Source organism: Monodon monoceros, unplaced genomic scaffold (genome assembly GCF_005190385.1).
Source record: "Monodon monoceros isolate NGI ecotype Baffin Bay Population unplaced genomic scaffold, NGI_Narwhal_1 Super_Scaffold_5, whole genome shotgun sequence".
Lineage (NCBI taxonomy): Eukaryota > Metazoa > Chordata > Mammalia > Artiodactyla > Monodontidae > Monodon > Monodon monoceros.
Window position 1 is genome coordinate 110,786,645 of NW_021703782.1, and position 69,568 is coordinate 110,856,212.

The 69,568-nt window shown below is 56.3% G+C and overlaps 1 protein-coding gene and 1 non-coding gene across 6 annotated transcripts; one reads left to right on the forward strand and one right to left on the reverse strand.

Annotated features, from left to right (window-relative positions):
- Nucleotides 1-23,744: 23,744 nt before the first annotated feature.
- Nucleotides 23,745-23,870, forward strand: LOC114884872. Its single transcript, XR_003790936.1, has one exon. It is a non-coding gene; the product is annotated as a U6atac minor spliceosomal RNA (small nuclear RNA).
- Nucleotides 23,871-28,257: 4,387 nt separating this feature from the next.
- Nucleotides 28,258-46,582, reverse strand: WDR5 (WD repeat domain 5). 5 transcript variants are annotated; one of them, XM_029202925.1, is made up of 15 exons: nt 46,499-46,582; nt 45,756-45,809; nt 43,558-43,733; nt 42,764-42,872; nt 42,483-42,556; nt 41,701-41,790; nt 41,407-41,496; nt 41,190-41,273; nt 37,530-37,585; nt 33,516-33,562; nt 31,186-31,261; nt 30,536-30,569; nt 30,200-30,274; nt 29,589-29,676; nt 28,258-28,644 (listed from the first exon to the last, which is right to left on the reverse strand). In XM_029202925.1, exons 3-15 carry the CDS (start codon nt 43,636-43,638, stop codon nt 28,544-28,546), a joined length of 1,005 nt encoding a protein of 334 aa, XP_029058758.1. In that variant the 5' UTR covers nt 43,639-43,733; nt 45,756-45,809; nt 46,499-46,582; the 3' UTR covers nt 28,258-28,543. The 5 variants fall into 5 exon arrangements, 1 of the variants encoding a protein (XP_029058758.1); XR_003790800.1 differs by lacking the exons at nt 28,258-28,644; nt 29,589-29,676; nt 30,200-30,274 and having other exon boundaries at nt 32,694-33,562; XR_003790801.1 differs by lacking the exons at nt 28,258-28,644; nt 29,589-29,676; nt 30,200-30,274 and having other exon boundaries at nt 32,694-33,562; nt 43,558-45,809.
- Between the last annotated feature and the right edge of the window lie 22,986 nt (nt 46,583-69,568).

Sequence of the window (69,568 nt, forward strand, 5' to 3'; positions counted from 1 at the left end):
CAGGGTAATGCTGATTTCATAAAAAGAAGTTGGTAGTTGTTCCCTCCTTTTCTATTTTCTGGAAGAGATTGTGTATGATTGGTATTATTTCTTTTTTAAGTGTTTGGTAGAATTTGCCAGAAAACTCCTCTAGGTCTGGAGGTTGTCGTTGTTGTTGGAAGGTTTGTTTTGTTTTTAATATTTATTTATTTTGGCCGTGCCAGGTCTTAGTTGCGGCATGCAGGATCTTCAGCATGCAGGTTATTCGTTGCAGCATGCAGGCTTCTTAGTTGCAGCATGTGGACTCTTAGTTGCGGCATGCAGGCGGGATCTAGTTCCCCAACTAGATCCCCAAGAGGGATCAAACCCAGGCACCCTGCACTGGGAACATGGAGTCTTACCTTCCGGACCACCAGGGAAGTCCCTGTTGGAAGGTTTTTAACATCAAACTCCTTAGTATTAATGGGACTTTAACACATATATCAGCCTGTTTTTTCTTGTGTGAGCTTTGATAGCTTACGTCTCTCGAGGAATTTGTCTACTTCATCCAAGTTGTAGACTCTGTGGGTATAAAATTGCTTGTAACATTCTTCATTATCCTTTTTAATATCTATAGGATCTGTAGTGATGTCCCCTTTTCCATTCTTGGTCTTGGTAATTTGTGCCTTCTGTCTTTTTTCTTGGTCCGTCTAACTAGAGATTTGTCAATTATGTATAATCTTTTTGTAGAGGCAACTTCGGTTTCATTCACTATTTTTTCCTGTTGCCTTTCTGTTTTCTGTCTCATTGATTACTGTTTCCTTCCTTCTGTTTGCTTTGAATTTGCCTCTTTTTCTAGTTTCTTAAGGTGGAAGCTTGGATCACTGATTTTCTTTTTTAATATAAGCATTTAACTCTAAGTGTTCCTTTAAGAAAATTTTCTAAATAAATACATTTTCTAAATAAATATTTAAATTTTCCTTAAATAAATTTAAGCTATAAATTTTCCTGTAAACATTGTTTTAGCTACATCACACAAAGTTGATCTGTTGTGTTTTAATTTTCATTCAATCCAAAATACTTGGTCATCTCCCTTGCCCGTAACCACTCCCCTAGACGAGCTGTGTGGCCCTGGGTGAATGGGGTCATCAGGAGAGTTGGGTAACACCTAAGCAGAGGATTACCGTCTGGGACTCTGGAAGTCCACATCCAGCATCCTGGCTAAGACTCCACATTGCCCTGGGCCAATCCCAAAAGTGCTGTTCAAAGGAGAGAAAATGAGTGAGGATTCATCAGGCCTTCTCAGATACCCTGTTCCAGCTCAGCCCTTCCCTGGCTTCGCACCTGGTGCAGCATCAGGACCTCAGCCTTTCTGATGCTCTGGCAGCAGCTGGTACCCAAGGGCCACTAACTCATGCTCCAGGATGAGGGACTTCTCACCCCTGTGGCTCCTTATCCACCAGCCCAAACACATATGATGCTAGCAGTCAAGAAGCCCTCACTATACACCAGGGACGGTAGGCTAGCAGTCCCCAAACATTATCTCCCAAGTTTGCAATATTCCTTTCAAAGTAGGGAGAATTATTATTCTTTTTGCATATTCTTTATGGTCACCTGGCCAGCAGGGGCCTGTGTCAGAGCAGAAGCTGCAGGTCTTGACTGTTTGGTTCGTGGAGATCTCCTGAGACCATCTAGTTCCCCAGGATAGCTCAGACGTACCCTGCCCACTGGCTCCATATTTCTTTCCTTCCAGTCTAGAACCTAGGTGGGTGTTTGTATTTTGGAATCGAGGGCATGGATGTTTTTAAGGAGAAATGCCAAGTCTTGAACTGGCAGCTTCACCCTGCAGCCAGCTGGGACCCAGGCATAGGCACGGACATAGACACCCAACTTGGGGTCTGGCTCTGTCCCACCAGCCGAGCCCCTCCCAGGCCAGGATGTTCCATGGTGTCCCTGCCGAGTGTCTCACACCACGCTCACCTCCAGGACCCTCCTGTTTCTCCCCCATGCAAGGCAGGTGTTACCGACCAGGGTTCTTGGCCTCCTTAATCAATAGAAACTGATCAGAGGCCAGACAAGAAATTCAGGCGAGGCTGTACTGGGGCCGCAGCACGAACAAGTAACAGGTTCCCTTACTCGCTGAGCTGGCCGTGGTGGTGGGGCGTCTGGTTCCCTATATGGGATGAGGGTAGGGGTGTGTCCAGAGGACGGGCCGGAGGCGTGGCTTAGGAGGTCTGCCCACCCCCTTGGTGGTGGTGAGTGCAGGGGGCATGCTCAGTGCCCTGCTTTTGCTCCCACCCCCCTGCTTTTGCTCCCGGCTCTTCAGAAGTGGCAGTTGGGCTTTTTGATCTCTTTGTATCTTTTGTCCAGAATTTGCCCCAACTGTGCATGCACGCAGTTATTTTTAGTCCCTTATAGTTTCTTTGTATTTTGTTGCTCCAGGGGAGGTGTGTCCAGGTGCAAGCACTGCAGCAAAGGGTCCCAGGTCCCAGCCTGTCTCAAAGGGAAGAGAAGGAAACTCAGAGACACAGAGAGAGCAAGCACATGGGGACCTGCCTCAGGGTGCAAAGTGAACCCAGAGTGGCCACGGGTGGACAGAGTCCTCGGCCTCGGCCTTCACCCCAACCTGTCAGCACGCTGGAGCCAAGTTTGCCTTTCCCACCGGCTGCAGGTGCGCAACCCAACGCCCTGGCAGGGGAAGTGGCTGTGGGGGCCTGGGGGCCTTTGCCCACCCCGCACACTCTGTAGACCTCGTGCACAGCAGCCCCCTTCGGCCCCCCTTCTTGCTGCACCTGGAACAGTCCTCATAATGTTCCCTGTTTCTCCAAGATGCAAAAATTGCAAGTGGCACCCGTGTTCTTGTACCAAATTAGCCACACTTAACTCAAGTGCCCGCCGCCCACCCACTTGCTGCCCGTCTGCCACTCGCCTACCGCTCGCCTGCCTGCCCAGCCATGCGCCGAGCCCACAGTGGGCCTGACTCACTCGCCTGATGCCACTCGGAGTTCACGAGCAGTGGGTAACACTCACCCCCCACACACCCTTGTGATTACCAGGCCACGATTACTGGGCGCCAGGCCAGGCTCAGCTTAGCTGCTGTGTGACTTGGGGCAGTATGCGCCCCCTCTCTGGGCCTGCTTCCCCTCCGCGGAGCAGAGGTTTGGGGTAAGCCAGACCTCTGAGCACAGACGTGACGCAACAGCAGAGACGCAGCAGCCCGGAGCCCCTCTGCGTGTCCTCTCCACAGCCCACCTCACAGCAAGACCCTGCCAGCAGCTCCTTCTCCTACAGAGGGACTGTCCCCACCCCGGAGATCCCCTGATGGCACTGAGGGCGTGGCAGAAGTCTTGCTGGTTGGGGCCAAGCCATGGAGAGGGTGGAAGATTAAGGCAATGGATTTGGGGGTTTGGGGAGGAGACCGAGCTCAGTTCCCTCCCCATCACTCTCTGGCTGTGTGACCTTGAGCAAGTCTCTTACCCTTTCTGAGTTTTGGTTTCCTCTTCCTACAACATGGGGACAATAATCCCCACTTCGCTGGGTATTAAAGAGCCACTGTGTCTAAAGGAGGTGGCACAGTGCCTGGCACCATCGCAGGTTCCGGGTGTTTGTTGAATGACTGAATGAAAGAATGAATGTGTGTGTGCCTGTGTGCTGGCTGACAGTGCTCTGCATACTCTGTGCAATGGAGCTGATGGCCTCAGTCTCTGGGGTGCCTCCTGGGGAAGGGACCTGAGACCCAGGGTGTGGCTGCACGGAGAGCACTGGATTGAGAGTCCAGAGCCTGAGTCTGGTCTCCTCCCACCCGTGACTCCCGCCTCCTCTGAGCCTGTTTCTGCACCTGTTTACCCCAGACACTCACTCCTGGTGAGGACAGCTCAGAGGGGTGGGGGAGTCAAGTTCTCAGCAAAGGGAGGCTAGTCGGGGGTGTTATCTCCTTCCTACCTGGCACAGCAGAGATGATTCAGAGAGGCTCTTCTAAAATCTACGTTTCAGACTTCCCTTGTGGCACGGTGGTTAAGAATCTGCCTGCCAACGCAGGGGATGCGGGTTCGAGCCCTGGTCCAGGAAGATCCCACATGCCACGGAGCAACTAAGCCCGTGCGTCACAACTACTGAGCCTGCGCTCTAGAGCCCGGGAGCCACAACTACTGAAGCCCTCGAGCCACAACTATGGAAGCCCGTGCCCCTAGAGCGCGTGCTCTGCAACAAGAGAAGCCACCGCAATGAGAAGCCGGCGCACCACAACGAAGAGTAGACCCCGCTCACCGCAACTAGAGAAAGCCCGCGCGCAGCAACGAAGACCCAACGCAGCCAAAAATTAATAAATAAATAAAATCTACGTTTTGTTACCTTTCAAAAATTGTACAGGAAAAGTATGTAAAATCTCGGAGAGCTGGAGACTTACCAGTTGTGCCCTTGACTGTATATGAGCTAAACCTCAACTTTTTCAATAGCTTTCAAATAAAAACAGTAATACAGCTCACTGGACAAAAATCCATCAGTACAGTAATAAATAAACGTTGCACCCCATCCAGTTTCCATTCCCCAGGGGTAACCGGTGTCAGAGGGCATCAGGGAGGCAGGCTTAGAACTGGGGGCTCTTGGGGGGCTGGGGGCAGGTACACACTGGGTCGCCTTGTGTTGTCCCCACTGTGAGACATTAGGGACTTGCAGGCGCTGCTCAGGCCTCCAGGACCCAGAAAGTCCCGAAAATGGGTGCAGGCAGGCAGAGGAAGCGGAGGACCGCTGAGCTGGGAAAGGAGAGGCCGGAGTGCCTGAGCCTGACAGCGGCCCTGGGAGCCTTCCTTCCCCGCGCAGGCAGCCTTTACCACTGTATGCGTGTTCCTTGTACGTTAAGTTCAAGTCGAGAGGAAGACCTCTGCCCAGGCAGCTCCTCGGGGCCGAGGGGGGGGTAACGGGAACCCTCAGGTTCTTGGGCCACGGACCCCCTGATTCCAGGAAGGCCCCAGAAGCTCCCCTGCTGAGAGAAAAGGTGCATTACCCCTGGTTCTGGGCTCTCCACCCATCGGGGACCCTCGAGAACCAGTGGACTTCAGACTAATGGAAAACAGGACGGCAGAAGCCGCCTTGGGCCCTCAAGTGCGGTAGCCAAGGGCTCGAATCCTCTTGGTCCCTGGCCCTTCTCTTCAATGAAGAGCGGAGTGGGGAGGTAGGGGGGCTTCCAGGCGACACGGGAGGAGGGAACACAGCCACGGGGGAGATGGCTGGGGTGCACTGGTGCCACTGGCCTGCTTCTGTGGAAGCTTCTGGGGCAATGCCACACACAGCAAATGACGAAGGGCACTGCGGGGGGTAGAAGAAGCACTAGCCTCTGTCTTGACCTTGCCCATCACGGGCCCTCCGTCTGCCTCTGAGCCTCCCTCCAACCCCCACTCCTCCTGCTTCCCCGGCCCACCTGGGCCAGGCCACGCCACCCTCGGGTACCCGGCCCCACAGCCTCCAGCCCCCGCCTGCAGCCCAGGCCCCTTGCCCCTCACCCTGGCCCGGTTCCTTGCCCCGCGTAACTCACACTCAAGCTTCAGGAGACGCCTCCTCTTGGAAGCCTGCAGGGATGCTCCACAGACCCGGAACTTGTGCGAGCTCAGCCCTCCCTCAGTCCCGTCACCATGTGCTCTCTCATCTGTCCCGACAGCCACCTCGGGCACGACCGACACGTGTGTCCCCTGGACACAGGTCAGTGCTCAGGAAACATCTGGTGAGTGAGAGGCTGAGGGTGGGGAAGGCGTGGAGTCCCCAGTGGCAAGCGCCCCTCCCCCAACCTCCACACTGCCTCTCACACTGTTTGACTCGAGTTGAGATTCCTAGCTTCGTGGGTTCCCGCTGGGCCCAGGGCCCCGCAGCTCCCGACACGCAGGGGCCAAGGAGGCAGGGCCTGGGGGAAGCCGGGGGGGGGGCGAGGGGCCCCTCTCTGTCAGCAGAAAAGGGCCTCCAGGAGCAAGACAGGACCCCAGATCTCAAGCTCCCGGGGCTCCTCCAGAGCCCAGCGCCTGGCAAGCCCTCAGAGACGCCACCAGATTGTTCGGAAGCCAGGGCCTGAGGGCACAGCTGAAGTCAGCCTTGGGAAGGCGGATGGAGCAGGAGTGAGACGGAGGGAGTGCTGGCTTTCGGGGTCTGGAGGGCAAAGGGGAGGGGCTTGAGCTCTACTAGAGGGCACTGGTCGGGGAGGCATGTCAGGGATTCCAGCTGGATTCCAATGGGAATAATAATAACAATAACAACGAAGATAATAGTAATCCCCAACACCTGGCCGCTGGCCCTGCTCTCGGTCCCTCAAAGGCCCCAGAGCCCCCGCGGTCAGGGTGCAGGAGGCCTGCCTGGAGCTGACCGAAGCTGGAATTCTGGCCTTGAACTTGGGTTCTCTCTGCACAAGCCTCCTTCCTGCCCTCAACAACAGAGTCGCCAGCCCGCCCAACCCTCCCCAACCCCGTGCTGGGCACTGGGCCGGCCCCTCATCTGTGAAGGGAGGACCCACTAGCCCCCTGACTTGTGGTCACCAGGACTAAACGGGGCGCCCACACTTGGAAGGCCAAGGCCACTGTGGTCCAGAGCCGCACCGTCCACCACGGCCCACTGGCCACGCTGGCCACTGAGCACATGCTACAGGCCGGCCCGAAGAAAGATGCTGCGACGCGAAACGCGGCCCTGCCCGCAGAGACTCAGCCCAAACAGCAGATGCACCGATCGCTGTTTCCTAGTCATTACGTGTTGACATGACCGTCTGTGGGGTACGTTATGTTACACAAAACATTACTGAAGCTAATTTCACCAGTTTATGTTTTTTCATGCAGCTGCTGGAAATTTAAAACCACGTTTTACCACATTTGCAACTTGCATCCTGGGTCCCGTGGTGCCTCCGCTGCAGAGACAAGGAGCGCAGAGGCTGGAGGCACCCTGAGGGCTGAGTTGGTGCCGGCAGAAGACCAGGCCGAGGGACGGGACCAGCGTGTGGGAGACGGCTGGGAGGGCACCAAACAGGTCCTGGTCACAGCAAAGGGGTGACTGCGTGAAGCAGCTTCCTGGGCTCTGGGCCTTCAACCCCACTGTCTGCGGGGCCAGTGTCCCTGTGCCTGGTCCCTGGTTTCCAGTCTCCCTGCTTCGGGCTCTCACCCTGCTGGCCTCTGATGGTCAAGCCGAGCCCAGCAAGGCCTTTGGGTCCTGCACCCCCTGTTCTGAAGGCCTGCTCTGCAGGGATGCAGGAAAGAAGGAGGGAGAGAGGACCCAAGTGCCAGGGTCCAGGCCACCCCACCGGCTGCTGCTGCAAGGTCAGCAGTGCCCCCCTCCGTTGCCACCCCTCCACAGACCGCCAGAAACCAACCAATGACACTTGCCTCCCCGATCCCTCGACCCCATCGCACCTCCTGTGTTTTCCCCTCCCCTGAGCGCCTCTCCCCCTCTCCCTCTCCCTCTCTCTCTCTTCTTCTCCCTGCCAACCCCCTCCCGCCAATAGCGCTGGTGGAGAGGGAACAGCAGCCCGTGCACAGTAACAAATCTTCTGCGTTACCCCCTCCTTTATTTACACCGGGCGCACAGTAGCAATTCAGTCTGAAGAAGTGCCATGTTTTCGGAGGCATGCAGCCCGAGAAATTGATGTTTGTGTTAATCAATCTTGTAGCAGCCTGTGGGGCTTGGAGACGCACGACACCAGAGAATTCTTCTATTGATTAATTGGACTCTGAGCGGGGAGGAATGGGGAGAAAATCAAACACTCTGAGTGCCTTAAAGCTTTGGAGACTAGTGGGGTTCTGTCTGCCCGCCCCTGCCCAGCCTGAGGTGTGTTTGGGGGGCCCTGGGCTCTGGCCCTTCTAACTTCCTCCTGGCTCGGCATCCAGCAACAGCTGGGGGCCAGGACTCCTGGCTCCAGGGCCAGCTCTGCCTGACCCCCTGTAGGTCTTTGGGGTGACCTCTTTCCTGTCTGAGAATGCTGGGCCAGGGGACATCACTGCCTCACATGCCACCCTCTCACTGCCCACATGGCTGGGTCTAACCCCTCCAGAGGCTCCAGGGCCTCCATGCTGAGTGGTCCCCATGTGGCCCCTTGGCCAGTGCAGACAGGGCCTGGGCTCTGGACAAGTGTGGCTTTGTGTGGCGGTGAGGGGGACCAGAGCCCCAACACTGGGCTTCCCGTGGCCTCCTCCCAGAACCTCCTGATGGAAAGCCTCTGGGCTGGCCCGGAGCTGCCCGTCTGCTGTCTGGGCTGGTGGAAATGAGGCAGGCGCTCAGGTATTAGAACCAGCCTGCGCCCATCCGAGACAGGCCAGCCGTCAATCCAGACCCACTCTTCCTGGGCACTCCTCCTCCAGGGCACTCCTCCTGGGTTCAGTGATCCAAAGCCCAGACACTCTGCGACGGTTCCAGGAGCATCAGTTGGCCTCTTTCCCAGGGCCTGAGAGAACCAGGAAGTGGCAGGTGAAAAGTGCAGGGAAGTGTCGAGGTGCTCTGCACTGGTAGGATGCCCGTGGGGCTGACACAGAACCAGAGTCTGCCTGCTTCTCACTGATGGCGAGGGGCGCAGACCCATCTTACAGAGGGGAACACTGAGGCTGAGCTGGAGGAGGACGGCCAGGACTGGAAAACAGGCCTCAGGGCCCCAGGGCCAGGGCTCTATTCCGAGGTCCCTCGTCCCCAGGAGTCCAGGGACCTGGTGCCAGGGCCCCAATCTCATCACCCAGGGAGGTTACAGGGACGTGTGAGGTGGGCCCACTCTAGGGCATCCTTGGGAGGTTGGCCATCTGACCACTTCTCGGTTGGCTGGAGGTTTATTTGGGAGGCAGGGTACTTGCCCCAACAGGCGCGTCAGGAGAGCGTGAAATCACCCCTTCCTCCCCAGGCTGGGAGCCTCATGGGAATCATTAATGTAAAAGCAATCACAACGTGAAACCAATTCTACACTTCTCTCTTCTGTCGTCACCAGCATTGACTGGGCACCAGCTGTCTGCCAGCGACTGTATTCTCACCGTCTGATGGGACCCTTGCCATCAAGACCCTAGGCTGGAGGCGTCTTCCCCATCTCATGGGGGCAAAACCTGGAGCTGTGAGCCTGACCACACCTGAGTGGCAAGAGGGTGTCTGTTTCCAACACAGTCAAGTGATGGGGCAGAGACAGCCCTGGTGGGGTGTGGGGCAGGGCGGCAGGGATCCAGGCCTACCAAGGCTCCCACCGGCTCTGTGACTTTGGGCATCTTGACCCCATCGCCAGGCCTCAGCTTCCCCATCTGTAAAGTGGGTCTGAAGAGAGACACAGGCAGTGGCCCCCAACCAGGGCATGGTGCTGGGAAGCCTGTCGGCCAAGCAGCCTTTGTCCGGAGCAAACGCGACCTCTACCTGACACGACAGAACGTGCTGGACACGGCTCAAGGACTCCTGTCTTCGCCCACATCGGGGGAGCCGCCGGATGCTGAGGGGAAGCCTGGGTGCCTTGGACACCCATGTGCTGCCCTCGGCCCACCCTCCCTTTGCTTGCTGCCTCCCACCCTCCCCCCGCCCCCCGCTGGCAGGGCTCTCGCATGACGGGAGGGCTGAGGGCTCAGGGAGGGGCCCGGCCCCTTCGGCACTCTGCACTGAAAAGGAAGTGGATTTTAAGGATGGTCAAAAGGCGTTTTTTTAACTGCTAATTGGGTGAGTCTCGCTGCGCTCCCCAACACATGCTTGCACGCACACCCACACCCGTTCACATATCTTTGATTTTCCAACAAACAAACAAAGCGTAATCTCTGTTACTGCACAGAATGTTCTGTTTAGGTTGACAGGAGCCAAAAGGGATGACCCCAAACTGTCCCACCACGAAATGCGTTTCCAGGAACAGTTCGATGGCATGGGCACGTCCCCACCCCGCCCCGGCAGAAAGCCCCCAGTAGCGCGGGCTCCAGTCTCAGAGAACAGCGCTCCCTTCCCGCCGTAGCTTCACAGTGACGGCGCCCGGCCAGGGGCTGCCCCCTCCCCAAGGGCCCCCCACCCAGCGCACGCCAGCGTGACCACCATCAAGGAAAGAGCAACTTGAACGGATCCAGAAAAGTGTTAACGTTCAAACTCCAAAGACAAATTACAGACAGAGCCAAAGGGCAAAAAAGACAAACTTGGAGAAGCACTTGCTGTACATATCGCTGGAGAAGATTTTCTATTATTATTATTAGTCTAGAAAAGGGTCCTACAAGCACGTAACGAAGATGGTTATCCGATCGGGTAAAAAACGGGCAAAGGGGGCTTCCCTGGTGGCGCAGCGGTCGGGAGTCCGCCTGCCGATGCAGGGGACGCATGTTCGGGCCCCAGTCCGGGAGGATCCCACATGCCGCGGAGCGGCTGGGCCCGTGAGCCATGGCCGCTGAGTCTACGCGTCCGGAGCCTGTGCTCCGCAACGGGAGAGGCCACAACAGTGAGAGGTCCGCGTACCGCACACACAAAAAAACAACAACAACAAAAAAAACGGGCAAAGGACAGGAACACCAATTCACTTATAGTCAATAAGCACTTCAAAGTGTTTCACTCCACAAAATTCAAAAGTTAAAAGAAAGAAGACATCTCTTTACCCCTCATGAATTGGCAGTGATTGTTCTGTTAATACCTAAAATTAATGAGATGGAGGGAAAAGGTACTCAGTTTCCCCGTTTATTGTCCTGGAAGGAAACAGGGCAATTTTCACACACACAGACACACACACACACACACACACACACACACACACGAAAGGCACAAAGACCTACACCAAAATGCTGTGGTCTCTAGGTGGTAGAACTGATTCTCTCTTTTTCACTTTTCTATTCTTTCTGTTTCATTTTTTGTATACTGAATATCTGAGGGGTTTTTTCCCAACTAAATGCTAAAATTTCCCTCTTTTCCAAAGCTCTCCTCAGAGCCCAGAAATGGGCCACAGAAAGGCACCTGGCCTGGAACCGACCGCGTGATCTTCAGCAGGTCACAGGGCCTCAGAGCTCACCTGGGAAGGGGGTGACACCTGACTCCCCCCACCCCAGGGTCTCTGAGGGTGAAACTGGAGGGAGCTGTGGCCACGTCAGCAGCAGTGGCCTTTGAAACCACCAGGTGACTGGCCGCCTTCGCAGCGCGGGAACTGATAGAGTCTGTCTTCAGGACCTGGCACTGGAATCTCGCGCCTCATCCCCGGCACGTGAGCCGGACCTGGTGGGCAGGCGGCCACTCTGTCCGTTGCTCCCACATCGCAGCTGGAAAGGCAGGGGGACCCTGCTGGAGCCCCACCCCTCCTACGGCATCCCCACCGGCCCCCCACGCCGCCCGGGCTGGTCGTGAGACTCCTGTGACCCCCGGGCAGCATGCGTCCGGGAGAGACACCTCGGCGGACAGGTGCTTCTGAGGTCAAAGCCAAGTCCCCCTGCCTGCCGGGAGCCCACCCCTCACTTGCTCAGTCCAGAGCCAGCGTGGAGACCAGCTTTCTCCCTCCTCCGTTTTCTCCCGTCAGTGAATGAGGGGCCGCCGTCAGAGACAGGACGGTGCGGGGAACTGGTCTGGGGGCGGCAGGCAACGGGGTGGCCAGGACTCCTGGTTGGACGTGTCGCGGACACCCCGGCGCAGGAGCTGAAGGGAGAGGGGTGTGGGGTCGTCGGCCCATGGAAGGGACTAGAAGCCATGGCCTGGACGACTCCTCTAAGGAGTGCAGACAGCCGAGGGGGGAGACTGGGACCCACCAGCACCTGAGGCCAAGCACAGGCGCAGCCCACAGGGGTCCCGGCAGGGAGGGCTCCGCAGCCACGTGGAAGAAGGAAGGGTAAAGACGGTCCAGTTAGAGAGGATGGGGCTCTGCACAGGTGACCCTTGGAGGAGGGGGAGCCACGCTTGGGGGGGGGGTTTCCTGGGCAAAAGGGGGCGGGGCTGCAAGGGGAACACGTCTCTTAAGGGGCCTCTGGGTAAGGGGAGCGGAGGAATGGGGTGACAACAAGGGAGGGTTGTGGGGACGGGGTTCTGGGTGTGACGGCAGCCACGGCAGCAGAAGGACAGCCTGGGAGGGAGGCGGCATGACGGGGGCGGCAATCAAAGAGGGGATGTCACAGGGGTGACCAGGGCTGAGCCCAGGGGAGGGTGGCGGTGTGGCAGCAGGGAAGGCAGGCACGTGGGTGTGTCTGAGCTTCACCCTTAGACGTTGAAGCTGAGCGGGGGAACGTGAGGTGAGGTGTAAGGAATGATGAGCGACCAGGGCTTGATGGATTCAGGGCCGCACGGCAGACATCGGGAGCCCAGTATGGGGGCCAGGACTTTCAGAGCTTGGGGTTGGGATCAGAGGGGGCTGAGCCCAAAGACGGCAGCAAAGGAGGCCCTGAGGCCCTCCTGAGCTCCACCCCTGCAGCCTCATCTGTTTTCAGTCACCGAGCTCGTCCTCCTCAGGGCCTTTGCACGTGCCAGCCCAGGATTCCATTTCTCCAGATCACCCTGTGGCTAGCTCTGTCCTCGCCTTCCGATGGAAGCTGGATCCGGAGAAGCCTTCCCTGACCTCCCAGCCGAATTCAGCCCCGTCCACCTCCTGTCCTGTGAACCTTCCTCGTTTTCCCTGCGTTTTGATCAGTCTCCTCCTTCTGGAAGGTGACGCCCACCAGAGCCAGACGTCCACTCACCTCTCCTTCTGTGAGACCTTCCCGAGAGCCCCCAGCTGAGGGCTTGCTCACGTCCCCGAGCCCCGAGATGTGCCCTCGCTCCCACAGAAATGCCTGTCGCACTCAGGGTCACACCTACTGTGCACTCTTCGGGGCCCCTGGCGGCAGACGGGGTCACCCCCTTTTACAAAGGAGGAGACGTGGGGGAGGAGGCCCCAGCCACGCTCAGTCCGCACTTTACTGCCTGATGTGGTCAGCACAGGGCCGCGTGTTCCGGTCCCCCAGGCCCGCCCTGGACCCCGGCCCGGAAGGGAAGAGGAGCCCTGGGCCCAGAGTCCCAAGGTCACGGGCCAAGTGTGGAGGATGCTGGCTCCCAGTTGAGCAGAGGCAACGCAGGGGTTACTCCAGGCTAAATAAACAAAAGAATCGGGCAGGGAGGGATGAGTGGACACAGCACGTCAGCTAGCCAGCCAGCCGGTCCGTGAGCCAGGGCTGTGGGGAGCCTGGGGCAGTACCGTGGGGCTCACTGCTGGCCGAGGCGGGCTGCGGGCTGGGGGAGCTGCCAGCCTGTTTGGTGAGGAAAAGGCCCACGGCCACACCTTCAGGGCCGAGGGGCCCTGGGCAGAGCTGCAGCCTGGCCCTGCCCTCAGGCCTGAAGGTGGAAACCCAGCCTCAGCTAGGGCCAGTGCACCGTTCTTCCTCCCAGCTGCCTACACAGCTTCGCCAGCCTACGTGTTTCATTCTGGGCCTAACGGATAGCACGAAATGAACCCAGGTTCTGGAGGGTTCTGAGCCCCTGGAATCGTGAACATAGCAGCATTTTTATGGAGCGGGAACAGGCTTCTCTCAGAGTCTAAAAGGCCTAGGACTCCACCCCCCTACCCCCAGCAGGAATCTTCCCATTTCAAAGATGCAGGAGCAACTTCCCCAAGGTCTCGAAGGGACTGGTGACAGAGCAGGGCCAAAACCCAGGTCCTGATGCCCGAGGAGGGGCTGCTTCACCGGAGGGGACTGAGCCGTCTGCGGGTAAAGGAGGAGGTCCAGGCTGGGCACAGAAACAGCAGCAGCTCGCTCCGCTCAGCCCCATCTGGTCTTCACGATGCGCCCATTTCCGGATGTGGAGACTGAGGCTTGGAGAGTATAGTGGGGTGAAGGCTGGCCCCACAGAGATACGTCCCCTGGACCCCGTGAACATGAGCCAGGAACGCCTGGGCCCCCAGCAGTTGGAAGAGGCAGGAAGGACCCTCCCCTGGAGCCCCTGGAGGGAGCGCGGCCCTGCCACACCTGGATTTCAGACTTCAGGCCTCCAGCACTGGGAGAGCACGTGTTTCTGTGGTTTTCATCCCCCCAGTCTGGGGTGCTTTGTTACAGCAGCTGCAGGAGCCTCAGGCAGACAGCTTCATTTGCCCCTGCCCACGCCACCGAGGACACAGCGGGGATGCAGCCCGGTGGGCGGGACCCCGGAGTCCGAGCCGAAGACGACCCTGCTGCATCCTCGCAGAGAGCCCCAGAGAGCAGCACCGGGCCTTCCTGCCTTTGCTTTAGGCCCTGGCCGCACCCTGACATCTGGCCTGGCTATTGGGAGGTACACAGTAACCACCTCCCTGTCTTTGCAGCGAGCTCAGGGGTCCAACGCGGCTCTTGTCCCGTGTGGGCAACGGGCCGAGTGTGGAGCCTGCAGGGAGCTGGGGACGTGATCGGGCCAAGCCTCAGAGGGGCCAGAAACAGCAGAGGCCGCCGGGGCAACAGCAGGGTCGTCAGGTCAGGGCAGCATGCTTCAATGGGCTGCACCGGGCCAGCAGAGTCCAGGCCTCCCCCCGACCTCTACCCCCCGGCCCCGCCCTCTGTGGGACCTCCTCAGTCACGCCTGCCTCTGGGGCTGAGCCCGCACTGTCCACAGAAAGTCCAGGTTAGGGCACGTGACCCAAAAGATGACACCCACCCCCACTCTGCCGTGATCCCATCCCGTGCTTGCTTCCTTCATCCGTAAATGGGAGACCACCGCCTACCTCGTGGTCCTGGGGAGGCCCGAGCTGGTACGGAGCTGGGCCCGGGAGTGGACACTTCTGTCGCCCCCACCATCGCGGTACAGGGAGACGCCGGGAGTAGGGTGGAGGCTGCAGCAGTGACTCCCCACCTCCCTCACCAGGGCAGCCTTATGCCTTATGCTCAGTCACCCCCAGGGCACCCCCTCCAAGGCCGGCACAGCGATGGTCCAGGCCTGGGCCCCTGCCATCCAGACTGCGCATCCAGAACCGCATCCCCAAATTTCCGACATATGCTTCTCAGCCCTCTCCAAAGTAGCATCTCCCGCATCTGGGGCCAGTGGGGTTGGCTGGGAGGAGCAGGCTGCTGGGAGAGGGTCCTGCGCTGACCATCTCCCCGAGGGGACGCATGGGCAGAGCGCCCGCCAGCCTCCCTAAGTGCGGCACCCTGGGGCCCTGGACAAGATGGACGGGCAGGGCAGAGGCTGTTTGACGCTGGGAGGAGCATTGAGGCAGAGCCCACCGCTCCCAGGGCAGACCAGCCCCACGTCCCACCCGGACGACCGCAGTGACTCACTGGGCCACCTCCTCCATGCTGCCCACTTTTGCCCTGGGGAATCCCATCCTGTTGCCTGGCCCCTCCCCCTGCTGCCTCTGCAGCCTCCCAGACTCCTCCGCGGGTGTTCCTGTGCGTCTCTCCTTCCTTTTGGCCCTGGAGGGCGCTGCTCCTTCCTGCCCCAGGGCCTTTACACTGGCGGTGTCTTCACTCCAAAGCCCTCTCCTTCTTTCCTGGGTAAACCCTGACTCCGACTCCAGGTCTCGTCCTTCCCTGCCTACCCCCCAGACTAGTCCCTCAGCCCCTGGAACCCTCAGGAACCTAATCCAGGAGCCATGTGTTCACTGCCGGCTCCCTGCCAGGCCTGAAGCTCCAAGAAGGTAGGGTCGTGTGCCTTTGGGGGATGTCTTCTTGCTGGGACTGACCTTCCACAAGCAATGGTCCACTGAATGAAGAGCGTCTACAACAACTGCTGGGCGAGGTCTTCCCCTGTGTCTCGCCTAAAAGGTGGGCACCGTTTCCATCTCCATTCACCGTTGAGAAGAGGGGTGCAGAGAGGGGAAGGTCTCGCCCCAGGGCCCTGAGGCTCCTACAGAGGGGCGCTGGGCGTTCCAGGGGCAACCGGTTGGGTGGTCCTATCCTCACCGGCCTGCCCCCGCCCCGCCCCGCCCGGGGAAGGACCATGCAGGCAGGAGAGACCGGCCCACCCCCACGCTTCCCGGAGCTCACAGCCATCCTCCTTCCCTACAGGGCAGCACTCTTCCCAATGCGTGTCTGTGGAGCCCTAGATCCACGACGGGGTGCTATTGGCGCTGCTCCGTGGGGACGGGGCTTTGGGAAGTGCTGGGCGCGCAACGGGGAGCAGAATTCTTTCCCACAGGACTTCTCGGAGCCTTTAGGCACTGTGCACACCGGCCCTGGGGGAGAACTCTAGCAGACATCCCACAGTGTTTGGCCAGGGGGTGGGACCAGACCCCCATGTGGCAGAAGTCTCGGTCCCCTGGTAGACAGCAGGGGCTAGCCCGGGCTTTGCGGTTACCCGCAGCTGCCTTCAAATCCCTCTCTGTTCTCTTCTGGCTGGGGGTCCTCTCTGAACCTCAGCTTTCTCCTCTGTCACCTGGAGAAAGCAATGCCCAGGTCCCAGGGGTGGAAATCCTCCGGGTAGCACCTGGTTGCAGCCTGCACTCAGAGGGTGGGGCGGCTTTGATCGGCCTGAGGGGGAGAGGGGCAGGCAGCCGGCGCCTGCCACTTCCTCCTGGGTCAGCCTTGCTCTGTCTGGCAGCCTTTCTTAAGCTAAATTCTTTCCAGTCTCACTCTTAAGGGTGAGTTTTGGTGCCCCAAGCGAAGGGTGTGTAAATGATTCATCATTTTGAGTCCTCCAGCACCCCTGCCAAACGTGAACCCCCAGGGCCAAGAACTAGGAGGACTGTGTTCCATCCCAGGCCTCCAGGGCTCCGTGACCCCCACGCGCTGTCCAGGGGGCAGAACGGGGCCTGCTGGGGGGCAGAGCGATGAGAATCACTGATGATATCCACACCAGGCTATTTGGGTCCTTTTAACAGTGTCGGGAGCGCTTGCTTCTCCCTCCAGCAAGAGTTTTTCCAGATTCCAACCAGAGGGACCAGAACCCAGGCCCCAGGGGCGACGTCCCTGCAGCCTTTTGGGAAGAGCCCAGATGCCCAGCCAGGGGCCATAGTGGGATGGCTGCCAGCGCCACTCCTCCCGGCTGCGGGGCCCGGAGTGAGCATCTCACCCATGGGGCGGGGGCAGCAGAGCTGTGCGTGGACCAATGAGGAAACCGAGACAGAGCACCCGGTGCAGCTGGGCCCTGACGAGGTGCAGGACGTGTGCCCGCACAGACTCTTGTCGGCCAAGTTGTTCCGGCAATGGCTCGTTTAAACGTTTGTCTCTGCTTCCTGAAACCCAAGGTCCCGGGCCCAGGCCCAGGAGGACGGCACACGGAGGCAGAGGACACGAGACACACAAACGCCATTTACTGCCCCCATCACGTCTTCCCTGTCTCCCCAGCGAGGGGAAGGACTCCTGGCACGTGGATACAGTCCCCTCTTCTGTCCCACAGATGACCGAATGAGAAGAGAAATAAACCAGGACCCTCTGCCAGGCTGCCTCTGGGGCCTGTAAGTGGGGCCGGGCAGCGGGGCAGCCTGAGAAAGTTCTGGAGCAGCTGTGAGCCAGCTCCTGGAGGGCGGGTGACCTGTGTCTGGGTCCTGCCTGGCCCCCCAGGCCTGAGGCTCCCTCCCTCGGGGCCTCAGGACGCTTGCAGGGAGCTGGTCCTGGGACATTTATATCCTGGAGGAAGGGCAGTCCCCGTGCTTGGTCCCCGAGGAGCTTCCTGTCCATCGGGGCCGTGGGGGCCAGGGCAGAACCGGAGCGCCCGGGAGGCCGGCCGGTCACGCAAGAAAGGCCTCCGGCCAAACGCCAGCCTTGGGAACGCTCGGTCCTCTCCTCCTTCCACACATCCGGGGTCAGCGGTCACTTTATTAATAGCAGCCCCCAAGGAGAGGCCTCACCCCCTGGACCGTCATCGCCCGCCCTGTGGGCTTGGCCAAGCGACCTGGGGGCATCCCTCGGAGGGACGGTTGGGGGACATCGCCACCCTGCCTGCCCGGAGGCTCCAGACACTGCAGAGGGAAAAAGCAGGTTTCAAAGATCACAGTTTCTCCCTCCCGCCATCAACTGCAAGACACAGCATCAATTTCATAACAGCTCTAACTTTGTACTTCGGCACAGCGACATACCTCACCCTCAGGAACACTCAGGACGAGAGGGGCAGAGTCTCAGCACTGCAAAGAAAATCCTGCCTTAAACCATCTGGGCCCATTAACACACAGAGAAAAATCTGGAAAGTTAGTCCCTTTATCTGGACCTTCCCTCCCTCCTCTGCACAGCAGACCTCTAGATGAGTCCTCTACCGCCAGGAAAAATTGTGAGGCTTTGAAATTGGAAAAAAAAAGATTACTGCTGGTCCTGCCTATGGTACCCCTCAAGTCATTGCAAACCTATTTTACAACACAGGAATTTATAGGAAACAGGAAACCAGTAAAAAGTGTGCCGATCGAGATGGGTGGTTGGTAAGATGCAGGGTTATTTTGCTCCTGTGTGGTTTTAAATGCACGTGCAATGAGTAGGTATACCATGTATAATGAGAAAAAAAATGGACTTTTGAAAGAATTAACTCCAGGAAAAGTGTCCAGGCTACACATGGATAGAGATTTTGTGTGTCGGGCGCATGTCAGGAACCGTACAAATCTGACGTCTCCCCGCACGGCCACCAGCCCGCAGCACCTCCTGGTACCTCCCAGTACCTCTGGTGCCTCTGGGGGCCCAAGAGCCTGGGCTCCAGACCCCACTGCCTGCCGTACCTGGGGGTACCACCTTTAGGCATCCTGGAAATGCCCTGAGCCTCGGTTTCTCTACCTGGAAAATAGGACAGTAACAGCCACACTCTACTGAACCCTCCCTGTGAGCCAGGCCCTGAGCTCCAGTCCTGTAGGGGAGGAAATTGAGGCTCGGCCGTGAGGTGACCTGCCCAGGGCCACAGAGAGCCAGACTCTGAACAAGAAAGTAGGCTCTGCTCCAGGGGCTGAGCTGAGGTTTAGAGAAGGTGAGATGTAGGCCCTTCCCCCAGGAAGGATGCTCCAGCTCCATCACGGCGGCATAGACCCTGAGAGGTGCAACCCCGCCCCCTGGTGGAGGAGAAAGCCCGAGCTCCCCACCCACCCAGCGCTGCTCCCACAGGAGCGACCTCCTGGGGTGGATGCCCAGCCTTGGGGTGTCCCTTCCTACAGAGAGCAAAGAACAGGCAAGGGGCAGAAACCCACCACCCAGGGGGCAACCCACCTGCCACTCCAAGGCCAGCAAGACAGGAGCCAGTGGACAGGGGCACCCCCAGGCTGGGGCCTCCCCGATTCCAAAGGCCCCAAGTCTAGGTGATGGCCGCTAGCAATGGCCTTGAAGCTGATGCTCTGAGCCCCAGCAGTCACTCCAAAAGGCTCGTGACGGTCCCAGAAGTTTGCTGGGTCACCTAGGTCTCCCGTTCCAAAAGGCGACGAGTCCTCAGGGCTTGTCGTCGTTCCTGGGAATGTCACTGCTCTCCCCCGCCCAGCCGAGGACCTCCCGGGAAGCTGGAAAGGGCTTAGGGGCCGCCTGGTCAGCAGGCAGAGGTCTGTGAGCTGGAGGTGAGCGGGGCAGGGGCCAGGCTCCCCCATAGCCGCCCACCCTCACCCCACGCAGCCCACGGATGCTGACAGGAAGATGTGTCAAGACAAATCCTTGAATCAAGAGCTAGCTCTCATCCCACCAAATCCCTAGTTCTACAGGATGGTGCTGGGAGTGGGAAGAGTGTTTCCATCTATGGCTCTGCCCTTCCTTGCAGGTGCCAAGAAGCCCGAGTTGTGAAAGCCGGCAGAGCTGGGCCATCCCACAGGTGGGTTTCTGGGAAAGGGAACTGGCCACATTTGGGGGCCCAAACTGGCCTCAGACTTCCTCCAGCTGCCTGAGTCCTGACCCTGACATTTCTCCAGATCAGGTGCAGACTTCACCAGAGAGCTGGAAAACTCAAGCTCTCCAAAGTCACCTGTACCTGGAAATAAGAGTATTATAATCGGAGCAGAAGCAGGATTATTTGGCTCTGAACAACCCGGATCAATGCCTGAACTCGTCGACTCAGTGCCCACTGTGGAGTGCTTCCCCAGGGCTAGAAGTGGACTGAGGCACTGGAATGGGGCTGGATGTGCAGAGCCAACCATCCAAGCTCTGTGCTGGCAAATCCGGTGGCCACCACCAGGGGGTGCCCTGGCGTGGACCCTGGCTGGTCTGGATGGACCCAAGAACCGCTGACGCCCTTCAGCCTCCTCCCCTCTGTCTTTGGCCTTCCTCCTCCCCCTCCTCCTCTGCTTTCTTCCCTCCCCTGGGCCCTCTCTTCTCCCTCCTGCACAGACCTGCATGCCACCAGCCCATGAGCCAAGATGGATGACTAAATGACCACACCCCCTCCAGCCCTCATTTTCACAAGCTCCATGGCCCCCCAGCAGGCTTTCCTTTAAAAAGGGGGTGGGGGAGGCTTCCCTGGTGTCACAGTGGTTGGGAATCTGCCTGCCAATGCAGGAGACTTGGGTTCGAGCCCTGGTCCAGGAAGATCCCACATGCCGCGGAGCAGCTAAGCCCGTGCACCACAACTACTGAGCCTGCGCTCTAGAGCCTGCGAACCACAACTACTGAGCCTGCATGCCACAACTACTGAATCCCGCGTGCCTAGAGCCCATGCTCCGCAACAAGAGAAGCCACTGCAATGAGAAGCCCCTGCACTGCAAAGAGCAGCCCCCGCTCGCTGCAACTAGAGAAAGCCCGCGCGCAGCAAGGAAGACCCAACACAGCCAAAAATAAATAAATAAAATAATTTTTTTAAAGGGGGGTGGGGGTGGAGAAGGACTCTGCAACTTGGTTCAACACAGAATTCCCCAAACAAGCTCCTCCCCTTTTTTCCATAGGACACCTTCCCTTTTTTTTCTTTTGGGTATGAGAGCTTCTCACTGCTGTGGCCTCTCCCGTTGCGGAACACAGGCTCCGCACGCACAGGCTCCGCACGCACAGGCTCCGCAGGCGCAGGCTCAGCGGCCACGGCTCACGGGCCCAGCCGCTCCGCGACATGTGGAATCCTCGCGAACCGGGGCACGAACCCGTGTCCCCTGCATTGAGCAGGCGGACTCTCAACCACTGCGCCACCAGGGAAGCCCTTCCCTTGTTTGCACGGTGGTCCCTAGAGCACACTTTGGGAGGGGCTGCTTCCCAGGCAGATGACAAGAGCGCCCCCTCCCCTGTTTCTGGGGTTGCCAAATTTAGCAAATGAAAATCCAGGACAATTTCAGAGCAATAATGAATACGTTTTAGTACAAGCACCGCCCCATAAAATATTTGAGGCATACTCACACTTTCAGTGCTCACTGTTTACCTGAGATTCCAATCTAACCAGGCGTCGGTATTTAATCTAGCATCTTCACCAGGACACTTGCAGGGAAAAGGCTCACACAGGCCTGGGGCTTCGCCAGGGCTGGAGGGGACCCCACACTTCCACCATCTGGGTCTGGGTCCTCCCGCCAACCACCCAGGAAACAACGGGCAGGGGGGTGCTCAGCAAGCCCCTCCTCTCCCTCAGCTTCTGCAAAACAGGCAGGTCAGGTGGGTGATCTCGCCTTCTCTTATTTCTGGGACTTCCTGGGTGTAGCCCCTGATCCCACGCGGGGGCCTTTAGGAACCACCCCTGGGGATGGTCTAGTGAGTTCCGTTCCCGGTGAACTCGGGTCCGATGATGACCGGGAGGCACCAGCAGGCGCCCGGAAAAGCAGCCTCAGTAAATGCAGCCCAGGAACCCACGTCTGCGCCAGTCCCAGGAGGGAGCTGCTCCTCGTGGGTCCTTCCCGACTGGTCCTCTCAACACTGCGAAGACCCTCTGGCCACCTTCCCTCACAGGCAGCCTCCACCTTATTCTGCAAGTTCTTCCCCAGTCTGTGTCATCATCTTGAAGTCGCCTGGAAGAAGTGGAGTCACCCACTCTCCACCCAGAGCAAAGACAGGCCGTCAAGAGAGGGGCGGGAGGTGGGGGCCCAAAGGGCTTCGTGAATGCAGATTCCCAGGCCTGCCACTAGACACACACACCCCCCCCCAGGTTCAGACTCTGCCCAGGAATCTACATTTTAACACTAGGTAGTTTGGAGTCAGCCTAAAGCTTGAGAGGCCTAGTCTGGGGTTCCTGAGGAGCCAGCTGCCCCTTTGTTCCAAGCCAACGGGGACCAGGAGCTTACAGACTCAAGGGAAGGGCAAGGCCCCATGCGGCCTGTCGATGGGCAGGAGGTGACATCACTGGGGCCCCGGGCCACTCTGGATGGACCCTCCCATGTGCCCAGGCCAGAGGGTCCCAGGAGGCCCAAGGCAGAGGTGCTGTGCGCATAAGTCCCAGCAGTGGAGCAGGACAGTTTGGCACAAGCAGACTCCCAGACCCTCACCCCGCAGCCCGGCTCTAACCCCTCTGCTGCCCCACTGGAGGTGTGACGTCCACGTCACCCAACCACTCTGGCTTGTGTCCTCAGCTATCAAGTGTGGGTGCTCATGGCACCAACCTCGTGGGGGAGGGGCGTGAAACGGGAGGACTTTAGCGCAGGGCCACTGGGGCCTTGGCACACAGTGGGTGTTGAGCACGGCCTGCAGCGGCTTGTCCTTAGTGAAGAGTCACAGCCCCTCAGGTCTGAGACTAAGGAAGCCGGGCCGCTAGGACGGTGTGGGCAGCTGGACAGAGCAGTGACTGAGACAGGACTGATGCCCCTTGCAGCTGCCCACCGTACTGACCAGCTCCGGGGTGACACCCAGGCCCCGCGTTGCACCAGCGAGCGCCGACACAGGGCAGGACAGGGCCTTGCCCAGAGCACACGCACACCCACTCCCAGCTGACCCGGTCCCTGGTGGCTGCCTGCCTGTCCCTTGGTCACGCCCTCGGCTTTTCTCTCCCTTCTCTCCCACGATGCTCTGCAAACTGGTTAGAGCTCTCCCGTGCGCACTTGGTTAGCTCTCTACCTGTAACTAACCGGCTGATCGGAAACTTCTCAAAGGAGAACTGGATGGGGGACACTGCTAGCCTCCTGCAGGCCGTGTCCACCCCAGCCGGCTCACCGTCCCTTGGCTGGACCTACCGCCCACCCCTTCTGTCCACTGCCCTTCTGTGCTGTCTGTGCGCGCATACACGGTGTGGACGGGCGCGCTCGTGGACGCCTGGGCGTGCACGGACGCTGTGGACACGCAGGCGTGTCTGCACACATATGCACATATGCTTATGCACACATGCACACGCCTTTCTCAGCCCGCGCGGTTCATCGGAGGGTCGCCCCCGGCCGCACGGAGCCCAGCGCACATGCGCGTCCGGCCGGGGAACCACGCGCCCGCAGCCGTGGGGAGGCACGGCGTCACCGCCTCGGCCCGGGGCCGCATGGCCCCACCGTCTACACTGCGGGGACGGCCAGCACCCGAAGCATCGGATTTAAATCTTAAAACTCTAGGGAAAGGACGGACGGGAAGAGCAAAAGCCGGCTCCGCGCAGACTCCGTCCCGCCCCGGGGTTCGAACCGTCGGCTCAAAAATGGCGCGGAGCGGGCTCAGAGCATGCGCGGAAGACGAGAGGCGTAGGCTGGGAGCATGCGCAGACCGCGCCCCGGCTCCCGCCGCACCCACAGTTCCAAGCGCAGGGCCGCGTCCGGATGTCCGTGGAGCGGCTCTTCCTTCCTCGTCCTCTGATTCGCTACCAACCACTTCCATTTCCGCAGAAAGTTCCGAGCCATTTCCGTGAGGCGTGTCGCTGTATGTAGGAAGTGCGCGCCAACCCTGTTTTGTTTCCGGGGGAATCTATTTTCCTGAGGGACGCTTGGACTGCCGGGTGTTCCTCTCAGCCTCTGATTGGCTTGTTTTATGAATATATTAGAACACGAAAAAGAAGTTTTTTCATCGCGCTAAAATAATATAGCGACTTAAAAAGGACTTATTCTCGGCTCTCTGTTGGATGCGATCGATTTCACCAGCGTGTCTGAGGCGCGAACCCGAAGTCGCCGTAAGCAAAAGACGGTGCGCAGGCGGGTTCTTAAATAGGGAGCGCGCGAAGAACAAAGCGTGTTGTATGAAAGGAGAGAAGGTTAGCACTCCCCTTGACAAGGATGGAAGAGACCTTCGGGTCTAACAACACGCATACGGTTAAGGCATTGCCACTTACTTCGTGGCATCTAACCACTGTTTTTCTTTTTGCTGTGCGGACATAAGGGCGTGTGGTCCGCGGGGGTGCATCGCTATTCAATGTGTGCTGCACTTGTCCACAGTGACACGTGGGCGTAACGCGCGCGGGTGCATAGGCGGGGTTGCGACACAGGGATCTGTGATACACGGCTGTGTGATACATGTGTGTGCCGCGTGGACAAACACCAATGCGACGCTACGTGCTCGGCTCTTTGAGATGCTTGGCATTTTTTTTTTTTTTAACATCTTTATTGGAGTATAATTGCTTTTCAGTGGTGTGTTACTTTCTGCTGTATAACAAAGTGAATCAAGCTATACATATACATATATCCCCATATCTCCTCCCTCCCTATCCCACCCCTCTAGGTGGTCACAGAGCACTGAGCGGATCTCCCTGTGCTATGTGGCTGCTTCCCACTAGCTAGCTATTTTACATGTGGTAGTGTATAGATGTCAGTGCCACTCTCACTTCGTCCCAGCTTACCCTTCCCCCTCCCCGTGTCCTCAAGTCCATTCTCTACGTCTGCGTCTTTATTCTTGTCCTATCCCTAGGTTCTTCAGAACCTTTTTTTTTTAATTCAATATATATGTGTTAGCATATGGTATTTGTTTTTCTCTTTCTGACTTACTTTACTCTGTATGACAGACTCTGTGTCCATCCACCTCACTACAAATAACTCGATTTCATTTCTTTTTATGGCTGACTAATATGCCATTGTATATATGTGCCACATCTTCTTTATCCATTCATCTGTCGATGGACACTTAGGTTGCTTCCGTGTCCTGGCTATTGTAAATAGAGCTGCAATGAACATTTTGGTACATGACTCTTTTTGAATTATGGTTTTCTCAGGGTATATGCCCAGTAGTGGGATTGCTGGGTCATATGGTAATTCTATTTTTAGTTTTTTAAGGAACCTCCATACTGTTCTCCACAGTGGCTGTATCAATTTACATTCCCACCAACAGTGCAAGAGCGTTCCCTTTTCTCCACACCCTCTCCAGCATTTACTGTTTGTAGATTTTTTGATGATGGCCATTCTGACCGATGTGAGGTGATATCTCACTGTAGTTTTGATTTGCATTTCTCTAATGATTAATGATGTTGAGCATCCTTTCATGTGTTTGTTGGCAATCTGTATGTCTTCTTTGGAGAAATGTCTATTTAGGTCTTCTGCCCATTTTCGGATTGGGTTGTTTTTTTGATATTGAGCTGCATGAGCTGCGTGTATATTTTGGAGATTAATCCTTTGTCACTTGCTTCGTTTGCAAATATTTTCTCCCATTCTGAGGGTTTTCTTTTCATCTTGTTTACGGTTTCCTTTGCTGTGCAAAAGCTTTTAAGTTTCATTAGGTCCCATTTGTTTGTTTTTATTTCCATTTCTCTAGGAAGTGGATCAAAAAGGATATTGCTGTGATTTATGTCATGGAGTGTTCTGCCTGTGTTTTCCTCTGAGAGTTTTATAGTGTCTGGCCTTACATTTAGGTCTTTAATGAGATGCTTGGCATTTTTCATAATACAAAGTGGATCACAGCTTTCCTGTATGGGTATCATTGCACCTGGGGCAGGTGTGCCTTCACCTCATCCCCAGCCACAGGGTGGGGGTCAGGGCCGGGGAGCGGACATCAGGACACCCAGGTGGCTTCCACTTCCTGTCAGTGTGTCTCAACGTGGAAGCAGGAATGGGGCGGGGAAGGTTAGGCAGGTGACCTGGTGGTGGTCAGACCAGGTCCCGCAGGTGGCTGAGGTCTGAGGCCTTTGGTGGCTTCAAAGTTTCCATGTGCGTCTCTTCAGCATCACAGACATTCGGGGGACAAATAGGAATTGAGCAGCCATCCTCCGTGGGACACTGATCCAGGTGGGAGAGGACCCCAGCCCCAGGAGCTCACATCCTGGACCATTCCAGAGCCTTAGCGGACAGACCCAAAGCAGACGACCTCTGTGGGGTGAGCAGAGCAGGCGGGAGTGGTCAGGGAAGGCGAGGCCGAAGATGCCCTGAACCAGGTTCCCCCTTTATGTCCAGAGCACAAACTGCTGTGAGTTTCAAATGCAGGGCTCATTTAAGGACCCAGTTAAAATGATGGTCAAAGTAAATAGAAGCAACCTGACCGACGATTTAAACAGAGAGGGGTGGTGGTCGGTCCACTCCGGCTCTCAGGAAACGGGGAGACGGGAAGGTGGTCGGCAGCCCCTCGGAGGTGCCGGCAGCAAACCCGGACCTGGACACCTAGGGGACGAGTGACCCATTCTCCACAGAGATGCCAAGGGAGAAACGGAGGAACCCGGAGGTTCAAGAAGGAAACACAGGCGGGGGCTTTGCTGGGGCCCCCGGTTCACACCAAGCTTGTGTGCATGTGCGCGGGTGTATACGTACGTATGTGTATATGTACCTGTGTGTACATACGTAGGCACATACACTTTAAGATATTAAGACGACTAGGGAAACCTGGACACTAGATTAAAGAATTCATATTTTAGGTGTGAAAACGGTACTGGGGTAATGCTTTTGGAGAATTATCTTTTAGAGATACCATGAATTCACTGCTTAAATTATAAAACATTTGGGATTTATACTCAAATAACCAGGGAGGGATGCCTGAAACAAGAGGTTAAAAGTTTTTGAAACTGGATGATAGAACACAGGGATTTTCTCCACTTTTATATACGTTCGAAATGTTCCACAATAAAGATTTTGTTTTTAATACAATAGAAGATATTAGTGGTAAGAGGCATCTGGGTGATTTATCTTTGCTTTTTTTTTTTCTGTTGATAATTAGCACAAATATATAATCATAATAGTAAGAAAATGGCATTTTTTAAAGACCAAGAACCTTCCGCTAGCGCACGTGGCACTGCAGAGCCTGCGCAGCAAGAAGCACCGCCTCGGGGCCCGCCTCCCACTCCACAAGCTGCTACACGTTAAGAAAGGTAAACAGTTCTCGCGGGGACACAGTTACAAGACAGGAAATTCTTTATTTTCAAAAAGAGAATGTATTTTTACATAAATCTACAACAGAGAATTCAAATGTAGAAAAAATAAACTATATTCAAGAACACGGCACTCTGCACGCATGCCCCTCCCCCCGGGGCGCGTCCGACACCGGAACCAACAAAACCCAAAGAACCTCAAGGTCTCGGAAATCCCGAGGCCAGGCCTCCGCCACCGACGCGGGGCCTCAGCGTCCCCCGTGCGGACGCTGCCGACACGGGGGTCCTTTCACCGGAGCAACTCGCTCCTACGACAGCCAGCGTCCGCACGGCTTCTTCCCACGTGGGGCGGGGGGGGGGGCGGGGAACGGCGGGAGGTTCGTTTCCAGACGCCGGTGCGACTGTCCTCTCTCTGGGCCACAGTGGCCGCTGCGGGGTGGGCTGCCGCTCCCCCATCTGCAGGGACCCCCGGAACCCAAGGACTGGCCCCGCCGCCCGGCATCAGGCAAGGGACGCGCCTCCCCAGCAAAGGTCTCGGGGCCACAGGCGGGATCGGAACCCCAGGGTGGCCTGGCTGCGGGGAGGGGTCCCTGCGGACGGCAGCGGCTCTGCGACAACACTGCCCTGCAGTCCGGTGCGCCCCACACCCCACTCCCGCCGGCAGGAAAGAGGCCCCTGACCCAGCGAGCAGAGCCGCTGGGTGCGCGAGGAGGGCGGATGACACCCAGCTCCCTGCGAGGGGCCGGCTCCCAAGCCCGTGGGTCCCGCGGTTGGCCACCCACACGCCCGCCCTCGCCAGCGTCCGCCACGTTCCACAGGACGACATCGCAGGGTCCCCGGCACCATCCCAACTAGGCCCTCCGCCTCCTTCCCGCGGCCCCACATCTATGTGCCGTTAGCCCGCGGGGACGGCTGACTCGCCCTCTGAGGCCCCGGACCCCGCGTGGACAAGGAAGGAGTGGGCACATCACTCGGGGGACCCGTCTCGTGAGAAAACTCCTTTCAACCTCCTGCCAACTGAGGCTTTTCCTAGAAGAGCCACACGGAGGAAAGCTTTGCTGAGAGCTTGGCTGCCACACGCGCACACGACCCTACCTTCATTACAGCCCGAGGCGCTGCCTGTAGTGTGACCGCCCGTGGGACAAGTGGCAGCCCTGAGTGTGGTCGCCACGCCAACAGCACAGGGGCAACAACCCCAAAACACAGAAGGCTTTTACCCGGACGCCAGTGCACACCGCTCTGTGCTTCCCAGAAAGACTCAAGACACGTGGCTACTGCTACAGGCGGGACAGCGTCTCCAGGGCATCTGCTGAGCACTGACAGGGGCAACCCCCAAGTTCGGGCGGGCCAGGCTGGTGGCCAGAAGCCGTGGCAGCAACACAGCCGTGGTCACAGCGCTGGCACTGGGGGATAAAATCGCATAAACGGTACAGAACAGTTACTGGAAAAACACACAACTCGTGGTAAATTAAACTTCACCTTTTTGTAATAAAAAATTAAAAATTTCTGTTGACTCTCTTTGAACACAACATAGACTAGGAACTCTTCCCCAACGGTGAGAGGAATTGGCGAGAAACTTCACCAGCAACTTCTAGAACCCTCCAGTGGGAGACACGCCCCAGGCAAGTCGTCTTCAGAGGCGGCTCAGGCCCAGCCCCTCCGGCCCCCAGGCCCGGACCCCAGGAGCCCCTCCGGGAGCCGCACCCCCGCCAGTCCGGGTGGGCTTCCCGACAGCCCCCGCGCGGCGGGCCTAACAGTCACTCTTCCAGAGCTTGATCGTCTTGTCGTTCTCCAGGGCGGCCGAAGCGATGATGTTCTCGGTCGGGTGACAGGCCGTCGAGATGACAACGTCTGGAAACGACAGCCGACAACAGTTCCTTCCTTGGACCCGGCCCCTCCCCACAGGGCCCTGCCCGCAGTGCACTCGGCAAACAGAGCCCAGGGCCCGAGCGGGGAGACAGCAGGGGCTCCAAGCCCAGAACCCAGCCCGGAGGCTGGGGCGCCGCACGGGCCGGGGCACAGCTGGGGGCCGCTGTTGGTCTCACGGTGTCAACACTGCGCCCTCTGCACCTGGACCAGAGCCCGGGGCTGCCCCCCTCCACCAGCGCTGGGCCCCAGGACGCCCCGAGGGGCCAACTCTGCGAGTCCACCAGGGCGGCGACGGCAGATCCCGCGAGTTGCCACTTGGGGTTGGTCAGGTTAATGCGCTTGTAGCTTTTAAATAAAATGAACCCCAGAATTTTCCCTGTGGCCTGAGTGGCTTCAAACGAGCCTCTGAGCGTCCTGCCCGCACAGCAGAGGAGAAGCAACAGGCCAACGATGGAGGCCGAAGGCCGGTGCCGGCCTCCGGGGTCAGGCCCTGCTCCCAGGCGGAGCTGCCTTCTTAGGGAGGAGGGTGTCACTCTGATCTGATTCTCAACGGGCTCAACACCACTCTCCACTGAGCACGGGGGAAGAGCAGCGGCCCGGAGGGCAGCCGGGGTGACGGCGGGCATCCCCGCTCCCCGCGCCACCTCCACGCAGGACAGGCCACAGCGCCCGCATGGGCTATGGGGCCGGGCAGCCCAGCCGACAGGAAGAAGAGGTTAAAGGCTGTGGCCTCAGGCTGCGGGAGCCAGGACCAGACCACCACCACCGCCCCCCGCCGCAAGCAGCCCCAAAATGGGCAGCGTCCCCCAGTCACCCGCGGGCGAGGAGAGGAGGCGGCGGAGGCAGCCCAAGGTGCCCACGTGAGCTGGGTCGGGTTTCCCGGGGCACCAGGCGCAGGAGGGCGGCGGCACAGATGCCGAGCTCACCTGTGTGGCCCTGAAGCTTCTGTACAATCTCCTTGGTCTGCAGGTTCCAGATGTAGACCAGGTTGTCCTCCGAGCCCGACACAATCCACTGGTCACAGACGAAGGGGGAGAGAGCAGGGTCAGGGCGCACATGTGGACGGACAGTACCCTGCACCCCACGGCACACTCGCCCCCGTGTGGGCCCCGAGCCCCTGCCCTCCTCCCGTCCAGAGGCTGATGCACGGCCCGCCACGCGTCTCGAGGCGCTTCTGGGACAGAAGCTGTTTTCTCAACTCCATCGCCACGTTTGATATTTGCCGTCAGTCGCGGCTCGGCTGCTCGTCACCATCAGCTCCTTAGTCTGAGCCTGGGGGTTGGGCGAGGGCCGCCCGCAAGGGACCAGAACCCACCGGGGACCGACTCCCAGGAGGCCTCAGCGTGACAACGGAGCCTGCGGGCCCCAAGCAGCCAGGACAGGACACCCCAAAACAAGTGAGAGTCACCAGCACTTTGTGTGGCGTGACTTCATTTTGGTTAAAAAACAGGAAATTCCTGTTTGTTTTGTGGGTGAGAGTACAAGGCCCGTCTCAGGAAGGGGCCGGGAGCAGCTCCTGAGCTGGGAGACGACTTACCTTCCCTCCAGTGACGGAGAAATTAGCAAATATGCAGTACTTCTCATTCTTGTGGCCCGTGTACGTCTTCAGGCACTGAAACGGCCAGGGGACGTCAGCTCAGTCACGACCGCCCTGCATCCCAGGTGCTGCCCCCGTCCAGACATCTTACAGCGACTGGATGGCTCTGAAGAGCACCGTGGCCCACCCCCCCCCGCACAACCCGCCCAGGTCCAGCTTTAACCCGAGTCGTCAGGCAACGTGCACCAAAGCAACATGCAGAGCCGCTTCCTGGGCCCCTCCGGCCACAGCCCAGGACCCCACACGAGCCCTCTGCGAGCCCCGCCCGCCGCTCACCTTGCCTTTGCTGTAGTCCCAGAGCTTCAGTGTGCTGCAAGGCAGAGGGGGCGGGTCAGTGCGCTCCGCCACGGCCGCCCCACCCCCTCCGGGTGCAGTTGCCCCGCACGCATGGCGTCCAGGGACCGTGAGGACACCCGAGCAGAGTGTGGGGCCTCCAGCATTTGTGGGTCAAAGACACTTTTCTCAGTGTCCCTAAGCCAGTAAGGGGTCCTCGCTGCTGCCAGAAAGGGACAGGAGAAGCCCCGTCCAGGGCAGTCCTTCCTCCTCCCATGGGGGCCGACCCGGCAAGCCCACCTGAGGGCAGCCCACGGTGCACAGGAGGCCGAGCGCCAACCACCTCCCGGGAGGGCGGCCGGTGGCCAGGGACATCTGCCCGGAAGCGTGTCGGGGGAGAAGCAGGGTGCCCGGGCAGAACGGGGCCCCGCACCTCAAGGCCACCGTGCCCGCCACCACCTCAAACAGGATGGGCCACGGTGACCACGGAGCCAACAACCTGAGATCCAGCCCCCACACAGACAGGCCGTCCCAGCGTGGCACCCACGTCTAGAGCCCAGCCCCAGCGGGATGAATCGTCTTTCACGCTGGGAATCCGGCCCTGGGGGGCGACGGGCCTGGCCGCAAGCCACGCCGGGGATGGAAGCACTTACTTGTCCAAGGTTGCGGCCAGGATGTACTTGCCATTCGGAGAAAACTTCACAAACGACACGGGAGGGTTGTCATCGTCTGCACGGAGCACAGAGACGGCTGCCAGTGGGGCACTGGCTCTGCCGGGAAGGGGGATCCCTCACCGCCACCTGCGCCGGCACCGCCCCCTCGCGGGCGTCCCCCAGGGCCGGCCAGCTCCCTCACCCACTGCTCGTGCCAGCGTGAGAGCCGGCTCTCCCAGTGACCCCGTGACACTAGGGCTTCAGGAGCGAAGGCCCTGCGGCCAGTCGGCCTCGGGATCGCCTTCCTCACAGAAGGGAGTTTGCAAACACCCAGCTAAACCGAGAAACTATCCCCCTGAGAACACAGTGGCTCAGGCAGGCGCTCTCCGGTTGCATGGTTATAGCGGAAGGCGTGTAATTTCTCCCTGGAAACAACCCTGGCAATGTCACAGCACACCCTTGCTCCTGACACTTGGGGTCAGAGCCCACGCCCCAGGGTGCCCTGGGAAGGCGGGTCAGAGGCCCTGCCACCCTCTCAGCCGCTGGCATGGGAGCACACGCCCAGGAGGCGCTGGGGCTCTGTGACGGTCCCACGCCTCCTCGGGAGGAGGGTGTCCCTGCCTGAGCGAGGAGAGCCCTGGGCGTGCGCCCTGGTGGGGGGCCAGCGTGGCCATGTGTCCCGAGCACCAGGCACGGAGCAGCACGCTCATCACCACCTCGGGAGGCCCAGGCCTGCCCCCCGCGCACCGGGGGCCTCTGCTCCCTCCAGCTGGTCCCCGACACTGAAAATGCCCACGAGAAGCAGGTGAGGGCCACCCGGTCGCCGGGCCACACGGAAGGCCCCCCCACCGCCCCAGCTCAGACGACAGGAGGCAGTGCCGAGAGGTCTAACCAGGCTCCGACGGCGAAGCACCGCGGGGCTGCCCATCAACGCCCGAGGTTCTAACGCCCTAGACCCGAGGTTAGAAACGGGACGGGACTCGGCTCCCCACCGCCCCTCCCGCCCCGGCCCCAGACCGCTCGCTGCTGCCGGCCGTCAACCTCTCTGGCCTCGGCTTCCCACCCAGCTGCGGGGCGGCTGCAGGGACTGCCCGCGCTCGGCCGTCTGGGCACGAGGACACTTCCCGCCGGGCGGAGGTGGCCACCCAGGCCTCAGGGGGGGAAGACAGCGCAACAGACACAGGGAGATGCCGCGGTCGGGGGAAGGATGCGCGTCAGAAGGGTGGCCCCCCTTGCAGAGCAAGAAAACCACAGAGGCCGCTGTGTCCCTCCCCGGTTCTCCTGCTGAAGCCCTAGCCCGGCACCTCGGAGACAGCATCCTGGAGGCGGGCTAAGTTAAAATAAGGCGGGGGGCGGGGGGCGGGGGGGTGCCCAAGCCAGTCTGACCGGCGTCCCTGTCAGAGCAGGAGGTGGGGACAGCAGGAGCCCACGCAGCGGACGACCACGCGAGCACACGCTGAGAAGGCCAAGGAGCGGCCTCGGGAGAAGCGGCCCGGCCCAGCCCTGACCTTGGACATCTGGCCGCCAGGGAGTGGGGCCGGGTCTCTGCTATTGAAGCCGCGCAGCCCGCGGTGTCCTGTCACGGTGGTCCCAGCGCACTCTCACAGCCACGCTTGTTCCCAGGACAGCCGGGCGCAGGAGGCTCAGGGAGGCGCCCCGCCCTGGCGGCCCTGCCTGCCTGCTCCACGCGACACTGCAAAGACCTTCCCGCCGAGTCAGTGACCGGACCCCTCCAGGGCTCCATCTCTCGCGTTGCCTTCCCAGGCCCGAGGCCACCCTCTGGCCACAACCCCCCCACGCCCAGCAGCACCAGCTGCCGCCCAGACCACGCTGTCCTTCCACTCCGTGCCGCCCTCCCCTCCTCCCCAAGGCACAGCCCAGCCCCATGTGCAGAGACCTCGGGGCCCCTTGCCCACTTCCTCCCCCCCATCTCTGCACCCCCAGCAGACAGGGCTCACTGAGGGCAGGGGCTCGACCCCATGTGCTGAAGGAATGACCCAAGCGGAGAGTCCCCAAGGCCGGGGAGGAAGACAAAGGTCTGCTGAGCGCGGGCAGAGTCCGAGGGTCTTGCGGGTCCTTCAGAGGACACCGCCGGGCAGCGCCACGCGAGGCCAGAAGGGAGAGCCAATCAGGAAGGAGCGGATGGGAGACGGAACCGCTCAGGAGAGGGGGAGCCCTCCCCAGAGGGAGCAGGTCCAGCGGGGAGAGAGGGAGGCTTCCAGAGAACCACACATGGAGGGCAGGAAGCGTGGGAGAAGCTGCCACAGCCAACCCGGCAGACTGTCCCCTGGGACACGGCCCCCCTGCAAGCAGGAGCCGGCAGTACTCACCGATCAGTGTCTTCAGGCACTGGCCCGAGGCGGTGTCCCAGATCCGACTGCAAAGCAACGAGCACAGCAGGTGACTACAAGCGGCTTCCTATGTTCCACGGCTCTCAATGTGGATGTTTCAGGACCAATCCACAGCCAGTCCTATCTTGCTTTTCCAGTCACCGTTCACAACCACTCCCTTGAGTCCTAGGGACCAGAACGGGCGCGGCACGTGCAGACCGCATGCGTGTGCTCTTGCTGCCTTCACCACGGAGCAGCGCGCTCATCGCGACAGCTGGGACAGCCAGGGGGGGACGACCGGCCCTCTCCGCACACCCACGGCTGCGAGGCCAACAGCCCGACCTGCGTCCCTGCAGGGCTCTCCACGCGAAAACACGCCAAGCACACGGTCCCTGGGGCAGAGTGCTTTTTATAAAAACAGGATATCGTAGGCACTTTTCTGGACGTCCCCTAGTTCAGGAGCAAGAGAACCCACTCAAAGGGACGCTATTCCCCAACGGGACACGCCAGATATCCCGTCGCTGCAACCTCAGTGTTTCTGTGATTTCTGCCAACACAACACCCTGTTCTGGGAACCATGGCGGCGTATTCGCGCGGACGCTTCTGGAGCACAGATGCCCAGCGATGGGGGCGGGCGTTGGGTCGAGGGCACACGGGTTTTACAGGTAACGGGAACGCAGGGGTTATCGCCCAAGCGTTCACTGTCCCACCTGCAGCCCTTCAGAGCCAATCCCGCCCTGGGGGCCGCAGTAACTGTGTCTCGGGTTTTAACACCCAGAAACATCACTCCCCCAACTCACTGTTTGTTTTAATTCTACTGGCAGAGAACTCAGTTTACGCTTCTCTAAGAATTTTAAATTCACTTTATCTAGTTGGAGGGGTTCTAAATTGAACCGCTTACAGCGTACCAGCCCAGGAGACGGGTGTTCCCCACCGCCAGGATGAGGACGTGCCTGGTCCCCCGTCCCTCCCTCTTTGCTTTGTGTCCCTCTGGTTACATTTTACCATTTCCTGCATATAGGCCTTGCTCTCTTGTTAATCACATTCTAAGTACCCCAATGCTTTTGTGACTCTTACGGGGGAACTTGCTCTCATCCACTAACTGGTAGCTCCCAGGATAGCGAAAAACTGTCAGTTTGCAAACAGTGACCTCACCAAATGCCCGTCCACGTTTTGTAACTAGCAGGCTCGGTGGCTCAGAGCCTGGGTTCCAGAGCCCGAGGTGTGCTCCGGACCCTGGTTCTCTCGCTGACCAGCTTGGGGATGGCGGGCAGGGGCTTATCCCTGCCTCAGCTTCCCAACTGAGGATCGGGGATGGCGACCATCCAGTACCCGAGTCACAGGACAGTTATGAGGCTTAAATGAGTCCCTATTTGTAAAGTACAAATACGTGATTTTTAAGTTTTAAAAAACATACAGGGCTTCCCTGGTGGCGCAGTGGTTGAGAGTCCGCCTGCCGATGCAGGGGACGTGGATTCGTGCCCCGGTCCGGGAAGATCCCACATGCCGCGGAGCGGCTGGGCCCGTGAGCCATGGCCACTGAGCCTGCGTATCCAGAGCCTGTGCTCCGCAACGGGAGAGGCCACAACAGTGAGAGCCCGCGTACCGGGGTGGGGAGACCATACAAATGTACCACCTACAAAGAGATAAGTCTCTATCCAGTTTTCACACAATGACTTTATCTTCTTATCACGTTAGCTAGAAATTCCAAATAGCACCAAATGCTGAAGGAGATGGGCATGACTTTTGCCCGATTCTAGCAGAAATGGATTTGGCATGTTAACCACTTACTATAAACGTGATTATTAAGTTTCTGTTAAACAGTCTGTGATACTGGCCTATTTTGCTAGAGTTTTTATTAGGAATGGCGGCTGGATTTTATCAGGTGCCTACCTGACTTATACCGGTAAGAAAATTATATGGATCTTTGCCTCCAATTTCTTGGTATAATTATTAGATTTTCAGTTTCCTATTGGTTGGTACATTACTACAATCGTCTCATGACTCACAAACCCACTTGGTCACGAAATACTATTCTTCCACACACTGTGGACTCAGTTTGTAACATTTTCCTGGGGATTGTGACCTCAAGATTCACTAGTGAAGTGTCCTCCATGGTTGTCTTTTTTGGACTAGCAATCAAGCTGGGGAGTTAGGTCATGCTGGACCCAGAAATGAACCAGGGGGCTCCCCAACTTGTCCTGTGGTCCAGTTCCAACAGCCTTAGAAGTTTCTGTTATTTAACTCAATTCCAGTGTAAAATCATAGGGCCCATATAGTTTTCAGACCTTTAATCGCTTTTTCCAATCTCCGCCATGGTGACCCCCTTGCTAAATTTAGGGAGTCGGAATTAATCCCCGTCTACAGAGCCTGCTCAGAGGTGGGCCAGGCATCCTCCTGCTCGTCCCTCATCCCCCCGAAACTGCTCTTTTCCACCCCCTTTTTATTTTTTATTTTCTGTCCATGGCTCGCGCCTTGGATATCAGCTTCCCAACCAGGGACTGAACCCGGGCCACGGCAGTGGAAGCGCGGAGTCCTAACGGCTGGACCGCCAGGAATTCCCGTCCCCTCTCTAATTTAGCCTTGCACGTTTCTGCTCTTTTTCCTTACTCAGGCTTATAAAGGCTGACCACTTTATGGGCCTTATTAAGAATACAACTTATTTAAATTTTCCCGTCATTTTCCCCTTTCTCCACTGTTTAACTTTACAACTTTCCTCTCCTCTTACTTTTTTTGGCATGCTTTTCTTTCCCCTAACTTCTTTAGAAAGCTTTTAGAGGCAGTCCACAAGCAATTCTGAGAATGTGCCACACGCTTAAGAAAACTAGCACTTCTGTAGCAGATACACAGCCCGTGGCATCGTTCGGCCCCACTAACCCCAAGCCCCCTGCTGTCAGAGTCAAAGCAGCAGGCTGGACTCCCTCACAAACACTGCGGCTCCCTGTACTCCTAGTTTCCCCAAGGCAGCTTCGGGCGGCCGTGGGGCCTGGTGCCGGAGCTTTCTCAGCCTTCCCGTCAACTCTACCTGCTTCATTTCTGTCACCGTCTCCCCGGCTGATACTCGGTCTCTGCTTCCCACCTGCCCGACCCCACGTGCCCACCCTTCTTTTCCGAGTCTTGACTCATCACTTTTCCTTAGGTGTGTTTCTTGAAAACAACAAGAGTCAGAAGGGCTTTTAACCCAAACCTGACAGCCTTTCTTGGGGGTGTTCAGCCAGCCCCGCCACGTAAGCACCCAGTAAGTACCCTGAGCTCCGTTTCTTCCACGGTACTTTTACACGTTATCACTTATGTTACTCGAGTTTCTCTATTTTATTTTCACTAAATGTAGACAAATTTCTAGCCACCCTGTCTTTCTCCCGCGTAGCTGGGAAGTCCTTCTCGGGCCATCGGTCCGGCCAGTGGCTGCTGCCGCCCCATCCCTTCCCCAGGTTCCCCTCCCCGGTAACCAGGTGAGCTGTGACGCGCAACCCTCCAAGCCCAGATACCTCCTGATACTTTATACCCACATGTGCCGCGTTACATTTCAAACGTTTATCTCCGCGTCTTCCCTCGCGTCTCTTAAAGCATCCACAGGGCACTTGCACTACCAGCGCCAAGGCCACGAGCACGATCCGCTTAGACTGGATGTCCCGCCCCGCCACCCTTCCTCCTCACCCTCCGTGACGGGACCTGTTTTCATCCACCTGTTCAGGACCCTGACGGCCCCGATGGACACTCTCGGACGTTCACGTCAGTACACCTTCCTTCCACCTCCCCACCAGCGCCACGAGCTTGGGACGCGCCCCCTTCAGGGTCCACGGGGAGCCACGTCCAGGACAGCAGCGCCTCCCCGCGTCTCCGGCTGGGGCCTCGCTGCTGACAGGAGCCCCCTCTCCCGGCCATGCTCACCGCCACCCCGCCTGCCCAAGCCCCTCGAGGCAGAGGCTTCCGCTGGACGCCCGGAGGCACAACGGTGCAAGGGGAGGCCGTTAAACACTTGCTGACTCAACGAAGTAAAGCTCTTTCACTTACCAGAGACCATCGTAGCTACTTGAAACTATCAAGGATCCATCACGATTAAAATGAACCTGAGGATGAAGGAGCGGGAGGGGGGAAAAGAAACTTACTTTCAGAGCATCAACACAGACTGCGCCTCACCTGGACGGCCTTCCGTTCACCGGCCCCCGACAAAAGGGACACGCACCCTGCTGCATTCTGAGCGAGCTTTAAGTTCTGATTTCCCAAGGATGCTAACGCAGACCACAAGCAACGTGGATAAAACGGTCATTTTTACCTGGTGTCTCAAGCAACCGTCAGTTTGTTTCACGACGGAAGACTGAACCACAGAAAGAAAACCAACCCCGAAACACGTCTTGAGTATTTAAATCACAAACTCGACCAACCCAGACCTGCTGGCTCCGTGGAGGCCCCACTGCCCAGAGTGTGTCTGTGGACCCGCATGGCCGTGGGGGCAGTGGGACCAGGGCTTCCCCGACTTCCATCGAACAAGGCAGAGAAGTCAGGAGAAGGATGCCCGCTTATTCAGACACTCCCGAGCTTTCCCAGCCGCGTAACGCTGCGTGCTGAGCACCCCCAGAATCACAAGACGGCCCGGTTACTGCTCTGAGGGCCCGGACACCAACCCCTGCGACACTCGAGCTTTGCAGACGGGGCAGGAACAAGATCCAGGCTGCTCCAAACTCTGTGCCTGGGAAGAGGTGCGATGTCCAGATCAGGTGCCGGGCCCAGAAGCCGACCTGTGACACTTCCACACCAGTTATTTTATCTGAATGCCTAACTGCCCAGTACAGAGACAGGCGAGGTACACCGTCTGATAAAGAAATGGCAACGTGAGCAGTCCCTTCCTCAGAAGTGGTTTGCCTTTGCCTTTGTCCTCTTTCTTTTTTCCAACTGAATCTCAGTGTATACAGAAGGAATCACAACGTCAGAAGTTAGAGTTCTTCATCAATTCCCGTCGTTTTCATTTGAGTCCTGGGCAGGAAAAGCCTTTTTACAACACACCCCCCCCGCTGGAACGCCCTCTTTCCTGCTACGTGTGATGCCTGTCCCATGGGGGGTCGCGCCCCAGGTCAACCTCTGGGGACAGGGCTGGGGCTGCCCGCCTGCCGCCACGGTTCAGACCAACGTCTGGTCCTCACACCACTGACACACGGTTCACACACTCCTTTGCTAGGCGCTGTCCCGTGTAGCAGCTGCCCCGCCCTTGACTCACGAGATGCCAGTAGCATCTGGTTGTTGAAAACCTAAACATCTCCAGACGGTGCCAGGCGTCCCCAGGGGACAAGCCCACGTGTAGCAGAAGCACCTGGAGGGCTTGTCAAAGCCCAGCGCCGGGCCCCGAGAATCTGCAGATCTTGCACACCCCCAGCAGAGGCTGGTCCGGGGGCCACGCCTGGAGAACCACTGTCCAGACTGTCGAGGGGCCCGTGATGGAGGCACGTGTGCCACTTAAACTTCTTAGCCACCGCAGCAGGGAAGTTAACAGGTGAAACAAACCTGACAGGTTTTTACTTAACCCCATATACCTGAAATACTACTTCAACACATAACCGACGCTAAAAGTTATAAACAAGACACTTTACGTTCTTTCCGTTGCACTGGATCTTCAGAAGCTGGAAGCCTACGTATTGCCCACTCCTGCATGTCTCAGCCTGCGGTGCTACTGTGTGTGGCTGGTGGCCTCCGCGTGGATGGCGTGGCCCGTGAAGAGCCGCTGTCACCGTCCTCGTCCTGCTCCCCCGGCGGTGGGGACGGCGCCCCCCTCCCCCCACTCAACCTGAGCCACGTGCTCGTCAGCCTCCCAAAGCCGTTTTCCCTAAAACTCACAGCAGCGGATCTCATCACACTCATCCCTCTGAACCTGCAAACTACGATCTGATCAAAGCCCCTTCGCTGGGTGATGACGAGCTGACACGGGGCCCCAAAGCCTGCCCCACCAGGGCCGCGCTCCGCTCTGTTCCAGCCCCGTCCAGACAGCACCGCCGGCACACGCTGGCAGACCAGCGCGCAGGTGTGAGGGGCAAGACGGCCAGAAAGTCAGTGCTACCCAGAAGGAAGGGGGGGGGCAGACAGACCCCAGTGGGGACGCCAAGTCTCGACTCAGACGGACAGCCGCTGAGCTCCCTGGAGGTGACACCTGCAGGCAGGCCGAGGAGGGAGAGAGTGGGCAAGTGAGACAAACGCACAGGCCAGCAGCTGCGGAGAGGGGGTGGGATGGATGAAGGGGACAGCAGGGACTTCAGGAAAGCACTGACATGGAGGAGTCCAGGCAGGGGGACAGCAGCTGGACTCAAGGGGGCGGAAGACCGCAGGAAGCCCACGCACCCCGAGGGCTCTGATCCAGGACTGGCCTCGCAAAGGCTGACCGCTCGCAGACCTGGTGCTCCCCCGACACCTGCCCGCAGACGCTGTGGCACAAGCGTGCAAGGCTGTTCAACAGACGTGCGCTGCACTTCTCTCCATAAAGTGCAAGTCACAAGCCAGTGTCCCCGGGGGACGACGAGCGTGTCAAGCACCTGCAGGCACAGAGCCAGAAGGTGTCCGAGACCTTTCTGCGGTGCGCAAGCTGGAGCAGGATGCCGCTGTCCCGTAGCACCACCGCCATCCAACAAGAGGGGGTGGGCTGGAAAACACGCACTTAAAAAACCAAAACACCCAGACGGCAGCTGCCGGCTGCGCGCAGTTGCCCCTGAGGATGGGAGCTCAGGAGGCTCTGATGTGCTATGCGCTACGTTGCCTCTTGCCTTTTTTAAAAATAAGCACACGTTACTTTTGTAAGAAGCAAAGACTTTAAAAATCCTACCATCGTTTGCGATCAGAGCCCCATCCCTGACCACTGCCAACACAGACAGAACTCTTTCAACTCATGGCCTTCACTCCGACTATCTCCTGGTTACTTCACACATGCCCATTTGCGGCCTGTCTGGAAGCCAGCTCGGCTCAGACAGGGCCCCCAGCGCGGAGGACAGAGGAGCGACGGCACAGGCTCAGGAGGGCCCGGGGCCCAGATGGCAGGGGCGCCTTCCCCGCAGCCGCAGGCACCGGCCGTGACACAGGGCCAGCACCGCGCCAGGCAGCCTCGACCAGCACACGTTACGCGTCCCCCAGGGGGTCAGGGCTCTGCCCCCGGCCCCGCTGGACAAAGGCCTTCCAAGGCTGAAGCCACTTAAAGTCACTCACCTCCACAAGTCTAGAACCTGAGGAGGACCATGTCCTCGGTAACAGCGAACAAGCTGTCTATACGTGACCCCTTCCACTTTCCAAAAGGCAAACCTGGCTAAGAAACCCCTTCGGGCCCTTCGCTGACAAAGAACTCCTTTGGCCGTTTGTAAATGGAGCCGTTTATGACACGCACGTAGTTTAACCCGTCTGTTCATCCTGTGTGCTGGCGGCAGCCTTGGACCGCGCGTGCAGCACGCTCGCGGGGCCCCACCTTCCCACCGCCTCACCCACGACTGGGCCACCCGGCCCCCAGGGCCCTCTGCCCACCCACCCAAAGGTGGCTCCACGCAACACCCACGCTGCCCGCGCGCTCCCGCCTGCTCTGTAAGCCTCCGGGCAGGGACGCCTCCCCGCCCCGCCTCCCACGGGCATGGAACCCTGAGCCCAGTCTCCACTCATGGCCCTGCTGTCAGGCGAGCGCCGCGACCTGGCTGGGCGGGGGGCACTCACGGCTGAGACGGGGTCCGAGTGCGCGGGCAGGGTCTTGAGGCACTTCCCCGTCTTCACGTCCCATATCCTCACGCTTTCGTCAAACTGGAGACAGAGGGGCAGGTGGCAGTGGTTCTCCGGGGGCTCGGACGGGACAGACTCGCTGGCCCCCGAGCCCCCAGAGCAGCCCAGGACAGCCCCCGGTTCACCCCCACCCCTGGGGAGGCCCCAAACTCACAGAGCCCGAGACGATGAGGTTGGACTGGGGGTTGAAGTTACAGCAAAAGACGTAATTGCTGTGTCCCTTCAAGGTTTTCAGACACTTTCCCTGAGAGGAAGTGTTGTGGGGCTAAGTCATTCCCAGTGGTTGCTTCTTCAAGCGCCAGCCGTCAGGCTAAACCCATCAGCAGCTGACCCGCCGCAGCCGTGAAGCCCCTCTGACAACAAGCACGGCTGCTCCCCAAACGCAGTCCCACCCCAAGCCCCTTCCCCAAACGCACACGCTTCCCAAGGAGGGGCCCATGCAGCTTACCGAGCTCACGTCCCATATCTTCAGGGTTTTGTCATCTGAGGCAGAAACAAGGAGGTTAGAATCTGAGGACCACGCCACATCAGATATTCCCTGGGGGAGGAAACACACAGTCACGGTCACTATCTCGGCAAAACGGGATTAGCCAGCAAAAGTCAAATCCTCAACGTCCAACTGGACATAACTAAGCAAGCCACTCCCTCTAGTTCGTGCTGACCAAACAGACTGAACCCGCAGGCCGGGCCCGGAAGCCTGCTCTCCGTGGCTCTGCCAGGCCTCACAGCTGGGCAGAAACTCATCTGGGGAGGTCAAAACTATTTGCTTGAAAAACAAGAGGCGGACTTCCCTGGTGGTGCACTGGCTGAGAATCCGCCTGCCAATGCAGGCGACACGGGTTCGAGCCCTGGTCCAGGAAGATCCCACATGCCGCGGAGCAGCTGAGCCCGTGAGCCACAACTACTGAGCCTGCGCTCTAGAGCCTGCGAGCCACGACTACTGAAGCCCGTGCGCCTAGAGTCCGTGCTCCACAACAAGACAAACCACTGCAATAAGCCCGCGCACCGCAACGAAGAGTAGCCCCCGCTCGCCGCAACTAGAGAAAGCCCCTTCACAGCAGTGAAAACCCAATGCAGCCAAAAATTAATTAACTAATTTAAAAAAAACCCCAAGAGGCAAGTAACTATCCCAAAAATTGGGGGCAGGGAGGTTCAATCTTAACCTGACAAGCCCGGAGATGGGCCCCAACCCACGTCCAGCAGCAACTTCGGCCCAGGGTTGAGACCTACCAGCTTGTGACCAGAGATGGTTTTCTCAAATTTCCCATCGTATGCTCCCCAAATCTTAATGAGTTTATCTGCAGCTGAAAGAGAGGAATGAAAAGCAACCGAGGTCTCCAGTCATCCAGGGGCCAAAATCTGGGCTGCCCACAACACAGGCCTCCCCTAGGGAGCCGCGGTCCTCGGCACCCACCCCCAGGCCTCCCCCCTGACCCGGGCCCGTCCCTTCAGAGTCACAACCGGCACGGGCACATCGAGGGGACACGCAGGGAAGCCCCAGGGGCACCTACACGAACTCGCCAGCCACTCCCCATTCGGGCTGAACTTCACAGAGGACACAGCTTTCGTGTGGCCGGCCAGGGTGAACTTCAGAGCGTAGTTTGGTTTAACAGGTGTGGGCTGTTCAAGAGAGAGTACTAGTCAGCGAAAAGTAACCACCACTGTCCAAACCCACTGATCGCCAGTGTGGAGCTGGCACCCAGGCCGAATTTCACGCTCACACCTACCCCGTGACGGCGCTTCCCAGAGCCCTCGTCCACCGGGGTGCACCCGACTAAACCCGGGCTCCGCGCGTCCCCTCACAAGCCCTGCCTCTCCTGAAGCCCCCGTCACCCAGGCCGCGCTCTAGGCAGTCCCGTCAGTGCAGCTGGAACCTCCGGCAGCCCCAGCCCTGCTTCGGCAGCCCACCCACCCGAGGTCAGGCTCCCCGACGCACACCTGAAGGCCTGCGCCCTTGGTGAGAGGCCCGCCTGCGGTCTAGAGGAGGGGTTTGGACACCGCCCTCCGCAGGGAACTGTGCGGGCCAGGGGCGAGGTGCTGAACAAGAGGCGTTTCCCAGGTCCCACACAGACTCTTACGATCAAGACCAAGGATGTGTACTGCTGGTGAAGCCCCCTCCCCAGGTGACAGGTTGGGAATCCCCGACACGGCCCACAATCAGCACTGGACTGGCTGGGAATGTAGTTTGGAGTAAAAACTGGCAATATTTAAGTGGGGGGTGGGGAGGGGAGGGGAAACAGTTCCGGGCGTGAAATATTCCCGAGGGTCTCCCAGCCTTCGTGCCCAGGAGCCCGCAGGGACGTGCCTTGCTCTGCGTGGCCGATGACGACGGGGTGGGCTGTGCTCGGGCAGCCTCGGCCTCGGGCTTCTTCTCCTCGGTTGCCATGGCTCTGCAGCCCACCAGGCAGGGCGACGCGGGTAGAGAGTTCACAGCTCCGAGTGGAGGACGCACAGTGGCAAGGGCTGTCTGCTAATCCAAACCTACAGTGGGGGACGGAGGCCAACAGACAAACCACACTTCAAAAATTAATTTCCAGGAAAAAGAATTTTAAAACTCTGCCCACCTCACTGAGCCCTGTAGCAGGTGCCGTTCCAAACTAAGAGTCCTCTGCACGTAACTCCTCGCTAGTCCTTTGCAGGTACTATGCTGCTCTCGTCCCTTCTGTGATCAGAGTCCGAGACCCACCTTCAGGGGTGCTTCCTATTTTGTTACCGCATGTCTGAAATGCAGCACAGTCCGGGCAGACAAAACATAATTCTCTTCAAAGAGCCCTTGATGCATTTAAAAAAAAAAAAAATCAACCAAAGACTTCTTGTCAGGAAACAAACACGCCAAATTACAGGAGACTGAGCTACAGGGTGCAGAAGTTTGGGAACTCATCCAAATCCTTAAATGCATCCCAAGTGATGCAAAGTGCTAACAGCCACGTTTGAAAACACAAGAGCAGGCCCCAGTGGTCCACACCTCCCGGGGACTCCAAGGTCAGCACGTGTAGGCGGCAGACACGAGGCTGCTTCCAAAACACTAACAGCCGAGAGGCTCTCCGTCCCTGGTGAAGCAACAAGACACAGCCGGAAAGCACAGACTGGAGCCAGCCCCGCCTGCTGGAGTCGCCAGCGCTAGGCTTCCTAGAAGCAACCTGAAGTACGCAAGGACACTGCAAGCAAACTCACTGCAGAGGAGGGAAAGAGACTGCAGCTCAATTAGGTTTCGGCGTGAAAGCGGGAACCCCTCAAATGCCGCACGGTGAGAGACTGGTTTCCTCTATCACAGGAGTAGACTCCGCGACTTGGACACGTGGCACAGAAGCACACCAGGTGACTCTGAAACGAGGGAAGGCGCCTTTCCAGAGGAGAGCCACCAAGACGTCCTGCAAGCATCACTGGCCAGCCGACTCCCGGAAGCTGGCACCACCGTTAATCCAATGCGTTCACACCTTGTAAATTCTAGCTCGGCGCTTAAAACTGGAAGCTTGCACGGGCTCCTTGTCGCACCAAGGCGGGACAGAAGCCATCAAAAAGAACACATCCCCAAGTCTTCATCCAAGAGGAGGGGAGCGAAATCACAATGCAACACAGCTGTGCAGAGCACCCCGTGAGGCCACAGCTGGTTACCTGCAGCAAGGATCCCGGCCCAGGAACGGAACGGATCCGGCAGCAGACACAGCCCCAGCAGTAGGGTGGGGGAGGGGAGGGGCAGGTCAATACAGCTGCCGGGGGCAAAGTGCTGGCACAAAGCTGGCGCTCCAGAAACGCTGCCTACCTGGTGATTAGCTGTAGCGCAAGCAGGCCGTGCCAATTAACCCAGGTGCTGCCTTCCCCTGGGTGGGCCGGACAAGTGGGGGGAAAGGAGCCAAGGACAAGAGCTGGATGGTCTGTTTCACAGAACCTAGCATCTGAGAAAGGCAGACCACAACTAGGGCTGAGAGGAGGGAAGCCCGGGGCGCGTCCAACCTAAACACCAGTGGGAACTGAAGAGGCTCCATCTGGGGTGGAAAGGGCAGCCCAGAGGCCTGAGCAGCTCCTTCTAGAGTAAAAATCAAGACCCGCCAGGAGGTGTGGTGTGACTCCCGCAAACTTGCTGCCCTCAGGTGAGGAGCTGGGAATACATACAATAGGTGGTCTTACAGAAAAGGTGCCCAGCCCCTCCCAGCTCAACCCCTGCCCAACACTTCGGCCAGCAAAACATTAACACACAAAAAACCAACACAGAAATTCAGCAAACTTTTAGAAACACAACTTCTCGACTCAACGTTTGCAGCCGGCCTCCAGATCACTTGCTACCTGCTCCCTCTTGGGACCTAGGTGAGCCACACCACCCAAGGCTGAGCGTCCGAACTTCTTCGGAGAGCTTCGGAGTAAAATGCAAATTACTAGGCTCCACCCCAGAGACTGGGCCCCTGGGTGTGAGAAGACAGGCGGTAACCAGGCCCACTGAGAGCGAGGGAACCCGGCTCTCCGCACCCCACCTGGATTCTCAGACACGCGGGCGTTCTGGCTTACCTCTCCGCCTCCTACGGGGCCGGGCCAACCTCAGAGGCAATGTCGACAGCGGACCTGGGCGGGTAGAAACGGGGTGAGAGGGCTACCAGGGAGCATCTTCCACATCCCCCAAAATGGCTCTCGCAGGCCAGACTAGAAGGGGTCTGAGACTCCACAGCAAGAGCGTGGTGGTCTCTCCCGTCATGCCGGCAGCCCCGCAGCCCTGGGGGCCCGGGGTCGCGCGGGGGGAGATGGGGCCTGGCTGCCCCCGGCTGGGGGTGAGCAGCTGGTTAGGGTGAGGGCGCCTCTGCAGCAGAGAAGAGCGGACAGCGCGCCACATCCAGGCACTGGATGGCTCGGTGGCCCAGAGGTCTTTCTCTGGAGGCAAAGGGGGGACGCACGCCGGCTGCAGGAGGAAGTCGCAGTCCCGGGTCCGGGGGCTTGTCACCTGACCGCTGGGGGCGGGAGAAGCCGGGGGTCCCCGGGGCTCGGCGGTCCGTGCGGGTCCGTTTCGGGCTGGTTCGGGTCAGGGGAGGGGGCCGCCGGGGCCCAGTCGCTCGGCGGGGAGGAGGGGCGCAGAGCGGGCACCCGGAGGCGAGGCGGCGGGCGCGGGGCTTCTGCGCCGGGAGGCCCGGCGGGGCTGAACCGGCGCCGGGCCGGGCCCGCCGGAACACGTGCGGCGGCGGGCGGCGCGGGGGGAGCTAGCGTCTGTCCCGGTCCCGCACCCCCGGGGCGTGCCTGCCGGCCGGGCGGTCCCCACTTACCTGCCGGGCGGCTGGGGGACGGGGGCGGGCGCTCAAGGCTTCGCGTCGGCCGCCGCCTGGGCGGGAGCTCAACTAGGCGGTGCGGGGAGCAACAGTGCGCGTGCGCGTGCGCGCGCGCGCGGGGCGGGGACTGCCGGGGCGGGGCAAACGCACAAAGCCGGCCTCTCGGAGGGCCGCTACGGCGAGCGGAGAGGAGCAGAACGCCTGTGCATGGCTCAACGCCTTAAAGGGACAGTGTGCTGCCCGTGCCTCCTGCTTACAGGCGTTAACCCCAAAGGTGGCCGGTTCCAGCCCTTCTCCTGCACTTTCTGAAAACTGAAGTAGGAAGAAGATACATAGAGGGAATGCTCATGTGCCCCTCGATTGTCCATATCCTGAGCTCGCCCTGCAGCAGCGCCCAGGGAGGAGAGAGCACCCCGCCCCCGAGATTCGCGGGGCGGCGGGGCCCTAACGTTTCTCCTGGGCTGGGGCACCTGTGCGGTCGCGTCCCTCCGTCACCGCGCACGCTGGGGAGCGGCGGCTACGATGTCCAGAGCGTCCGACCGGCCCCGGCGGTGTCTCCGCGTGGCGTCTCCATTAATCTCGGGACACCCCCGTACACCCTGGAAGGTACAGGGGCCCTTACCTTCCAAGTTTGAAACGAAGAACCTGAGCTCCAGAAGGTTCAGAACCCGGTCTCTGGGAGCTGCGTCCCCCGCACTGCGCCCACCAGCTCTCCCGCAAGGCCGGCGGCCGGGTTATCCGGGTCTTCCCGATCCCTCCGTGCGGAGAGCCCGCGGGGCGCACCTGCTCCCTCCTGAGCCCCCAGCGCGGAGATGCGAACAGTCACTGCGTGCGGGCTGCTCTGCTGTCTGCAGGGTGATGGCCCAGACAGGTATTACCACCTCCAGTTACAAGTGGGGAAGGGGAGGCCCGGAGAGGAGGGCTCAGGGGCACAAGGAGAACCCGGAGCCGGCGTTCTGACCCCAAAGCCTGCGCATTCTCACCCCACTGCCCTACTTCTGCTACCCACATAGGTCTTAGAGTCGTGGATGTTCTCCGCAGCCCCATTCAGGCCCGTGGATAGAATAACATGCAGTCTCTTATTTCCCAACTAAAAATGGGAACACCAAATATGACACAGGAACCCGTGCAAACAAAAGGACAGAGCATTTTAAATGGAAATGACCAGGGAAAATGAGTTGTGTGGTTGTCATAGATACAGGAGCCAAGATTGACAAGCCGGCTGGAGTGCCCCTCCCAAGAAGGATGCGGTGGGCGGGGGGGGGGGGAAGCAAACTCCCAGTTTGGCCCCGCCTGGCCGGATGTGGATCTCTGTGCCCTGCAGCCCTAGTCATCTTAGGCCAGGTGCCCTGGAGCATGAGGCCTTGACTACAAAAGGTAACAAAATCAGCTCCGGATGAAAAAGGGTATCTGCATCCACCAGGCTGCCTGGGCTGGAAACAAAGCCCATTACGTAGACCCCTCCCTCACCTCTCAGACAGCTCTTATAGCCATCCTCTTCCCTCCCTCCGTCCCTACCCCAGTCCCACCTCCCAGCTGGCCTCTTCCAAACCTCTCCGAAGCACTGTCAGAAGAACTTATAAAACCCCAGGTCTGATCTGTCACTCCCCAGTTTACGACTCAGAGCCGGCTTCCCATTGCCCTCGGGTCCAAACCCAGTCTCTGCTGGCGGGGTTTACCAGACTGGCCTCCCCCTGTAGCCTAATGCCACCCCCAGACTGTGCACCCCGGATCCCAGCCCCAAATCAGAAGTACTTCCTGACCCTGGAACTCAACTCAAACCAGGCTCCCAGGTAAATCGGTCTTGCCTTCCCCCCCGCCCCCAGGAGATAGAGCCTTCCAGTTAAAATGAGAAAATCTTCTAAATCTGTTGAGTGTTTTTGCGGTCATAGCTAAAATCCTGAAACCAAATAACATAGCAAGCAAGTAAAGCAATTTAACAAAAGCAGGTGATTTGTTTATTGTCTTAAAAATCCTTTTATAACCCTCCCCAAATGCGGTCAGGCTCAGAAAAATCACAAGTGGAAATGGAAGGGAGAATAAAAACTAGAGAAGGAGAAAACATTTTGGAGATTTGTTTTTTAGAACATTTATCACTGTGCTTTGGCCAGCGGCAGCTAATTGGCAAAGGAACCTGTTTCCGTGAACGATTTCTATAAATACAACACATCTCCAGGCTGTTCCATCAACCAGACAACCGGAGCATGTCTGGGCACCCTCCCGACTCACCCAGCTCCCTCCACCAGGCTCTCCTGCCCTCAGGGCACCCTTCCCACCGACAGCCAACGTCCATCCACTTGGGCTTCCTCCCCCGAGCCCCAAACCTGGTGAGTCTTCCTGGCTATATTTTCACAGCTCCCAGCTCCTCCTCAGCAGAAGCACTCTTCTTTCATCGTAATTCCTTGTTCAGCGTCTCCTGGCTGAGCTGCGTCGGGGTCCTCATCACAGCACTCTGCGCAGGTGGCCCAGGATGAGAGAAAGCACCTGCGCGCTTTATTCTTTAGTAAGTTCGTTACATGTGTTACCTGCCTGCACCTGCACCTTCACAGCAAGCCTGTGAAGTAAGTGCCTTTATTCCTTTTCACAGTGAGGAAACTGAGGTTGAGAATAAGAGAGGTTGAGAAGCTTCTCAAGGACCCATAGGCAGTAGGCGCAACCATGGAATTCAGGGCTGGCAAGGCAGAGGCTGCACTCGCAACCACCATACTACACAATACACACCCAGTGGTGCTTATCGGATGGACGGGTGGATGGATGGATGGTGGGTGGATGGATACATGGACAGATGGATGGATAGATGCCTGCATGGTGGATGGCTGGGTGGATGGATGGATGGATGATAGCAAAGGAGCAACCTATGTCAACGGGAGCCGTCAGCAAGGGTCTGCGGAAGTGGCGGAGCTGAAATGGAGAACATCACCTTCTTATAGGACTTGAAGCTTTTGAAAAGCCATATTTTGTCACCTAGTGATAAATATTTCATCAGGGACAGCACTCGATCAGGGCTTGCCAGGAGGTGACAGAGGAACAGATGACGTGGCAGACGTGGCAGGAAGGCTGTGATGCTCCCCACAGTGGGCAGGACGCTGGGTGGGCAAACTGGCCCTTTACTGGCCAGGCCCAGAGCTCTGGATTCCATGGCAGTTGATAAGGGAGGGTCGTGGAAGACGCCCAGGATCCAGGGCTTGCAGGCACTGCCCACCAGATTTCCTGACTGGACGGGCCACCTCTGCTGCGCCACATTCCAGGGAGCTGCTGACGCTGCCCGGAGACCCCAAGGCTCCTGCCAGCCAAGGTCAGTGGGGTTTTGTGTTAAAACTCCTTTTCCCCTGGTAACTACGCCAGGGCGGCTGGTTTGGGAGACTCTGTCCCCCTTTTCCCTCCCTGATCTCTGCTCTCCCTTTCCCCACACCTCCCACCAGTCCATCAGGACAGGCAGTTGCCCCTCGACCCCTGGGGCCCAGCGGCCCACAGCTCTCAATCCTGGTGCCCAGAAAGCCACTTCTAGTCCTAACTGTGCCACCCTCCTTCTCTTCCTCCCCTGGCCTCACCTTCCTGGGTACAGAAAGAGCAGATTAGACCGCAAGAATACCAGCTTTTGACATTGACAAGATTTCTCCTGGTTTCAGCTTCCCTCCTTCCATGGCCTTTGCCCAGTGTAGCCCCCAGCCCCACGTATCCTTCCTTGTCTCCCTTCCCCCTCCCACTGGCTAGGAAGCACCCCTGCATGGCCTCCCGTCCTGGTGCCACCCTCCCGGAGGTCAGCCCTGTAGGTTGCTCTCCCCAGGGAGACTGACCATCCAGTTTGCCTGGCACTGTCCTGTTTCAGAACTGACAGCTCTCATCCCCGGCAGCCCCTCCGTCTCAAGGAAGCGGGGACAGTCACCTGAAGCCACCTCCCCACTTCCATCACTCCTGTGGGCTCATAGGAGCAGGGGTGGCCCTTCTGGGCTGAGATGCCTGCTGGGAGGGGACACAGTAGGGGATAGACCCTCCAGATGAATGAATCCTGGAATGTTCGATTTCACTTGCAGCTGGATTTAAACCTACCCTCACTTGTTGGAAAGTCCCCACCACGAAACCCCTCAGCCTCGAGCCTCCTGCTGGCTCCAGGCCTCGGTGCCTCCGGGTGGGCCCTCTCCAGGTGGAGCTGGGCGCTGCGGGCACCGGTCTGGCCCGCAGCCAGGCTGGGCGGAGCGCCCGGCAGGAATCCGCGGAACGCGGCTCCCACTTCCAAAGCCAGGCCCCACCTGTTCCGGTCTGCAAATGGTCTGCAAATGCCCCTCCCCGACTCGGCCTGGGTGAACTCCCCCTGGTTAGAGAGGGTCCCAGCAGCGAGAAAAGAAACAGCTCCTGTGACAGGCAAGGTGGAAATCAGAGACCCCAAAAAGCCAGGGGATAGTTTTCAAAGGCTTTAGAGGTTTTTTTCGGGTTGGCGGGGGTGGGGGGAGGGGGAGCCGGTGTGGCTTGTGCAGCAGTGGCTTATGGGGGCCCTTTTTAAGCGACGTGAAGTTGGCTGCTGGTCTCCCACAGGTGTTTCCCCGGTCCTGTCAAACTATTTCCATTTGTCCCTGTTATAAAACCCACGGCAGCTGCCCTTCCTGAGCCCCTAATGTGTGCCTTTCTGAGTCCTCCTGGCCTGAGGATTATAAACACGGTCCCCTTAAACCCCAAACGTGGTGGTAAGCTATTCTGAGGTTCACAGATAAGGAAAATGGAGGCGCAGAGGGTCCCAAGGCCAAAGCGAATGGCAGAGCTGGGGCTTGACCCCACCCTCGGCCTTGAGTCTCCCGCGCGTGCCACCAGCCGCCCGCCGTTTTCCGTGCGCAGATACGGTTTCCACGTAACTGTAATCACAGCCGTCCTGCAGTCACCCTTCCTGCTCAGCGCCTGTCGCGGGCTTTTCCCACGTCACCCCGCGCAGCGCTCTCCAGCCCCTTCCCACGGCCGCGGTGAGCCCCGGGCTGCACGCTTGGGCCGTTGCCAGGGTTTCACGTCTGCAAATTGTTTCTGTGGGATAAGATCCAGGAGCCCGACTGGGTCGCAAGTTGGGAACATTCTCGACGGGACACGTAACCCAGGGAAAGGGTGAGGCCAGGGAAAGGGTGACCTTCGTGTGGGCGAGCGAGCCTGCCAACCCGGGTGCGCCCCTCGCCCGGGTGCTGGAGGGCACCCCAGGGCCGCGGAAGGGCGCGCGGGAGCCGCGCAGACCCATCGCCCGCCTTTCTGGGTTTCCCACGGCTCTTTGAGAATTCCCTGACGAGGAGCAAGCAGCCTAAAATAGAAAAGCTGACACAGGGGAAACGCCAGGGGCCGAAGTCTGTGCCCAGGCGCTCCGGCTGCAGCTGCCGGCACGCTCCCTCCAGCCCTGGCTCCCCCCGAGGAGCCTCGGTGCCCCCAGCATCTGCGTCCCCACTTGCCTCCATCCTCGGGGCCTTTAAATCCCCCTGCAAACAGCTCAGGGCCTCGTATTTGCAGGCACCGTGGACAAGGCTTCTCCAAGGCTGGCCAGCAGCCAGGGCTTCCTCGCAGCTGTCTTCCTGTGTGAGCCTGACCTTGGGGGATGGAACTGGCAGCAGGGAAGGGGCACCCCACTCCACCCAGCTTCCAGCTCCCAGCAAATGGGACAGGCGTTCCCCACTGTGGGCCCGCTTTGGGAAGTTGGAGCAAACTCGAAATTGGGGCCGACTGGCGCAGTCTGGGGCAGAGGAAGTGGGGCGTGGGTGTTCTGGCTATAGCTCTAATCCCAGACATCAATTCATGTTAACGCTGTCCGGGGACCAAAGAGGAGGGACTACAAAGGTAGGAATGCCATTTAAATAACAGAAACAGTAGTCCCTAAAACCCAAATGAAAGATGGACCTCAGTGCCATTTAGAACACACAGACCCTGCCGCCGTTCCCTTCGGGGAATCTTTCCCTCGGACACAGCTGCAGAAGGCTGCAGGCTGCCCAAGGAAGTTCACGGCGACAATTTTTTTTTTTTGGGGGGGGCGCTCCACAAGGCCTGCGGGACCTTAGTTCCCCGACCAGGGAGCAAACCCGGGCCCCGGCAGTGCAAGCACGGTGTCCTAACCACTGGACCACCAGGGAGGTCCCACAGCAACATTATTTATAAGGATGAAATAACTGGAGACAACGTAAATGTCCATCCCTAGGGGAAGAGGTGAATCCATCATGGTACATTGGATACTGGAACATTCTGCAGCCTCCAGAAGAATGAGGTAGCTGGGGGCGTCGTGAGTGGAGGGACGGCCGCCATGGCACATGCAGAAAGAGAATGTGCAGAGGACAATACAATTGTTGTAAAATAAAGCTGTGTGTAGGGAGAAAGTGAGAATCTGCGGGCACAGTCTCTGGAGGATTCATCCCTGTCATAGGTGCCCGGGGGAGGGGACTAGGAAGGATGGGAGGGGGCACCCTTCAGTTTTCCTTTTATGCCCCGCCCCGAGATTCTTCCAATCGGATGTTCGTTGTGATTAAAGGGAATAATAATGGGTCTCGGTTTTCCTTCATTTCCACAGTAGGAGAATGACATATGATTTAGGTAGGCCATTGCAAACATTTCTCCCTCCATCCAGCCCATTCCCCGGCCCCCTCTCACCCACCCACCAGCACCCCCAGAATGGGCCCGCGTACCCCTTGCTGCCAGGGGCCGTGGATGTGAAGCTGGCCCCACAGGGCCCCTGCCCAGGGGAGCTCTCTGTCTAAAGGGAGCCAGACCCACAAGCCAGTGGTCCCAGAACGTGGTGCCAGGTTCTAGAATAGGCTTCTAGCGGGTTGGTGGAAAGTCTAGGAGGCCTTCCCAGATGGTGTTTGACCAGAGGCACCCAAAGCGCAGGGGCTGGCCCACAATCAGGGTGCAGGCCGGTGGGGGAGGGTGGTCGGGGAGGGGAGAACAGGCCACATAAAGGCCAGCGGGGTGGAGGAGTGAAGGCGTGAGGCTGGAGCAGGCAGGGCCCAGCCAGCAAGCTGCGGACAACGGGGCTTCAGGACGTAGACCGGGGGACGGGAAAAGCTCAGCTCGAGGATGAGACCTGGCAGGGAGGCGAGCCTGCAGCTCCCCACACCCGGGGATTTGCCCCAAGTTTGCAGAGGGTCCGGAAGACACAAGGATGGAAGAAACCAACCCTCCTGGGACAGCAGTAGGAACGGGGCTGAGAGCAGGGCTCTGGGCTCAGACCGTGGCACCCAGAGACTGGCTGGGTCACCCAGAGTGGCCTGGACACTCATTCCATGGGTTCTGCCTCCTCCCCTGAAAATGCGGGTGATGTGAGGGCGGACTTGCCTTGTAGGGCTGCTGCCAGAGCATAGCCATTGTGAGCCCAAGGCGTTCGGCCCAGCTCTCAGCTGCGCAGGGAGCCCGACCCTTGTTAGGAAATGCTGGGAGAAGGAGGTGGGCCTGGGCCTGGATGGCGCAGCCTGCAGTGAGTCCGAGGCAAGGAGACCAACGTGGCTGGGTTTCAGTCTTAGAAGGGCTAGGGTTGCTGTCTGCGGCGCTCGGGGCCCTGAGTGCAGAGCACCCCCCCAGTGCCCCAGGCTACCTCTGGTGGGTGCAAGGGAGGGCAGCAGGGGAAGCCCCTCTGAGAGCTGCCACAGGTAGCGAGGCAGCAGGGGACCTTGGCTTCTGGGCGCCTCACTGGGCCTAGAGCCTCTCAGACTTGGGACCCCCCCTGTGCCTGGTGGGAGCCCAGGTGACTGCAGCTCCAGCTGGCCCCCTGCAGCATCCTGGCCACGCTCGGAGGAACACTGTTCTGGGGCCAGCCCCGACGTACCCGTCCCTCGGACGTGTCTGCCCCCGCCATCTGTCCCTGTGGCTGAGACCTCGGTCAGGCCTGCCGTCCCCCCTGCTTTCCCAGCCTCTGCTCCCTCTGACGCTGCCCCACACCCCCCCGCGGCCCTCTCCCCCAACCCCGACCCCATTCAGCCTCAGCTCGTCCTTCTAAGGGCCTCAGTCTCTCCTGATCCCGTTCCCAATGGCAAGCCTGGGGGAGGCCACTTTTGGCCAGTACCCCCTCTTCAGCTATGCTTTCAGGGGTGGGGAGTGTCCTGGCCTAGGGCTGCTCCTTTGGCATTGCCTGTGCTGGCCGACGGAAGCTTCGAAGCGGCCGTGGTGTGACCACAGCTGCCTCGGCCTGCCTGGCATGGTGTCCAGACATCTCCAGCCATCCTGCGGTGCTCGCCCAGCCAGCCGGCCCGGGTGATCCGCTTTGGCTCTCGGCCTCTGTCCCCCTCCCATTGGGTGGTCTGTCCAGTGCCAGAGTCCTGGTTTATCCCCGAGGAAGCCATGGGCATCTTCTCAGTCTCCTTGAAGGCTCCATGAAGCAGGCCTGCTGCCCCCACAGCCTGAACACGGGCTTGACTTTTACAAGGCTCTCAACTGCGTAGTCGCTACCAGCGTGAGTTCTGCAGTCAGACACACCCAGGTCGCTCCCTACACCTCAGTTTCCTCATCTGTAAAATGGGAATGGTAAGCCCAACTGGTGGGGTGTGTGAAGGATTCTTATGTAATAACATGGAATGCGGTGCAGGGTCTAGACCCCAGTGAGCACTCTGAAGGTCCAGATGTTTACAAGTCTTTTACTTCTTTTTAAATTGATATATTGTAAAATTGAAATGGGAGGGGTGCTCTCCAGTTCTATGAGTTGCACACACATGTACATTTGTGCCACCACCACCATAATCAGGACTGTCGAATACCAAACGCTCAAATTCCTCCTGCTGCCCTTTGCAGTCAAATCCCCCCCATCCCTAACCCCTGGCCATCACAGATGTGTCCTACATCCTAGAGTCCTGTCTTTTCCAGGATGACATACAAACGGAATTAGACAGTAGGTAACCTTTGACACTGGCTTCTTTCACTCAGCGTACTGCCTCTGGGAGCCATCCATGCTGTTGCTGTATCAAGTCTGTTCTTTTTCATTGCTGAGTAATATTCCATTGCATGGATGGACTGCTGTTTGTTTAACCATTTACTCACTGAAGGGCAATTGGGTTGTTTCCAGTTTGGGGTGATCATGAATAGAGCTGCTATAAGCATTCATGCAGAGGTTTTTTGTTTTGTTTATTTATTTTTGGCTGCATTGGGTCTTTGCTGCTGTGCACGGCTTTCTCTAGTTGCGGTGAGTGGGGGCTACTCTTTGTTGCGGCGCGTGGACTTCTCATTGCGGTGGCTTCTCGTTGCGGAGCACGGGCTCTAGGCACGCGGGCTTCAGTAGTTGTGTCGCGTGGGCTCAGTAGTTGTGGCTCAAATGCTCTAGAGCGCAGGTTCAGTAGTTTTGGCACACGGGCTTAGTTGCTCCGCGGCATGTGGGATCTTCCCGGACCAGGGCTTGAACCCGGGTCCCCTGCATTGGCAGGCGGATTCTTAACCACTGTGCCACCAGGGAAGCCCCATGAAGAGGTTTTAGTGTGAACACGAATTTTCATTTCTTTTGAGTCAATACACAGGAGTGGGATTGCTGGATCTTTTGGGTAAGTATGTGTTTAACTTTTAAGAAACTGCAAAGCTGTTTTCCAGAGTGACTGGACCGTTTTGCATTCCCACCAGCAGTGTGTAAGAGCTCTCGTTGTTCATCAGCCTCACCAGAACGCGGTATGATCAGGTTTTTCCCCATTCTAATAGATGTGCAGTGAATTCTCACTGCGGGCTTTTTGCCAACAGTTTTTATTGCGATAAAATACGCAGAACATAAAATTTACCATTTTAACCATTTTTAAGAATACAGTTGACCCTTGAACAACTCGGGGGTTAAGGGTGCCAACCATCCATGTCGCTGAAAATCCACCTGGAACTTTTAATCAGCCCTCCTTGTACATGGCTCCTCCGTACACACAGTTCCTTTGTATCTGTAGTTCTGCACCTGTGGATTCAGCTGACTGTGGAGCCAGCAGTATTTACTGTTGAAAAACACCCACAGATAAGTGGAGCCACGCGGTCCAAACCCATGTTGTTCGTGGGTCAACTGTATAATTCAGTGGCATTAAGTACCTCCAGCACGTTGTTGCAACTATCACCACTATCCATTTCCAGAACTTTTTCATCGTCCTAAACGTCCTAAGCATAAACTCTGTACCCACCAAACATAAACCTCCTATTCCCACCTCCCCCAACCCAGCCACTGAGAATCTCTATTCTACTTTTTGTCTCTCTGAATTTGCCCATTTAGGTACTTCATACCAGTGGAATCATGAATTCTTTTTCCCTTCTAGTCTGGATTAGTAGCATAATGTCTTCAAGGTTCATCCACAGTAGCATGTGTCAGTACTTCATTCCTTTTTATGGATGAATAGATTCCATCACATGTCTAGACCACATTTTTTAATCCATTCATCTATTGACAGACAGTTGGTTTGTTTCTATCTTTGGGCTATTGTTGTGCATATTTTCACCTCCATATCTTCTTTGGTGAAGTATTTATTCTGTTTAAATATTTTGCTAATTAAAATTTTTATTGGCCACACCATGGGCTTGTGAGATCTTAGTTCCCCAAACAGGGATCGGACCTGTGCCCCCTGAAGTGGAAGCGCAGAGCCCTAACCACTGGACTTCTGGGGAATTCCCTATTTTGCTCATTTGTAAATTTGGGTTGTTTGTTTTCTTATTTTTGAGTAATGAGAGTTATTTCTATATTATAGATACATTCCTTTGCAGGATATGTAATTAACAAACATTTTCTCCCAGTCTGTACTTATCGTCATTCTCTTAGCAGTGTCGTTCACAAAATAAAGGGTTTTTAAAAAAACTTTGATGAAGTTCAATTTACCAATTTTTTTCTCTTATGAATTGTTTTTGTCATGTCGTATCCAACAACTCTGCCTAGTCCATGGTCTTTCTTCTAAAAGAGTTATAATTTTACATTTTACATGTAGATCTATGATCCAGATTGAGTTAAATTTTGTATTAGGTGTGAGGTATAGGTATATTTTAATGCAATAAATGTACAATTCTTCCAACACCATTTGTTGAAAAGACTATCCTCTCCCTATTGAAATGTCTCTGGACTTTTGCCAAAAATCAAGCAAAAGAGATTTACTTTAGATCTAAGTACACAAATAGGTTGAAAGTGAAAGGATGGGGAATTCCCTGGTGGTCCAGTTGTTAGGGCTCTGTGCTTCCACTTCAGGGGGCCCCGGTTCAATGCCCGGTTGGGGAACTAAGATCCCGCATGCCTGTGGCACAGCCACAAAAAAAAAAAAAAAAGTGAAAGGATGGAAAAATATTATCCATGTAAATAGCAACCAAAAGAGACCAAGGGTGGCTACACTAGTATCAGACAAAATAGGCTTTGAAGCCTTTTAAAAACTATTAAAAGAGACAAAGAATGACATTACTCACTGATAGAAGAATTGATTCACCAAGAAGATGTAACAATTATAAACGTATGTGCACCAAACATCAGTGGTCTAAAATATATAAAGCAAAGTAGAAACCAATTGAACCTAACAGACATATACAGAACACTCCATTCAACAACTGCAGAATACACATTTTCTCAAGTGCTTATGGAATATTCTCCAAGATAGACCATATGTAAGGCTACAAAACAAGCTTTAAAAGATTATAAAGATTGAAATATACAGTGTCTTTTCCCAACACAATGGAATGAAACTAAAAATCAATAGCAGAAGGAAGGAAGATTTTTAAGTGGGTGGAATTTAAATAACACTCTATTTAACAACCAATCGATCAAAGGAGAAATCACAAGGGAAGTTGGAATATATCTTGAGACAAATGGAAACAAAAACACAGCATGCCAAACTTAATGGACGCAGTGAATGCAGCACTAAGAAAAAAAATTATCTCCGTAAAGACTTACATTTAAAAAAAGAAAGACTTCAAATCAACACTCTAAATTTACACCTTAAGGAACTAGAAAAAGAAGAGCAAACTAAACCCAAAGCTAGCAGAAGAAAGAAAATAATAAAGACTAGAACAGAGATAAATAAAATAGAGAATAGAAAAAACAATAAAGAAAATCAATGAAATCAAAAGTTTGTTCTGGGGCTTCCCTGGTGGTGCAGTGGTTGAGAGTCCACCTGCCAATGCAGGGGACACGGGTTCGTGCCCTGGTCGGGGGGGATCCCACATGCCATGGAGTGGTTGGGCCCGTGAGCCATGGCCGCTGAGCCTGCGCGTCCGGAGCCTGTGCTCCGCAACAGGAGAGGCCACGGCAGTGAGAGGCCCGTGTACCACAAAAAAAAAAAAAAAAAGTTTGTTCTTTGAAAAAAGCCCCCCCCCCCCCCCCCCTTTTTTTGCCTTATTGCAAGAAACTTCTCAGTGCTGGAAACTGAGAGTGGACTACCTTTCCTGATTCCTGATCTTACTGGATAGAATCCAGTCTCTGACCATTCAGTATGAAATTGACTATAGGTTTTTGTAGATGCCCTTAAGGTTAAGAAAATTTCTTTCTATTCCTAGTTTTCAAGGGTTTTGTCGTGGATTGATATTGGATTTGTGTCAAAAGCGTTTTCTGCATCAATTGGTGTGATCGTGTGATTTTTCTTCTTTAGTCTGTTAACATGCTGGATTACATTCACTGACTTTCAAATGTTAAACCAGCCTTGCATTCCTAGGATAAGCCTTGCTTGGTAATGAAGTGTTATTCTTTTTATTTATTTCTGGAGTTGACTTGCTAATATTATATTAGGGATTTTGCACATATGTTCATGAGGCATATATGTCTGTTGTTTTCTTTTCTTGAATTGCCTTTGTCAGGTTTTGTATCAGATTAATGCTGACCTCACAATAGGGGCTAGACTTTCCTCCTCTTCTATTTTCTGGGAGAGATTATGTAGAATTGGTGTTATTTCTTCTTTAAATTTGAGTGGAATTTCTAGTGAAACTGTCCAGGCCTAGATTATTTTCTTTTTCATAAAATTTTAAACTGAAAATTTTATTTATTCGCTAGATATGAGACCGTTCGTGTTATCTATTTCTTCTTGGGTGAGTTTGGGTAAGATTGTGCTTTTCAAGGAATTCATTCATTTCGTTGAAGTTGATGACTTTATGTGCAGAGTGCTGCTCGTGGTATTGTCTTATCATCCCTGTAATGTGTGTGTGTGTGTGGGTGTCTGTAATGATATTTTCTCTTTAATTCCTGATATTGGTAAATTGTGTTTTCTCTCTTTTTTGTCAGTCTAGCTATAGTTTTACTAATTCTACTGGACTTTTCAAAGAGCCAGCTCTTAGTCTCATTGATTTTCTCTATTGCTTTTGTTTTCAATCTTATTGATTTCTGCTCTTGTTTTTGTTATTTCTTTCCTTCTGCTTACTTTGGCTCTATCTTACTTTTCCTTTTCTAGCTTAAGAAGGGCTCTTATCTTATTTATCTGAGACCATTCTTATGTTCTAATATAAGCACTTAATGCTCTGAAGTTCCTGCCTCCAAGCTATGCTTTAGCTGCATTCCACAAATTTTGATATATTTTCATCTTCATTACATCTAAACTATGTTCTGAATTCCCTCGAGACTTCCTCTTTGACTCATAGGTTATTTAGAAGTGTGTTGTTTAATTTCCTATTTGGGGATTTTCTTATATATGTGAGTTAGATATTTCTAATTTAATTCAGCTATAGTCAGAGAACATACTTTGTATAATTTCAAGTTAACAGTTTAAAACTGTTTCAGGGGGCTTCCCTGGTGGCACAGTGGTTGAGAGTCCACCTGCCTATGCAGGGGACAAGGGTTCGTGCCCCGGTCCGGGAAGATCCCACATGCCGCGGAGCGGCTGGGCCCCTGAGCCATGGCCGCTGAGCCTGTGCGTCTGGAACCTGTGCTCCGCAACGGGAGAGGCCACAACAGTGAGAGGCCCGTGTACCGCAAAAAAAAAAAAAGAAAGAAAAAAAGAAGAAAAAAAACTGTTTCAGGGTTTGGTTTAATGACCCAGGTTATAATATATATTGAAAGTGTTCAAAAGACACTCTAGAAAAATGTGCATTCAACTGTTGTTGAGTGAAATGTTCTATAAATGCCAATTGGGTCAGGTCAGTTTGAGGTATTTTTCAGTTTTTTATTTCCTTCATTTCTCGTCAATTTTTTTCTATCAATTACTGAGAGAGGAATGTTGACGTCTACAACTATAATCAGAATTTTGTCCATTTTTTCTTTCAGTTTTATTATTATTTTGCAACAAACACTTTAAAGCTTTGTTGTTAGGTGTATAGACCTTTAGGATTGTTATGTCTTCTTTGTGAATTGGCACTTAAATCATTATGTAAAGTTCCTCTTTATCCCTAGTCATTTTCATTGCTCTGAAGTCTACTTTGTCTGGTATTAATTTAGCCGCTCCAGCCTCCTTGATTAGTGTTTGCCTAGTATATACTTTTCTATCCTTTGATTCTTAACCCGCCTATATCGTATCTGAAGTAAGTCTCTCATAGACAGCCTGTGGTTGGGTCATGGATTTTAATCCATTTTGACAATTTATCTTTTTTTTTCTTTTTTTGGTGTGTTTAGGCCATTTTTTTTCATTTTATTGTGTAAAGCCCACTTAACATGATATCTACCCTCCTAACAGATTTTTGAGTGTACGATGTATTCTTGCTGACTGTAGAAAAACCGTTTACATTTAATGTAATTATTGATATGTTTGGGTTTGGCTACCATTTCATTATTTATTATCTATTTGTCTTCTTTTTTTTCTTCCTCTGTTTTCTCTTTCCATGCTTTTTAAAAACTTATTTGAATACTTTTTAGTGTTCCATTTTAAATTATCAAGTGGATTTTCTGCGTATATGTTTTGTGTGTATAGTTTTTAGTGGATTCTCTGGGGGTTAAAATTGGTATGTTTCTAAGTTTATTTCCTACTTTACCATTTCAAGTAGAATGTGGAAACCTCACCAGCATGTTGATCCCTCTACCCGCTTGCCATTGTGTTGCAGTTGCCATATGTATTAGATCTAAATACTTGAAAATTCCCACTAGACAATGTGATGCTTTTTCCTTCAACCGAAAAAGAGTCTATTTTCCTAGATACTTACAATTCCTGTTGCTCTCTTTTCATTTTTGACATTCCAAATTTCCTTCTTGCTTCATTTCCCTCCTACCTGAGAACTTCTCTTAAAGCACATCTGCTGGCCATAAATTCTTTTCGTTACCGTTCACATGAGATGTCTTTATCCTTCTCGAAGGATCTTTTTCGCTGGATTGACAGTTCTTTTCTTTCACTTTAAAAATGTTGTTCCACTCCCTTCTGACCTCCATACTTTCACATGAGAAATCTGCTGTCATTCAATTTCCTTTTTTTTTTTTCTTTTTTTTTTTTTTGCAGTACGCGGGCCTCTCACCGTTGCGGCCTCTCCCGTTGCGGAGCACAGGCTCCAGACGCGCAGGCTCAGCGGCCATGGCTCACGGGCCCAGCCGCTCCGCGGCATGTGGGATCTTCCCGGACCGGGGCATGAACCCGTGTCCCCTGCATCGGCAGGCGGACTCTCAACCACTGCGCCACCAGGGAAGCCCATCGACTGAGTTTTTAAATTTCAGTTATTCTGTTTTTCAATTCTGAAATTCCCATTTGGTTCTTCTTTGTATATTCTCTTTCTTTACTGAGACTTTGTTGTTGCTGTTGCTTGTTTTGGGTGTGTTCACTATTGCTCAGTAAAGCCTTTTTATGTTAGCTGATTTAAAATATTTCTCAAATAATTCTAAGATCTCTGTCATTTCAATGTTGGCATCTCCTTCAGGTCCCCCCACCCCACTGTGTCCCTGTGACATACCTCCATCCTTTTCCAAGCAACTTCCAAACCTTCTGGCACTACAAGGTGCTCCAGGCTTGTATCAAAAGCTGTCACACCCACTCTCCAGCTGATTGACTTAATCTTCGGTGAGTTTATTAAGCACCTGCTGTCTACTGCTGCTGTAATGGCACCGGGAATAAAGTTGGGGTTCCTAAAGTGTCCTCCCATCCTTCTGCTCAGCAAAGAGCAGCTCGTGAAGCCGCTGCTTCATCCCCAGGGTTGCACCCAGCTCGGGGAGCTCTGGAGAGCATGATGAACGTAGCAATGACTCTGTAATTCGGAGCGTGATGAGGTCAAGGCAGGAGGAAGTAATGGGAAAGTCATGAGAGGGGAGGGCTTTCAGCTCTCCTGTGAGACTCCACTGATACCTTCCCAGCTGGAAGGGGTAGGAATACCTCATTACTGCCCCCAATGTGGCCTCCAAGGACACTGTGGCCGTTGGCCGTGGGGGGGTGTTTCCACCCAGCAGGGATGAAACTCCTAGCTTCCTAATTGTCCTTCTCTGACTCTGCCCCAGCAGTGTAGGGGTTGTGGGGGGAGGATTAGGTACCCCAGTACAGCCTGGAGAGGTTAGAAGTCATCTCCCCACTCGGCTTTTGCTGGCCTGGGTGGGGTGGTGCCACAGTGCTTTCTGTGTTGTTGGGCTACAGAAGAGTTGTTATTATCTAAAAGTTTTCTGTCTTGCTAGGCTGCCTCTCTTGTGGTCCTTTGTCTCAGTAGAGCAGGCTTTTGTTGGGCTTTTGTGTCTGTGACCATTGTTCATTTCCAGGTTGCTGGCTTTTCAACTATAATTCAAGAGGCAAAAGGAAAGCCCAAGGAACTCACCACCATGGAATTCCACCTTCCCAGAAGCAGAAATCATTTAAATTTGATAAATACCAACAAGCAGCCCTTCAAAAATGCTGCTGGTTCATCTTGAACTAGAAAATAATATACCTTGAGGCTGCTTTAGAAAGATAAATATAGAAATGGGCTCAGGGCATACCAACGTCCCAGTGCCTGCATGTGGTAGTCAATCAATGTTGGATGGATGGATGAACAGAATACAGGAAAGGCCATCAGGAGGCCAGTACACAGTGCAGGTGAAACATCACAGCATCAGCTATGGTCATAACACAATAGCGCCTGAGATAGCACCTGCCGTGCATGTGGCTCAGCTAACCAGCCCCTGCTCCCCACTCAGGTGTGGGAAACCAGAGTGCTCTCAGCTGAGGGCTGCCAGGGATGGGAGGCTGGTTGCCATGGTGATACCTGCCAGCTTTGCCATCCTGTGCCCAGGCCATTCAGACAGACCTGTGCTCAGGTTCCCTCCACCTCTGTGTCCAAGGAGCCACCCGTGGAATGAGAGAGGGTTCTGGAGAGGTGCTGTGCACACTGTCATGTGCCACCTGGTTGCCAAGAGGATGGAGATGGTGGCTGGCTCCAAAGAGTCAGAGATTTACAGTCTCCATCTACTTGAGGGGCTCCAAACTTTCCCATTATTTCCTCCTGCCTCGACCTCATCACGCTCCTAATTGCAGAGTCATTGCTACGTTCATCATGCTCTCCAGAGCTCCCCGAGCTGGGTGCAGCCCTGGGGATGAAGCAGCGGCTTCACGAGCTGCTCTTTGCTGAGCAGAAGGATGGGAGGACACTTTAGGAACCCCAACTTTATTCCCGGTGCCACTACAGCAGCAGTAGACAGCAGGTGCTTAATAAACTCACTGAAGATTAAGTCAATCAGCCGGAGAGTGGGTGTGACAGCTTTTGATACAAGCCTGGAGCACCTTGTAGTGCCAGAAGGTTTGGAAGTTGCTCGGAAGACAAAAGGATGGTGGTGAGTCACAGGGACATGGTGGGGAGGGGGGACCCGAAGGAGAAGCCGCAGGCCAGAGCTGCAGTGACTTGAGCAAATAAGTAAATAAATGACATAGCATTGGATTATGACCCAAAGTATAAAATAGATGTACATGAGTCCACACTGATAAAAGGAAATGACTGAATAAATGGAGGAGGAGAGGGACTTCCTTGGTGGTGCAGTGGTTAAGAATCCGCCTGTCAACCCAGGGGACACAGGTTCAAGCTCTGGTCCGGGAAGATTCCCACATGCTGCAGAGCAACTTAGCCGGTGCACCACAACTATTGAGCCTGCGCTCTAGAGCACGCGAGCCACAACTACTGAGCCCGCCTGCCACAACTACTGAAGTCTGCGTGCCTAGAGTACGTGCTCCACAGCAAGAGAAGCCACCGCAATGAGAAGCCCGTGCACCACAAAAAAGAGTAGCCCCCCACTTGCTGCAACTAGAGAAAGCCTGCGTGCAGCAACGAAGACCCAATGCAGCCATAAATAAATAAATTTATTTTTTAAAAATGGGGGAGGAGGAGAGACAAAGCAGTCCAAATCGTACATGTAGTAACTGCCCCCTCCAGGAGGGGGCGCTTAGCCCTCTGCCCAGTTGGGGTGGAAAGTGCTTGTGACTGACTTCAAAAGACACGCCCTGGGCTTCCCTGGTGGCGCAGTGGTTGAGAGTCCACCTGCCGATGCAGGGAACATGGGTTCGTGCCCCGGTCCGGGAAGATCCCACATGCCACGAAGCGGCTGGGCCCGTGAGCCATGGCCGCTGAGCCTGCGCGTCCGGAGCCTGTGCTCCGCAACGGGAGAGGCCACAACAGTGAGAGGCCTGCGTACCGCAAAAAAAAAAAAAAAAAAAGACACAGCCTCAGGCAGCGATGCACAGCATGGACCCCAACAGGATGCGATGGGATGAGACGGGCTCTCCACCTCTGTGGTCTCTTTCCAGAACCCATAATCCCAGACTCATCATGAGAAAACCTCAGACAACCCGAGGTTGGGGGACATTCTGCGAAACACCTCACCAGTACTTCTCCAAACAAGAAGAATCTGGGAAACTGCCACAGAGGGGTGGAGGCTGACAGCTGGAGTCCAAGCGGCATCTGGGGATTCTGAGCAGAGGACGAGGCTAACGGACACGCTGGCAAACCCCAGATGCAGTCTGTGCCAAAGGCGGCTTCTTAGTTGGGTCGGACGTTCTGTGCTATGTAAGGTGGGAAGGATGGGGAAACTGCGAGAAAGGTACACGGGACTCTCTGTGCCATTTGCAACTTTTCTGTAAATCTAAAACCATTCCAAAATTAAAAGCTTATTAAAAGCCAGGCAAGGGTCACAGGCTCGTGGGTGTGTAGGCGCCTGGGCTCACTGCAGCGTAGAGACACTGTAAACTAGAGACAGGCGTCCATCCTTCTCCGGCTCCTTCTCTGCTCCTGGTGGTGTGGCTGCCCTGGATGGCCTCGGGCACCGGGAAGACCGGCAGGGCTGCATGCAGCTCCCTCTGCGGTGTTGTCCCAGCCCTGCCAAGCTCTAGGGGTTACGCGACTGCGCACCGCCCTGGCTCCCTGCTCCGCTCTGTGACCCACTTATTGACCTGGGGTCCCTGCACCCCCTTGGCCTCTGTGGACCTCCCGGTGTTGTGTGCAGAACTTTGCCAATATGGGCACAGTACATGCAGGGGAGCCCAGTGGGGGAGCCCTTTTGGGTGTTCGCCGATAACGGCTCTGATACCTACTGACACCTACTGATGCCTACGTCCCCTTAGCCTCGGTTTCTCTTCTACAAGGTGGGTCAGTGGTAGCACCCAGTGCAGGTGCCGGCGTGGAGGCTCCAGGGTCGGTGCGGGGCTGGCGCAGTGCAGGGCTGCCGTTCTGGTGGGGCGGCCTGGTCCTGCGTGGAATGTGGTTCAAAGGGAGCACCCAGGCGGAGGAACGGAGGCCCCCGGGAAGGAGAGGCAGGTGAGAGGCCCCCCTCACCTTCTGCCCCCCACACTTACTTTCTACTGTGTCTCAAGGCTTTTAGGAAGACGACTCTTCCCCCTACTTAGAGAAGGTCCCACGGGTCATCACTGTGCCCAGCTCCCCCTAATGCAGAGACATGTTGGTGGGGGGAGGACTTGAATAGCCATTCGTTTTCCTACTTAAGAAAAGGTATAAGCAACTATAATTCGAAAGGATACACGCACCTCTATGTTCACAGCAGCATTATTCACAATAGCCAAGACATGGAAACAACTTAAATGTCCACCGACAGGTGAATGGATAAAGAAGATGTAGTAGGGGGTCCTCTGGTGGCCTAGTGGTTAGGATTCCAGGCTTTCACTGCCGTGGCCCGGGTTCAATCCCTGGTTGGGGAAATGAGATCCCACAAGCTGCACAGCGCGGCAAAAAAAAAAAAAAAAAAAAAGATGTGGTATATATACACAATGGAATATAACTCAGCCGTAAAAAAGAATGAAATAATGCCATTTGCAGCAACATGGATGGACCCAGAGATGATCCTACTGAGTGAAGTAAGTCAGAAAGGGAAAGACACATACTATATGATATCACTTACATCTCGAATCTAAAATACGACCCAAATGAACTTGTTTACAAAACAGAGACTCACAGACCTAGAAAACAGACTCGTGGTTGACAAGGGGGAGGGGGGTGGGAAGGGACGGACTGGGAGTTTGGGATTAGCAGATGCAAACTATTATATATATTCAATAGAATAGATAAACAACAAGGTCCTACTGTATAGCACAGAGAACTATATTCTATATCCTGTGATAAACCATAATGGAAAAGAATATAAAAAGAATGTATATACGTAAAACTGAATCACTTTGCTGTACAGCAGAAATTAACACGGCCTTGTACATCAACTATACTTCAATAAAATAAATTTTAAAAAAGAAAAGAAAAAACAGCATCAATTTGAAAAGCTTTAGAAGTCTTTCTGGGACTTTCCTGGTGGCGCAGTGGATAAGACTCTGCACTCCCAATGCAGGGGGCTCAGGTTCGATCCCTGATCAGGGAACTAGATCCCACATGCACGCCGCAACTAAGAGTTTGCATGCCGCAACTAAGGAGCCCGCGTGCCACAACTAAGACTAAATAAATAAACAAGATAAAAGTCTTCTTTCTCAAATGAGCAGCTATTACAATTAAAGCAGCCACACACCGAGGGCTGCCTCGGTGACTTCATTTGCTCCTGGTGTCTCCCCTTGGCTGTCCGGCAAGGGTCGTGCGCCAAGCCCTGCCCAGCACTCACCCCTGAGGGCTGAGAGCTCGCCTGTGCTAAGCACCAGGGAGGTGCAGGTGGACGGAAACAGCCTCAGCACCACGGCCCTTGGGAGCAACACACGGCCCAAGGGTTGTGCCCCTCAGTGGGGGTGAGTCCTGCGATGGGTGGGTGCAGCCGTGCGTGTGAGCTACAAAGTGTGAGGCAGGGCAGGCAGGTTTCCTGAGGAGGGGGCCCCTGAGAGCCTAAAGGTCAGCAGCAGGAGCCAGGGACAGCGAGGCAGGGGACAGGAGGAGTGTTATAAGCAGAGTGAACGGCTTATGCAAAGGCCCTGTGGCAGGAAGGAGCTTGGTGAGCCCAAGGGTCTGGGAGGTGGCCAGTGTGCCCAGGACATGGTGGGCTGGAGCGCATGGGACCTGCAGGCTGGGCTGGGGACATGGCACAGCTCTGACGAGCTGGCAGCAGCAGTGAGGTGTTCCTCCAGATGTTCTGTGGAAGCCAGAGGCTGCTGTGGTTGTACAGCGAAAGAGGGACCAGACGTCCTGGAGCGGTAGTTAGGAGCTAGAATCCACAGGACTCGGTGGCCGACTGGATGTGGGCGGGGGGGTGGGAGTCAAGGGTGATGCCAGTTTCTATTGGGGCGTTTGGGGGACAGGGGTGTCCCACAGGTCTACCCTTTGCTCGCCACCTCCCAGGTCTCAGCTGCCAGGCCTGACGCCCGCTGCTCAGTCCTAAGCTCGCCTCTCAGGGCCATGGCCGGGGCCACTCCACCTCCACACACAGCCCCCTCTTATTATTTGTCCCCCAGAACCCCTATGATGTTGGTTCTGTTTTCATCCCTGCTTCCCATGTGAGGAAACCAAGACTCAGAGGGGTTTAGCTGCTGCGGGTCACAGGAAGGGGGGCCGTTAGGATTCAACCCAGATCTGAGAGACGCCAAAACTCTGGGTGCCCTCCAGGGTCACACACGCTGCCTCTCAACAGCAGATGTCCAGGGAGCGCTGCTCCAAACCCCCTTGACCTCCTGCCCAGGCAGCGCGGGCGATGCGCGTGCAAGCAATGGAGGATCATTTATTTTCTTGTGTCCTGGGATGGCTTGGGAGCTACCCATCCTATTGCTATTATTTTAGCAGTTACCCTTGGCATTTTAAAGACCTACTTCCTTGGAGATGAAAGTGGCTCTCTGTCATCCTCCCAAGTGTGGAGAGAACTCAGAACGCTCTGCTCTCATCCCCCCGCCGCCCCCAAATCTCTCTCGGTAGATGAGTTGGGTTAACATCAGCTTCCGAAGAGAGAAGCCCAAAGCAGCACACCTTCAACAGAACTGGACTTTCTTTCTCTCCCGTGGAAACAGAGTCCGGGGGGAATGGCCAGGGCTGGCGGGATGGGGGATCCTGCAGATGGCAGAGCAAGGGCAACGTGTGGTCCCAGGCAGGGGGAGCACGGGCACTTGAGGTCACCCCGCCATCTGCCCTACGGTCAGTCCACGCTCAGCAGTGGTTACCCACATGTTGTCGACTGCCTGGCTCACCATCCCTTGTAGCAGCCCTCGGTCCTTCTGGGTGCAGTGTCCTCTCACTGGAGTGTAAATTTCCGTGGTCTTCTGAACGAGGTCGAGGTCTCTTTGTGCCGAGGGCTCTAACGTTAATCTGCACAAGCCTTTCCTTTGCCCTAGCCCGTAAGCGACAGAGAACTGGGGCTGACAGCTGTGCTCTCTCCGTACGCTGTTATGCAGCGTTTCCGTCACCGCTGCTGGGAGCCCTGTTCTGTTCTATTGCTGCTCCTTCGTAGGTGACACGTTCCTCTCCGCTGGTTGTTTTCTCTCTTATTTAACTGCCCTCCAGCCCCATGCCCTTCTCCTCCTCACCAAAAACAACCTACCCAGGACCCCATGGCTTCTGAAGAGCCATGCTCCAGACCAGAGGCATTTCCCAAGGGTGGAACCATCCCCTTCTCTTTCTGCATTCTCCCTGTCAACCAGCCATCAAAATGAGGGTCAGCAAAAAAAAAAAAAAAAAAAAGGACTTCCCTGGTGGTCTGGTGGTTAAGAATCCGCCTTCCAATGCAGGGGACGCAGGTTCAATCCCTGGTTGGGGAACTAAGATTCCCACGTGCCGCGGGGAAACTAAGCCCGCCCACTCTAAAGCCCAGAAGCCACAAGTAGAGAGCCCGTGCACTGCAACTACTGAGCCCGTGAGCTCTGGAGACAGCGCGCCACACTGGAGAGTAGCCCGCACGTCACAAGGAAGATCCCACCTGCTGCAACTAAGACC

Excerpts from the sequence above, each read along its gene's own strand:
- WDR5 (XM_029202925.1), bottom strand. The coding sequence starts at position 43,638 with ATGGCAACCGAGGAGAAGAAGCCCGAGGCCGAGGCTGCCCGAGCACAG. Across the intron at positions 42,557-42,763 it reads GGAGTGGCTGGCGAGTTCGT|CTGCAGATAAACTCATTAAG; the intron begins GTAGGTGCCCCT and ends CCTCTCTTTCAG. Across the intron at positions 41,274-41,406 it reads ACCTCATCGTCTCGGGCTCT|TTTGACGAAAGCGTGAGGAT; the intron begins GTGAGTTTGGGG and ends CTCTGTCTCCAG.